The 72089-nt window shown below is 46.6% G+C and overlaps 1 long non-coding RNA gene across 1 annotated transcript; it reads left to right on the top strand.

The window, feature by feature from the left end:
- The first annotated feature begins 34301 nt into the window (after positions 1-34301).
- Positions 34302-53033, top strand: LOC115506649. Its single transcript, XR_003966474.1, has 3 exons — positions 34302-34444; positions 36243-36461; positions 51328-53033. It is a non-coding gene; the product is annotated as an uncharacterized LOC115506649 (long non-coding RNA).
- Positions 53034-72089: the final 19056 nt, after the last annotated feature.

The following is a 72089-nucleotide window of genomic DNA, read 5'->3' as shown; positions in this document are numbered from 1 at the left end:
AAATGTATGCGTGCAGGTGCGCACTTCATGTATGGTTTTATGTTCACGTGTGTGTGTGAATGGTGCACCCAGGTGTGCGTGGGTATGGGGAACAGAGAGTTGCAGGGAATCACAGGGAGCCCCTGTGAAGGCACATTTGCACAGCACGTAGACATCCAGAAAGGACCCTCTTTCCAGCTTTCTAAAATACAGCCCGTCCGTCAGCCCGGAAATGAAGAGGCCCCAGGTTCATTCCAGCTGGGTGGTGATGAACCAAGACTGCTGTCAGGGCTGAGTGTCCTCGTTGACATTTCTCTGTTTGGCTCTTGCATCCGTCCGCTGCGTTGGCTCCAGCCCTGCTCTGACAGCGAGAGCTCCAACATGTGGGATAAAACACACGTGCCTGTTTCCCATAGGGTTAGGGGTAGGGCTAGGGGTTAGGGCTACAGTTAGGGGTTAGGGTTAGGGTTAGGGTTAGGTGATGGCACCAGGTTCCGAGCCCCAGTATAATCACTTTCCCACCATTCGATGACTTCCATCGCGAGTCAGCGCTGAGCATATAATGAAGTTCAAGTTTTAACCAGTTTTTCCCCAAAACAACCACAAAAAAATATGCCTGACTGTTTTGGATGCCTTCGTTCATCTTTTAAAATGTTTCTTTTATCTTGTTTAACCTTTGAAAACCCCACAGAGCATGGATGAGGTATTATGAACCTATCGGTTTGCATTTACGTTAAACATAACTTTGGAAGGATTTTATTATTTTATTTCACTCTATTTTTATTTTTGTTATGTTTTTCGTGTTTATTCATTTTTGAGAGAGGGTGGGGGAGAGAGTGTGAATGGCAGAGCGAGAGAGGCAGACACAGAATCTGAAGCAGGCTGCAAGCTCTGAGCTGTCCGCACAGAGCCCGAGGAGGCGCTCGAACTCGTGAATCGTGCAATTATGACCTGAGCCCAAGTTGCATGCTTAACCGATTGAGCCACCGAGGCGGCACTATTTTCTTTTTTATTTTATTTTTTTTTATTTTATTTTATTTTATTTTATTATTATTATTATTTTTTTTTTTTTTTTTTTGATACTCAAGTTCACAGGCTGGTTAGCTCTCTGTGTAAAGGACCAGAGAGTAGCTATTTTAGATTTTTGGTGCAACTCACGTAGGCTGCTTTTTCAGAGAAGTTAGTCCCGGACCACGTGTAAAGGCGTGCACCTGACTCTGTGCCAATAAAACTTTCTTGGCAAAAGCCCCAGCGCCATCGTTTGGTGGGTGTGGCTTTGCATCCCGTGGTTCCCACCCACTTCCTGTAGGGCAGAAATGCTTATCCTGCAACCCGCTAGGATCGCTGAGCTTTGCAGACTCAGAGCTGAACGTTCCCTGGGCGTAAGGGACCTGCCTCCAGCGAGCTGCCACCCACTCGCGTATGGTGGGGGCATCCAGCGTCCCCTAGCTGGCGCCACCCCCGGCTCCCTGTTCTCCGCTCAGCAGCCCTGCCGCCGCGCCTCCTACCACCAGGATGCACAGACCTTCCAGTCTCCATGTGGACAGAAGTCCCATCACACACAAAAATGCATTTGCCTTTGGATGTTACTGACTTACTTTTTTTTTTTTTTTTTTTTTTTTTTTGCTCATTCCAGACCTCAAGATGGGGACTTGGTAGTTTTTATTTTTCCGTTTATTAGCGGGGTTGAAGTTACAAAGCGATAATGCATTTTCCCTGGAAGCTTGGAGGCCCATGAGAGGCTGGCAGTGATCAGTGTGGGGGCAACGGGCCAGGCCAGTGCTGCTCCCCAGGGCCCTGAGCTCATTTGGGGTCGGTGACGATGGATTCCGCTCCAGCAGCTCCGGTCCCAGGGCACATCCAGCCGCTGGTGGTGACCTCCTCATACTAATCTATTAGCTGAGCCCCTGCTCCCAGGTCTGCTTCCCAGTAGAGCTCACCGCCTGCTGCCCCTTACCCACTCTGCCCCCCAACCCCAAGCAGGGGAGGGAAGAAAGGCTCTGCCACTGACCCAGCAGGTGGACGGGAGGAGGTTGCCCTGCTGCAAAGCGGAAAACACCTGTGCCTCAGGGTCCCGACAGGGTTGAAGGACGCAATAATTCACTTGGTGGACCACACTGGGTTCGACGTAGACAGGGGGTCAGACTGGATACTGGACCAGGAAATTGAAATCATCCTGCAGACAATGGAGCGGAACCGATGTGGGCTTCTTCTTCTATTTTATTATTTTTATGTATTTATTTTACTGAAGGATGATGAACCAACCTGTTTTCAAATAAGGGAATAACGGGATGAGATCGGTGTTTCCAAAAACTGACCTTGCTTTTTCCTCCTGGTCCCCCATTTCGTTGCGTCTGAGAGTGAAGGAAAGGTCCTCGATGTCAACAGGGGAAGGTCACCGGTCTTCTAACTGGGCACATTCCCTTTGGCATACACTCATCAATTCCAATATTTTCAGGTGTGGGGGCTCAAAAATGTTATGTCCACGGAGCTACTGACGAATGACCCAAGCTACCCTGTTCAGTAAAATGTCTAACGTGGCGATCTCTCTATTCACTTGGGAGGAATTTTCACACACTTGCGAAACGGTATACGTGTGCTTGATGATTTCACACATTTCAGACGAGAACTCTGTGCCTCCGGCCACAGGCTGGGACCATTCGGTTAACCTTTATTTGTGCTTCGTATCCATTGCTCTCTGAGATTGCACTTGACCGCAACATAGAGCAACGTCCTGTTAATAAGCCTTTCCTGCTTTCCGCTCCCAGGACTGAACGATGTTCTCCAGCCAGACACCAGACGTATCTAATATCCCTGGGGACTTGGGTTTCGCGTGACTGGGTATTTTGTTTGCTTTTACAAAAACAACTCTGTCTTCTCACTGTTGTGATCACAAGGAGAATTTCTGAAGCAATTCTCGTCTCCACATCAAGGCGGGCTTACCGCTCGTTCCCCAGGAGTTTCGTTGTTACCCAATATTACGGATTTTCAAGAAAATCGTGTGACGTTCTGTCTCAAGAAGGGCAGCGTCTGATTTCGCCAGGAGGCTTTTAGAAACTTCTGGAAATGCATCGAACAAAACCGCTTCTGGGGAAAACAGCAGAGATGCTTTATACGTCCTGACAGCTCCAGGCACCTCTGGGGAGTTTTCTGCCCGTCTGACTGTTTCCAAGGAGAGGGTTTCATTTCTGTGATGAAACCAAATAACGAGATCCCTCCAAACAGAAATATAGCCTCCTTTTCTCTCTTCACGGAGGCCTAAAATCCACCGAAATTGTTTATCACCCCCCCGCCTTCGGTTTCCTTAGATAAATAAATTTCTTATTCTTGTGGGGAGATGGTAATTTTATTTGAAACACCATAAATAATGGCTCATACGTTTACATTTCACAAACGAAAGGAACAGCATCTTAGATGTTTGCCCACTTACTTAGTTCAGTGTCCTTTAACCCTGTGTCCGGGCTTCAGAGGGGAAATTTGTTCATAGGGCGGAACACTTTCTGAGAATGCTGTTTGGTCCAAACCCTGAACCTTCATGGCGGCACATTATGGAGACTGAAAAAGCATACAGGGCAGAGCTAATTTAGAACCGAGTCCATTTGAGCTAGAATACGGTGGAAGAAATTTACTATAGGACATATATTTTTATTGTGATTATCCATTAGCATGTGAATTAGCATAATATTTTTCAATTAGTATAATGTCCAATTAGCATAATTTTTAAGCTGTGATTTTTAAGCAATGTCTACACCCAACTTGGGTCTCAAACTCCCAACTCCAAGATGAACACTCATGTGCCCTACCGACGGGGCTGACCAGGGGCCCCACCAATTAGCACGGCACTTTTTTTTTAGTTTTTTTTAATGCTTATTTTTGAGAGAGAGAGAGAGACAGAGCATGAGCAGACAAGGGAGAGAGAGAGAGGGAGACACAGAGTCCGAAGCAGGCTCCAGACTCTGAGCTGTCAGCACAGAGCCCGAACTCACAGACCGCGAGATCATGACGTGAGCTGAAGTTGGACGTTCAACCGACTGAGCCCCCCAGGCGCCCCAGCGTGGCACTTTTAAAATTCACCCACATGATAGCACATATCTGTGTTCTGTTCCCTTCTTATGGCTGAATAATATCCCGTTGTGTGAGTATAGCATATTTGTTTATCTGTCCATCCATTGATGGACATTTGGGTCTTGTCTACTTTTTGGTTAGTGTGAGTAATCCTGCCGTAAATATGTGTGTACAGGTGTTTTTTGCAATATCGCTCAGCAGTGGAATTGCTAAGTCATATGATAATAATGCGTTCAACTTTTTAAGAAACGAGTACACTTTTTTTCCTAATGTGGCGGTATTTTACCTATTCCAGCAAAATATGAAGATTCTTGTTCTTGTACGTCCTCACCAACACATGTGGTTATATGTCTTTTTATTTTTATTTATTTATTTTTTTATTTTATTTTTAATATGAAATTTATTGTCAAATTGGTTTCCATACAACACCCAGTGCTCATCCCAACGGGTGCCCTCCTCAATACCCATCCCCCACCCTCCCCTCCCTCCCACCCCCCATCAACCCTCAGTTTGTTCTCAGTTTTTTTTTTCAATATATGAAGTTTATTGTCAAATTGGTGTCCATACAACACCCAGTGCTCATCCCAAAAGGTGCCCTCCTCAATACCCATCCCCCACCCTCCCCTCCCTCCCACCCCCCATCAACCCTCAGTTTGTTCTCAGTTTTTTTTTCAATATATGAAGTTTATTGTCAAATTGGTTTCCATACAACACCCAGTGCTCATCCCAAAAGGTGCCCTCCTCAATACCCATCCCCCACCCTCTGCTCCCTCCCACCCCCCATCAACCCTCAGTCTGTTCCCAGTTTTTAAGAGTCTCTTATGCTTTGGCTCTCTCCCACTCTCTTTTTTTTTAAATCATAACCATGCTGCTGTGTGTGTGTGAAGCAGTGTCTCATTGTGGGTTTTATTTACGTTTTCCTGATGAGTGGAGATACTGACATCTTTTCAAATGCTTATTGGCTTTTTTCTTGGCCTGGAAAATGGAACACCTCCATGGTTGTGGTAGAGACATGGTTTCCACTGTGTCCAAATCTCGTGGAACCACATCTGATTAGCTGCCCTAAGGCACCATTGAAATTCACTCCTGTTTCAAGAGTCTAGGGAATGCTGGGGCACCTGGGTGGCTACATGGGTTAAGCATCTGACTTCAGCTCAGGTCATGATCTCACGGTTCGTGGGTTTGAGCCCCGCGTCGGGCTCTGTGCTGACAGCTCAGAGCCTGGAACCTGCTTTGAATTCTGTGTCTCCCCCCCTCTCTCTTTCTCTGCCCCTCCCCCCACTCACAGTCTGTGTCTATCTTAAAAATTAATAAACATTAAAAAAAATCTTTAAAAAGTCTAGAGAATGCCGTGTAGTGGTGGGGCTTCTGGTATGTAGGTAACTCTAAAATCTGTGTGGAAAGTGCATTAATCCCCAAACCGTAATAACCACTGATTTCTTAGAGAAATTTCTTTCTTCAGAGAAAGATGTGGTCAAGAGCTCACAGATAATGGAGGGCTTGGGTTCCACGTCTTACATTCTCTTTCACTATTGCCACTTCTTTATTGTTTTATTTGCTTCTCTGTTCAGTGGGAGCTGTAACATTACCACCTTATGGGAGTTTGCTGAGCACCTATTATGTGCTACTTGGGAATAAAACAACCAAAGGGCCTCACTCTCATTCTGCTTATATCCCTGCTTGGGATAGTGACCAACGAGCATAATGATGACATATTATTATGTGGTAATAATCCGTAAAGAAAGTGGTAAGATTCTAGGGAAAAAAGCAAATAGATCAGAGGTGAAGGATCATGCGTGCTACAAGTCAGGTGCTATTTGCAGAATTAAATAGATGGTCAGGTTCGATCTTATTGAGAAGATGAACTTCCATGAAATAAAGGATGCAGAACTTTGCTCTGTGAGAACCAGACATGGAGTAACGGATCCAAATTTGTTGGTAGCCATCACCCTCACCATCACCATCATCATCATCACCATCATCATCACCATAGTCAACAGCTTCATCAAGATCACCACCACCACCACCACCGTCTACACCATCACAATCTCCACCATGCGAGCCAGCAGATGGAGAGTCTTAAGTTACCCATGACCAGCTCAGATATGCAGCATCATGGAGGATAAACCCAAGAAAAAATCCTGGTAGAAACAGCTACCATACCTCATGAGCTGGAAAGCATCAGGTAAAACTATTTTATCCTGTTCTATATTCAAAAATCATGTGGCTGGCAGTGCTGCCTTTAATCTGAAGCAGCAGCCAAAGACACAGAATGTGTCCAGAAATTCTGTGCACACAGCAGCACATTAGGGGTATGGCGGCTTGATCCGCTGCCTGGGGCTTGTGCTGTCTGAGCTCTAACACCTGCATTCATTAAGAATGGATCGGGACAGCAAGGCAGACTGTGCCCAAAGGGACCCTGACCTCCCACAGCTCCCTCTGTCCTTAACAAGTGCATCAAACGCTCATTTCCTAAAGCCACCAAGCAGCCCTCAGGTGACAGACACTTTGAGGAAAGCAGCAGAGGCCATGTACCCTTCATTCATTGTTTAGACTCAAAGTCCAATTTAATTCGACCTGTAGCCCAGCCACAGAGCTCTGCTGAGCAATTGAACAACATTCCTGAGTTTGAATAAGAGGTCAGCCACATGTAAAATGCAGGTGATAATGCCTACTTCATCCTGCCACAGTGAAGGTCCAAGAGAAAAAGGCACGCCACACTCAGCAAAACATTTATACGCAAGGGATTCTTTGGAAAACACCATTTATTTTTGTAAAGTGAAGGCAACCTTCAACACATTCCATATGCATGAGCTCTGCCTTACCACCCAGAAAACACAAGCTGGACGAGTTATTTTCTCAGTACTCTAACAGCTTCATCATTTGCTGGGTGTGATACCTCCCTGGAAGGTCACACTGCAATATGGCGCCCAATGGAAACCAAGTATTGTAAGTTTGCATAGCATAGACCTTTGCTCGACACGGGATTATATATGCATCAATGGTTTGTCTTAGCTTTGTGACGTCTGGGCACATACTCAGTGGATTCAAGAAACAATACCAGCTCTGAGGGGAAAGCAGGTATTTCTGTAGACAGCCTTGGAGACACCTTCAATGCCTTTCTGTGGCCATTGTGATTTGGAACCTTTCGATGACTTTTTTTTAATGTTTATTCATTTTTGAGAGAGAGAGAGAGAGAGGCAGAGTGCAAGCAGGGGAGGGGCAGAGAGACAGGGAGACACAGAATCCAAAGTGCTCCAGGCTCCGAGCCATCAGCACAGAGCCCGGTGCAGGGCTCAAACCCATGATCATGACCTGAGCCGAAGTCGGAAGCTGAACCGACTGAGCCACCCAGGTGCCCCGGATGACTTTTTTCAAATGGTTCTTTTTATTGTTTTTGTAAATTGTTGCAAAATAACATAACACAAAATTTTCCACCCTAACCAGTTTTAAGTGTACATTTCTGTGGCATTAAGTACGTTCACAGATCCCTGCCGTCTGTCTCCAAAACTCTTTTCATCTTGCAAAACTGGAACTCAGGACCCATTACACGGCCACTCCCCATTGCCCCATGTCCCCAGCCTGCCAGTGGTTTTTGCCTTTTATGTTTGAGTGATCTGTGGGAGCCTGGCCTGGAGCCAAAGGGAGGCCCCCTTCTGTTGCCACTTTCCTCTGAGCGGGAGACCCACCCGGGTCCATCTGCTTTCCCAACCCAGGCTGGAGCCCAGAGGTCTCTCCCAGGGTTACGGCCACCTGGAGGCCAAACAAACAACAGGAAAAAGGAGAAGAGAACGGGCCCATCGTGGTGCCACGCAGGCAATGAACGTAGAGTTCTTCATCTTTCCCATTACAACCAACTGTGGGCTCCTTTGCAGGATGGGTCTGTAGAGCCCACAAAGGAACAAATAAGGAAGGGAGGGCTTAAGGTTTGCACACTATGGAGATTTCTAATCATGATGCAAATGACATTTCCTCTGCCCGGACACCCATCTGGCACCCTCCCCCTCCTCCGCTTGCCTTCTGAATTAGTCTGCTCGAGCTGCCACGACAAATTACCGCAGATGGGCAGCTTAAACAGGAGACGTTTATTTCTCACGGTCCTAGAGCCTGGGAGTCTGAGATCCAGGCGGGGCCGAGGCTGGGTTTTCGTGAGGCCTCTCTGCTTGGTATGTAGATCCTGTCTTCTGCCTGTGTCCTCACGTGGTCGTCCCTGCATGTGTGTCTGTGTCCTGATCTGCTCTTCTTATAGGGACAGTTCTACTGGGTTCGGGCCCACCCATATGACCTCATGTTACATTAATCCCCTCTTTCTTTTAAGTTTATTTATTTATCTTGAAAGAAACAGAGACAACATGAGTGGGGGAGGGGCAGAGAAAGAGGGAGAGAGAGAGGATCCCAAGCAGGCTCCATGATGTCAGCACAGAGCCCAATGTGGGGCTCGAACCCATGAAACCACGAGATCATGACTCGAGCTGAAACCAAGAGTCAAAGGCTCAACTGACTGAGCCACCTGGGAGCCCCTATCCTGATCGCCTCTTTAAAGACCCCACCTCTTGGGGCACCTGGGTGGCTCAGTCGGTTAAGCGTCCAACTTCAACTCAGGTCACGATCTCACGGTCCGTGAGTTCGATCCCCGCGACGGGCTCTGGGCTGATGGCTCAGAGCCTGGAGCCTGCTTCCAATTCTGTGTCTCCCTCTCTCTCTGCCCCTCCCCCGTTCATGCTCTGTCTCTCTCTGTCCCAAAAATAAATACATGTTAAAAAAATTTAAAAAAAAAAAGCTGTAATAAATAAATAAATAAATAAATAAATAAATAAATAAAGACTCCACCTCTAAATACAAAGAGATAGCCGATTACTGACATTCTGAACCACTGGGGATTAGGGCTTCAACATAGGAATTTTAGGAGACGTAATTCAGCCCATAATACTTGGTGAGTCTCTCCAAGGAAACCAGGTTCCTCAAGGCATGTCATATTTCTTTCACTTTCCCCTCGGCCTCCTGCATTTAATCAGCCTCTCCTAATTGTACTCAGTGAGGCATTTCAACACCTGCCTAAGAATTATAGCTGTTGAGGTATTTCACCACCCTCCTGAGTACAAGGCATGAGGGAGGGACCACAGCCCCAAACCAACGCCTTGGCCAGGTGGTAATTACCAGTACGGGAAGGTACTCATTCACTCTTTGGCTGGATGGTCGCCTGCAATCACATACGGCAAATTTCCAGACCAGCCCTCCATGGAAAGGTTTCCTGTATATTCCAGTCCCAACCCTCAGCGTGGAGGCCGTCAGATTTTTTAAAACCTGTGTGTGGTGTAGCAAGTAACATTCCTAGCATAGGTTAAGGAGGTGGTGGTGACGGGACAATATGCAGAGGCAAGGTCTTCAGTGGGAGAGGTAAGGTCTACGGTGGGGAGAAGTGAACAGGGTAGAGGCGAATGAATCACTACAAGAGACTGTAGCACCATAAGCTGCCCGTAAACGGAAAACACTTATCAATAGTATGTGCCAACTATAAACGCATCATCAATATTTTCCAGATAAAAACACAAATACATCGCAAATGACAACAAAATGGAAAGTAGCTTTTTGGGCACGTGGTACATCCTCATTGTAAGAAGGCCGTGGTATATTGCAACCACGCGGGGATATGTGAACTTTCTGATGAAAGCCCAAAAGAGTTCTGTGGCTCCATGTGGTTGACAAGGAGTGACATCTGCCGCTGCTTGGAGCACATGGGCCCCCGAGATGACTCTTGACGGCAGATGACAGGAGAACAACGTCTACTTCAGCCACAACCTCACAACGCTTTGGGCAGAAATTTCAGGGCAGGGAACCATTTTGAAACACGGGCTTTCCTATCGTTCAGGTGTAGGACCGCCACCAGATCTGAAAGGGCCACGGAGAAGGTAGTTGGTGGGTGGCATTTACAGCAAAGTGACTGTATTAACAATACTGTATTGTATGGTTGAACTTCCCCGTGATGCCAGATATCCACAAACAAACATGGAAATCTGTGTACCTCTGCGGGATGACGGATATATGTTCACCAGCTTGCGTGTGGCCATTTCACAATGGGTACGTCTATCAAAACACCAAGCCATACACCTTAAATATGTACAAGTTTTATTCGTCGATTGTATCTCAATAAAGATGGGGGAAAGAGACAGCTGGTTACTCACAGTTCCCAAGGAACTGGTCAGCTCTTGGAGGGGCCGTCCCTCTAAGGTCAGCTAGGCACCAGGAAGTCAAAGCATCAGAAATACAGAAGCCAGGAAATAGGTTATTATGGGAACCTTGCCATGTTAAAGAACACTTACACAATCCCTAAATTCTTTCAAGGAGATGTTAGGGGGGAGGGGGAGGGGCTCTACAAATACCATGGTGTGGAACATGCTGTCTTCCATGGACTTCATGGACTTGAGCTTTGAAAAAGAAGCTCTATGGGCACCTGGGTGGCTCAGTCGGTTGAGCATCTGACTTCAGCTCAGGTCATGATCTCGCTGTCCATGAGTTTGAGCCCCACGTTGGGCTCTGTGCTGCCAGCTCGGAGCCTGGAGCCTGTTTCAGATTCTGTGTCTCCTTCTCTCCCTCCCCTACTACCACTCATGCGCTCGCTCTCTCTCTCTCTCTCTCTCTCTCTCTCTCTCAAAAATAAATAAACATTAAAAAAAATTTTTTTAAAGAAAGAGAAGCTCTATTCCCTCACCGATCCTTTTGGGAAACAGCCCAGCACACACATATGGCTTTACTCGTGCACAAGAAGCACCTGTTTCTAATTACTGGAAAGCACAAAATGGCATGTGTTGACAGTTGCCTGCGTCACTCACGGATTGCGACCAGATACATTTCCATTCTTCCTGACCCTTTTGACAATACTTCCAAAATCCCAAATTACACCATCAGGTTCATTACCAAGTCCTTGCTGCTCTCTGTGGGGGAAGAAAGGGCATCTTTCCTAATTTGGTTCTCACCTTTTAAATTAGTCTTTTCCCTTCTGTAAATCTTGGCATGAACTACAACCCTGCGTGCCTTGCTTTCCGGCTATCTGGAAAGACGACTAGAACCACAAAATGGGCAAAGCCATGGAAATTCCCCTTCTGCTGGTTTTACGCCCAGAAATGCCTGTTTTCCACTGAGAAGTCTTAAGGGAACAGAGCTCCAGTGAGCCTTTCCTGGTTGTTAAGGATATGAGGCGCTTTATCTAGCATGTGAGTCTGTGCAACAGCGGAAACAGAGCTCAGATTCCTGAGCCGGCCCAGTGGTGCCCGGCAGGAATGAGTGGCCCAGCCCCAAGGAGACCTTCTCTACCAGGTGTGGTGGGCTGAATATCAGTCCCCCAACATATCAGGTCCAAACCCTTAAAACATGTGAATAAGTGACCCTAGATGAGAACAAGGACTTTCCAGATGGAATTAAGTGAAGGAGCTGAGATGGGCTCATCCTGGGTCAGGGTGGCCCTGAATCCAATGACAGGTGTCCTTATAAGGGACAGAAGAGGAGACAGACACAGAGGAGAAGCCACATAAAGACAGAGGCAGAGACGGGAAGGACGTGGCCATGAGCCCAGGGATGCCTGGAGCCCCGGAAGCTGGGAGAGGCAGGGAGGTCCCTCCCCTGGAGCCTCTACAGGCAATGCAGCCCCACTGTTTAGAAATTACCTCTGAACTATAATTAAATAAATAAAAAAAATTATATGTGTCCAGCTATCAGGTGAGCTATCAACTCTTTGTCAGCAACATGGCTCGGGTACTGTTTATTCTCAGTTGATGACCTCAGAAAGGCTCTTACCCTACTCATGAGGCATCTTGCCTAATGATGCACCAGCCACCTCAATGGGCAGGGTTTGGGGGTTTCGTGGTGATGTCACACCCACCCAGCGGTTTCGTGGCCATAACCGTGGTTGACTTGCACCAGGACATAAAGTTAAGAGCCAGTCCAATAACTAAGGGAACAGGATGGACTTCATGCTCTAGGTGCTGGTTGAACACATAGGAAGGTGATATCATCAGTTTAACTGTAGGAACCCAATATAGGGACCAAGATGTGTCTGGGTCTTGTGTCTGCTGTCTTGTGCACCATCCTGTAGACGCACCAGGACGAGGGAGTGAAGCCAACAGGCAAACTGAGACAGAAATATCCACAACTCACAGAGAAAGAGATAGGCGCAACAGCATCCTGCATTGCTATGTGCTTCCCCGCCCAGCACAGCTCATTCTTGGGGACAAAGCCAACGGAGAGAGTAGGATTGCGTAATGTGGGGTATTTGGATTTGGGGAGTCAGAAATTCCACCGGGTGATGGAAGCAATTCATCACCTCCAAGCTTGGCATCTCTGAGCTCCCACTTCTCCGCACCCAGGGTGGCTGCCAAGTCCTGTTCAAGGACACCTCTGTCATATTCCCCCGCCCGGAACTCTTCAACAGAAGTTTCGTTGTGCAGATGAGCATCATTTCCTAAAAGTCGAGCTAGCTTCGTGACAGGAATCTACGTGTGCAGCGAATGGGGGTCCACTCCATCACGGTTAGATTCCTGTCTGGGCATGGGATGAATGCTTTCACCTCTACCTATTCAGAGCTGAGAAGAAAAAAAGAATCCGTGTCAGGCCACTTTGTCAGACACTCAAGAAGCTCTGAACCAGGGTGGAAAAGGTGGATTTAGCATCCTTGAGCTCTTACTGAGGCTGTTGTTAGGACTGATTTAAAATGAGGAGAAAAAAGTAGAAGAAGAGAATGGGAAGGACCCATTCGATAAGGAGAGAAGTAAATGAGACACACACACACACACACACACACACACACACACACAAAACACCGTCAAGAGTCCAAAAACATGTCAACTCTTCGCTGAACCTCTTAGTTGGACCTCCCAGTGATCTGTCCTGAGCATTTCCCAGGTAGCCTATTCTCCCATAGTTCAAAAAAAGAGTCACATTCTTGAAGTTGCTAATGAATCATTGCACATGGGGATACTATCAACACTAATTGGTCCAGGTTTTCAAAGTTTGGTCCTACTCCAATGATGAACATACTCAAAAGTCTTGGACATACTTCAAGTCATAAGAGTCTATGACTTGTTGACATAGACAAGAGCTTCTGCATAGCTCATGGATGCCCGGGATGCCATGGGGCACTCCTTCATGGGGAGATGAGAAGGTTCATGAGTTTACGGATCTCCATGCTGTTTTCTCTTTCTCCTGTATCACTACACTGCTCAAGGTCTGTAGTGGGCTCAGTTGCCATCCCCCCAAAGATGTGTCCTATATCCTAACCCCTGGTACCTGAGGATTGTGACCTTAATTCACAAAAGGGTCTTTGCAGCAGATGCTATTAAGGTAAGAATCCCAAGACATAGGGTAGACTCAAAGCCAATGACTCATGTCCTTATGGCAGATGGGAGAGAAATGTAGACAACAAGACCAGCTGAAGACAGAGGCGGGAGTTGGAATAATGCATCTACAAGCCCAGAAATGCCAAGGATGGCTGCCACCAAAGCTGGGAGAGATTTTCCCTCACAACCCTCAGAAGGAACCAATGCAGCCGACATCTTGATTTTGGACTTCTGTCCTCCACACAGAATACATTTTTGTTGTGTACCCAGTTTGCGGAAATTTGTGCTACCAGCTGCAGGAAGCTTAAACAAACTTGAACACGATTGTTTCCCCCATTTAAGGGCTCTCCTGAGCACTACTCCCCAAGAACCACCCCGCCATTTGAAACGCCAACCCCCCCCCATACTTCTGTGGTAGACATCATACACATGTTCTGTTTCCACAGATACTTTATTATTCATTCACACATGTGGATGCCTTGGGAAGGAGGGTGAGGTCTTAAGACTTCTCACATCACCTTCCTCGCACGTTGAAAGTGATAAATAAACCCACGTGCACGGAGGGAATGAATTCATTTCACAGAGCATGATGTGTCCTCCCTGATAATGATCTTCTGCTCGTGGTGGCAGTGTAGCAGTCAGAAGCAATGAATTCTTTCTGTGCATGGTCCAACGTTAATTTTCAACCTCCTCCGTGGCCTCCTGGCAGATTGGATACGTCTGCCTCCTTCACCTCCCACCCTAGTTCCTTGATAGGACTTGGCTGTGTGAAGCCTGGCATCCTTAGTCCCTTCAACCACAGCCAGCAGCTGAACTCTGGCTGATGGCTATTGATAACCTTTTCATGGGGTTATCAGATGATGCTGAGTGAGTCTGATGTTTTCTGGTTGCCGTGGGAAGGCTTCATTTCATCCAGCTACGAAGGCTTTCCTCTGCCACCCAGTGATGGGGAGAGGAGAGACACCTAAACACACAAATAAAAAAGAATTTGAGAAATGAGTCACCAAACTTTCCCATTTATATTTAGATGGAAACTTATAGGACTCTCTCAGATGGCTCAGGTTGGGATGCCCATTTAGAACATTGTAGAACATTCTAAACTCTCTGTTTCTTGAGAAATACCTTGGGTGTTGGAAAAGAGGAGGCAACCATATGTCCACAGAAATGTTCTGTAGTTTTCCTGTTTTCAGGATGCTGGAAAATAGACTATGAAATATCCTCACGCAGAGATACTTACTTGTTTTGCTGGACTTTGAATGAGTCATCAAAATCCGTCTATCATAATCAATGGAGAGACTGCCCAGGCTGGCTTTGGGAGATTAGTGGCTTACACCAGGAGATTAGTCTGTCTCCAAGTGACTAGTGACCCCAGCAGGTGTATCATCATCTAATTCTGTCATGACAAAAATGGGTCAAGATGGACTGATATACACCTGTAGTATTGTGCCCATGAGATTCAGAGTTTAGAAGTGGAAAGGGGGAGGATAGACATTTTCCCGGGGGCTGCAAGACTTGGGGAAAATGGCTAGAATGTGCTCAGGAAAAGAAATGTCTATATAACAGGGCACCCTGAGAGGGTAGACTGCTGTGTGATTCTATGGGATGAGGAAGAAAAAAAATTGTCATAGAACTGTGTCTCCATAAGTCTTATGGGCCATGTATCAGTTTCAGAAATAGACGATAGAGTTTCAGGTGTTTTTCCAAAATGATTAAAAGAGTATCACTGAAGGCATGGCTGGCATAAAATATGCATTTCTAGCTGGGACATGAGCTCATGAAACGTCTACCTCCAAGGTTGTCATTTGAGTGTTTGCATCTAGATCTTGAAAAAAAAAATCTCAAACCAGGACCAAAACCGGAAAGGTTCAGTGCTTATACACGTTCACCTCACCAATTCCATTTCGTGCTGGATGGCTCCACAATGCTGAGAAATAAACTACAAGAGAAAAAAGAACCAATGTCTCACATCCGATCGCATACAACCGTCCGTTGCTGGAATCGGGCAAGTCCATGGGTATATAGTGTTGGTGCAACACAATTCCTAATGCTCAAGGAGGACCCTCCAATTCTGCGCATGACACAGTTTACAAACCTGATTCGTTTTGCAGTTTCTAAGACCAAGAGTGTGTTGCATGTTCTTCATTGTGAAGGGTCCCGGTAGCTTAGCTCCTTATTTTGTAAAGTAATTTAGAAGGCGTACTAAACCAGCCTCATTCCCCTGCACAGACTTCCATTGAACGATGTGGCTCTATTTCTCCTACAGCAGCCCACTGCAGGCGTTTATTTTGGGATAAGTAGATTTTCCCAAAAGCTAAAATAAGCCTTTGCAAAGCACCAAGAAACCCATGACAAGTAATTGACAGTGGGCTGTTTGTTAGATTTTTGGCAGCTCACAGTTATTCCACCTGCCACTCATTTTTTTCTTTCTTTTTTTTTTTTTTTTTTTTTTGGCAAGAAGCTCGTGTGCGTGGGCTCTTGTGGCAAAGTCCGTGGCTCCGTCATAGGATTGAACTCAAGATACAGCTGGAAGAAAGGGTCTAACTCTTTCAAAACAACACAACACCCAGAAAATTAAGACGTCCCTTGGAAATTCATGCCATGACCTCGTCATTCTAATGAGACAATTTCTTCTTAATCTCTAAACCAAAACCACAGGTCCAGTTGCGAGACGCGGTCCACTGAAAATGGTACCCTTTTCTTTGGCAGTCCCATGGCTGCCACCCCAACCTCAACTCAGTTTCTTGCAACTTGCCCTGGATGGCTTCTACTCACAAGCTTGCAAGTGCAAATGCTCATATGATGTGCTTCCTGCTGGTATCGGCTACATCTCTCTTGCACATGGTGTCCATTCGCTTCCCTGTCCTCTGTCAGCTCCCAGTCTGGGCAGCCATGACCGGTTCAACATCGGGACCACCTTCCTCTCTGCTTCATGTTCTCTTGGTATCTCCCTCCTGTTCTTTCTCTTGTCTTTCCCCAAGGGCCAGGATTCCTCCAGACTCGAGTTCCTCCCCTTCTTCTCAGCCATGTGAATAGTGTGGACTATGCACTTGATACCCTTGTGTTCATATCCTGGGATTGTTGGGATTTGTGTTCAGATCTCCCCAGACCGTCTTTGTGACCTTGGGCATGTTTTTATACCCTTGGCTTCATGTATATATCTATAGATTGGGGTCCTCACAGCACCCAACTCATAGGATTTTTGTGAAGACTAAGTGAATGAACACATGTGACTCATGGCCAAGTCGGACCCTTGCTAAGGTCGCAGGAGTTATCAACTCCAACATGATGGAAATTTCCGTCTCACAGAATGGATTTGGTTACAGAGTCTTTATTCTCTAATTCCACCATGCACATGACTCAAAGTTGTACCTCTAGCCTGAGACTCTTCTTAAGACCTTCCTATATACATTTTTTTATAAATTCCAACTTGGTTTGAAATTGTCACCTCAAAGTCAATATGAAGTAGTATGTGCTCATTTATCAGCATCACCACCACTACCATCATCACCATCATCACCATCACCATCATCACCACCTCAGCCCAAGGAGCAATCCAATATCATGACATCTGTGGTGTTTCCCAGCCAAGAAACCCACATAAGGTGGCATTTACCTGAGTGAACTCATCAGAAACCAGCATCTGGCCCTCAGTTTTGTGAGGCTCAGGCTGGGGTTGGTAGGACTACTCTGGGACTCAGCTCATGGCATCTCAGCGTACGATGGATCACCTCCTAAACCATGTGTTACTCTTCAATTTGGTGTAAAAGATATGCTTCTGATCAGGCTAGGGTGGCATCCCTCTGTGCAGATAGTGGGATCTGCATGGGGAGCTAAGGTAGGACCAGAAGAGAAGTTGGTGTCTATAGAAGCTGAGTGGACCGAGTATCATAACTAACACAGAGTCAGAAAGTTCTATTCCTGCTATGGGGTCATACTTACCACCAAGCAAGGATAGATACTTGGACTTGTTAGTGATAAATATGGCTGTGAATGTAGAAAACCCACAATAATGGTGGCTTTCACAAGATAATAGTTTTCTTCCCTTTCCCGAAATTCAGGGCCAGTGTGTTACTTCTTCAGTCAGGGTCCCGAGCCCCTTTTTGTTATTCTACTTGTGATATGTGGCTTCCAATCAAGGCTTACCTCATGGGTCAAGATGGCTGCTCTGAGCTCTTATTGTCCTGTTTCTGTTCCATCCAATAGGATTGTATGAACAGGAGGAAGAACAAGGCAAACACCATTATGTGGGCTGGACCCATGTCCTGGCCACACACATTTCAAGAGGGAGCAAACAGTGAGTGAGCCAAGTTGTAGGTAACCAGGGGATGCCTTCACCTCCCATCCCCATGGGGGGAACAGAAAGGGGACTTGGCTGGGTAACAGGACAGGCTCTGCCACAACATTGGGCATCTTTTGGCCCACGTGTGTACCCTACAGTCAGGGACATATGGGCGCGGCCAAGGGACAGTCACCTTTCTGTGTTCTATGCCAGATTGTCCCAAACTACATCCCACAGAACACTGAATCAGAAAGGTGGCCGGCAGATATCAGAAGACTCCATGTACAAATAGCAAAGAGACATTTCTTGTTGGACCTCCTTTCCTTAGAAGCTCACGGTGGGCATTAGTCTTTTAGAGCTATGAGATGCTACTCAGTATAGACACTTGTTGACCGTTTGACCCCACATGTTAATACGCTCAGCCTACTCAGCTCTAGAAATACATCCTACGGCACACATACAGATATATACGACACACGGATATATTTATCTACATGATTCATACACTAGTATGTTTTCTTATAATAATGCATTTTATACTATATACATAAAAACTTGAAACTGTGAGGCTATGCAGTTATATATACAGCTTATTAACATCCATCATGTGAAGATTTCATTGTTCCACTGAACATTCTGGGCAATCGTGATGGAGTCTGATTGTTTCTCTTCTAATTAACACAGCCATTCTGTATACCCAGAATAGCGTCATTAACTGGATTCCCATGTATTACATCCCAGCCACATTTCTGCCTGCCTCTGGGAGATCAGAGCCAGGTCGTCTTAATTGGAATGTTGGGTGTCCCCCAAGTCTTCAATTAAACAGTTATAGACAGGCTCTCAGATGGCATTCAACAGATGGTTGGTCGCATCCATTTGGTGAGATGTGAGTGTGGATTCTTGCTGTCGTATTTTTTTTCAAGTTTATTTATTTTGACAGAGTGTGCAGGAGAGGGGCAGAGAGAGAGGGAGAGAGAATCGCAAGCAGGCTCTGTGCTGTCAGCATAGAATCTGCTGTGGGGCTTGAATTCACATGAGATCATGACCTGAGCTGAAACCAAGAGTGGGACCCTTAATTGAGTCAGCCACCCAGGCGCCCCTCTCAGTTTTAAATCCCAGGCAGACTTATTTCTTGGACTATCAAGTTCTTGGTGGGAGGATGCCACGTGGATGCCCCCATCTGAAACACTATCCTGAACAGACTGAAGGAGCTGTTTCTCTCTTTTTCTCAGCCTATGCAGACTGTTGAAGTCTATAGAAACCTACTCACCTTTCTCATTCTTTTCCACATAACCACGTATGGGCAAAGAAAGCCCAGGTGCCCTGAGTCAGCTTTCTGAGTCTAACGGTACCTATGTTTCTGCTGAAGTCCCTGGCTTCCTCTGCTGGTTTGGGTCTGCCTCATGCTTTTGGACATTGTATTAGAGAGATACTTTTTATTTATTATTTATTGATCATTTATTTTCTTTTATTTTTGAGACAGAGACAGAGAGAGAGAGAGCATGAGCAGGGGATGGGCAGAGAGAGAGGGAGACACAGAAGCCAAAGCAGGCTCTGAGCTGTCAGCACAGAGCCCAACGCGGGGCTTAAACCCATGAACCGTGAGATCATGACCTGAGCCAAAGTCGGACACTGAACCAAGTGAGCCACCCAGGCGCCCCAAGAGAAACTTTAAAAAAAATTATTTTTTCTTTTTAACTAAATTAAAACTAAGCTGGTCAAAAATAGTTGACTGCTTTCTGCAGCCCAACCACAAGGGTTTTATCAGTCTGTGAAGCTGAATTGTGAAGGGGTCACTTTCCTTTAAAAGTCTGAATTTCCCGCAAACATATCTTCACAGATGCCTCATTTTGTCAGTAAAACTTCCCTCTCTTGTTCACACAACACTTTTAATTATACCATTGACACGCCCCCCCCGTTGCCCACATCTTCTATCAGTTCATTCTATTTCGCATCCTTGCACCTACCTCACTTTTCAAAATCTCTCTTGCACCTTTCTTTCTCTGTCGTCATCCTCCTACTGTGAGCAGTTCTTTCCAAATCTCAATTACAATGGTGCCCTAACTGGTTCCCCAGCTTCTGTGCTCTTCTCCGCTGGAATCCCAGTGATGCAGAAGAGTGACCTTCTACTTCCCATGCTTGCACCGCTGTCTTAGTGCCAACAATACAAAGTCCAAGGTCACCTGTCCACCTCCTCCTATATTCAAGTTGCCCCAGACCATCTATCCTCCATGACCGCCATGTTTCTTGCAGCTGCCCTAGATTCTATGTTGTCCTGCAAACAAAACCCTCATGAATAACTGTTGCCCCATGTTTATGGAATTTCCCCCACCTTGAATATTCTTTTGTGCCCTTCACCAGTGAAAATTCTGCCTCTGTTCCGGCCTCCACTCCAGATTCTTCTCCCCTCTGCACCTTCTCTTTAGCTTCTGCTCATGGATTTTATTTTCCTCATTCCTGCCCTTGGCTCCATCCAGAGAGTCCTTCACTCGCCTCTTCCAGCATCTCCACTAAGAGGCTTATTTCCATATCAGTTGCTAGATCAATCTGGACTTGAGCAAAGGAGCTTTAAACCTGACCACGGAGAAACCCCTTCTGGTAGCAGCAACTTTGTGGACAGAGTAGAATTATGTTCCTTCTGTCACTAGGCTACCCGATTAGGGAGCACCTTGGTGCTGATTACTGGATGTTGACATGGGCCCTACATCATAATCCACGGTGCCCTTTGTGGTCAATTATTCTTGTAAAGTAAGGGATTGCTGCATCTGAATTACTGAGCCCAAGATTCTCTCCCTTCCCATTGTGTCCAAGTTCTTTCTTCCTGGAGCCCTAATCATGATTGTGAGCCCAGAGTTCTGTTAACTGGACCATGTCTTTATGCCTTGTGTCCTCAAGGCTGAGAATTTCTTCACATATCATGCGTGCATGTTAAACAGATGGATGAAAGGATGCATGCCATGCAAGCATGAGGGAATGGATGATGGATGATGGATGGATGAATGGGTAGATGGATGGATGGATGGATAGATGATTGGATGCTAGCTGGCTAGATGAATGGGAGGATGTATAAATGGCTTGATAGTTGGATAGGTGGATGGTTGGATAGATATTTGGATGGATGACTGAGTAGGTGGATGGATGAGTGGATGGATGGATGGATGGATGGATGGATGGATGGATGGAAGCAGAGATGATTGAATGGATGGATGGATGGATGGTTGGATGCTAGATGGCTAGATGAATGGGAGGATGTATAAATGGGTTGATAGTTGGATAGGTGGATGGTTGGATAGATAGGTGGATGGATGACTGAGTAGGTGGATGGATGAGTGGGTGGATGGAAGCAGAGATGGCTGGATGGCTGGATGGATGGATGGATGGATGGATGGATGGCTTATCCAATAACAAAGTCTCCCTACCTCAATTTCCAAGGTTTCCCTGCATGGCTTTCCCTCACCAGACTCCATCCACCTGGACACTTTGCCACTTCATCTTGGAAGCCTGATGACATTGACCTCCTTGAACATTATTTGAACCTGTGGGGTCATAGGCAGGCCTGGTTGAGTCACAGCAGTTAGGTAGGCTGTCCTCCCAGATTCACTAAGGTTTGGATCTCAAGCTCTAACTTTTGCTGAGAACACACAACCAGGTCTCACGAAATGGGGCCAAAATGCAACCATCAGCCACAAACGGTCAGAAGTAAATGTCTAATTTGGCACCCTTGATTTTCTGTGGTTCCCCCGTGGGACTCAGGTGTGGCATAAGCTGTGCCATAAGACTTGTGCCTTCAGTCCAGTCGGATACAACCGTGTCTGATCTAAGTAAATAGCATTGTTTTTCATTTTATCCTCCAACTCTTCCCCAGTGTATTTTCCAAGCATAGGTTTTTTGGATCCCTTCTTGATTTATATCTAAGTTCACTCTCACAGATGCACGCCACGCATCTAAAGCCACTGTTTCAAAATTAGTTGATGGAGCCAAGCGAGTATTTTAGTATCCAGATGGTCATAACCAGAGATGGCTCATCCTCACTCCTGCTAGTTCTCCCCGAAGGGCGAGGTAGCAAAGTGAAGATTTTTGTGCCTACACTTGTTCAGGACACTAAGTTCCCGCAGAGAAAAACCAATACTTGTTGAAGGGAAGTTAAAGGAGAGAAAAAAGACAACATTCAGTTCAGTTTTCATTAATTTATTCCCAAGGAACTGAAACTGCACTGAAAATCAGTTAGGATGCTCAGACCAGACCAATTTGTCAACAGGCCACTTAGACGCTGTCTCACAAGGAGGTTCTATCATCGCTTTTTGTTGTTGCCAGGCCACCGAGGATGCTCCAAAGCCCAAAGGGGAACATTGGTCAGACCACTGTCTTCCTGGGATAAAGTAGAGAGGGAGAAGTTCTTTGGGGGCCGAAATGTGCCGAATAAACACAGTTTAAGGCAGATATCAGAATGCTTCTCCCAGAGCCTCTGCTCTGGATTTTGTAACGAGTGGAATTGTGATTCAACTGCTAACTTTTTTTGAGCACCACTGGGCATCCACTAAGGACCACAGGCCAATGGCAGGAGGTGAGAGAGAAAGATATTACCTGTCTTTCTGGTCTTCTTGGCTGACATGGTGTCAGTATCCAGTAAATATTGGTTGAATATACAAAGTAGTGGTGACTTAACTATTATTGTCCAAAGAAATGAAAGCAAATCAAATTCAGGAGTCCTCCTGTCTTATGTATGATTCCATCAGTTCATATTCTTCCCCAATGATTTAACCAGAAAGCTATTCATTTCCATGAAACAGGACGATGTGAATTGATGTGAAAATCACCATGGGAAAGATACTATTTCTCAGATACTGCTGAGAAATGCTTTGTTCAACAGAAGTTCTCAATTGTCCTTTAAAATTAAATTTCCAAAGAAGGAAGTTGAACATTTCTTATCTTTTCAGAGACGATTATCCTGGGTGATTGAAAGTGATTCAAGGAATGTGCATAATTGCTCCCATAAGGTTCCCCTTGTTAAATGCTGAGACTCAAGACTTGAACTTGGTTCCGCGTGTCTGAGCACCTCCTATTGTGACATGAGGGTTCTTGTGTTCCCTGCTCAGATGGCCATGTGAGTTGCATACAGTTGGTGTTATGAAGTGAGGTTGGACAGATATTCAGACTGTATCTCCCAAGTTAAAAAAAAAAACATAATGTAGATTTTTTTTAAAAGTAATTGAGTTATAAGCATGTCATATATAAGGGTGGATCTGTTATATTGTTCTCTCATTGCTATTAATTCTTTTAATAAACTAACTAGTGAGTGAGCCAACAGAGGGAGGACTCAGATTAGAACATTTCATCCCAAGAAGGACTTAAGGAAAGAAGCTGCCATGTAGAATTGTCTGATGTGACAGGTAGGATCCTATCATTCATTTCCAAAGTCCCATTCTTTGCAACCAAAATGTCCCCTTTATCATATACAGTGACGTGTCCATCTGGTGACTTTCGGCATTGATTGGTAACCTGCTGTCAATCTGAAAGCAAATAAAATATGCTGGGTTTAACAAGTCAATGTCTAGGTCAACAAAAAGTTGACTCTGCCTGAGTCTCTGTCTCTGTCTCTGTCTCGTCTGTGTGTGTGTGTGTGTGTGTGTGTGTGTGTGTGTGCATGCCAGGTACAGCAGAATGACTGGTGACCAGGGTGTCCTGACCATTCAAGGTTCTATTTCAGTGTAGATGATATCCATTAAATAGACGCCTTCCACATTTCAATCCACAAGTATCCCAGCAGAGTCTGCATCAAGTTGGGGCTATGCAGGCATAAAAGATCACATTTTATGTGACCCCTCAGGTAGGATATATCAATTTTATCAACACTTAACACATGAGATAATATGAAGCATGACATCCCTTGTATAAAGTTTGCACACTCCAAAAATTACTTTCAATCTTTTTCCGTAGAAAGCTTTCTTTGGTTAGCGCTAATTTCAGACCATTTTATCACCCAATGTTCCGCCCCCACAAGACATGAGTACTACTGTGTTATGCATTCACTGTTTATATAGGTTTGCTTACATGTTTGCCATTTTCTGATTTCCTCACTTCTTATATTTCTGCAGCTTCCAACTCGGGTTAATTATGGTTTTCTTAATGCACATTCTTTATGTTTTCTTTCTGTGATGGTCCACCCATGAAAACATTCTTAGGGATGATGAGCCACTCATGCAAATGTTCATAGGGATGATGGTCTGCTCATGAAAATGTTCTTAGGGATAATGGTCTGCTCCTGAAAATGTTCTTAGGGATGATGGTCTACTCATGCAAAAGTTCTTAGGGATGATGGTCTGCTCATGAAAATGTTCTTAGGGTATTGTTTTTGCAACTGTATTGATTTCCACCTCCACGTTGGGAATCTATTTTCTCTGAGGTCTGTTTCCTTTCATTATATCAATTCTTTTATTTTCATTTTTATATTTCTGGCTTCCACTGCTTAATAAATGTCTGTTGTAAGCCTTAACCATCAAGTCTTTGAAAGTAAATTTCTTTTATTCTCTGGCTGCTTTTAAGATAGATTTTTTTTTTTTGGTCTTTGTTGTCCTAAAATTTCATATGACGTGTGTGTGTGTGTGTGTGTGTGTGTGTGTGTGTGTATTTATTTGTGTTCTTCTTGGGACTGATGTTATTTCCTGTACATATGGGTTGCTGCCCTTGGGATTCTGGTTTCTGGATGGTTGATTCTCAGCCATCAACTCTTCAAGTCTCTTGATGTCTCCTCTCTCCTGTCTTTCCAACATTTCTCAGCTCTTTTTGTACCTTCCACACTTCTTCATATCTCTTTCCCCTGTTTCATTTCTACATCCCTCCTTGCTGGCTTCTGGATAGTGGAGCCCTCCAATTCAATAATTCTCTCTTCAGTTATGTCTTATCCACTTTTAACCCCACCCACTGAGGTTCAAATATCACTGTTTGTATTTTTTCACTTCTAGGAGCTCGATTTGGTCTTTTTCCAATCAAGCTTGCTTTTCTTTCTTTGGGTTGGTGACACTGCCATCTGTATCTGGTCATTCAGACCCCTGAGGTCTTTGTTCCTGTGTTTGTTCTATGTCCCAGTGACATAAGTGCTTATGGATTTAGTCATCTTTACATTTGAACCACTCACGCTCCTTGTGCCTAGGAAGAAAGAATATTCCTCCAGAGAAGATATTTTATTTGCTTCAACCCCATAGAGATTGAAGCTCAGGCTGAATGTATGATATAATGATGTCATTCATTCTCAATGATTAGGGCCATTTCCTATGGAAGTCATTGTGTATTTGATATTTCAAATTTCGTCACTGTGCCTAAGGACACTATCAATTCAGGAACATTTTAAACTAAATCCAGAGCATGGGATTTGGGGAGAGGAGTACTGGGTAGGTAGTGTGAATTTCTGCCACTAATCTGCAAGAGGGCAGATGGACAGTTAGAAATTCTCAGGAACCTCCCTTTGCCTCACTAGCTTAGTGTCATGTCTTCTCTTCCACAGACTCCTAGATGTGGAGTTCATGTTTGTCTCTTGTCCACCCTATTTAAAAAAAATTTTTTAATGTTTATTTACTTTTGACACAGAGACAGAACACGAGTGGGGGAGGGGGAGAGAGGGGGAGACACAGAATCCCAAGCAGGCTCCAGGCTTGAGCTGTCAGCACAGAGCCCGACTCAGGGCTCGAACTCACAAACCAAGAGATCATGACCTGAGCCGAAGTCGGACGCCCAACCGACTGAGCCACCCAGGCACCCCATCAATGTTTATTCATTTTTGAGAGAGAGAGAGAGAGAGAGAGAGAGAGAGAGAGAGAGAGCATGAGTGGGGGAGGGACAGAGAGAGAGGGAGTCACAGAATCTGAAGCAAGCTCCAGGCTCCGAGCTACCAGCACAGAGCCCAACTTGGGCTTGAACCCACGAACTGTGAGATCATGACCTGAGCTGAAGTCGGACGCTTAACTGACTGAGCCACCCAGGTGCCCCTGATAATTGCTTTAAAACATGTCAGTCAATAGATATGTAACAATCTTCTCACCTTTTTAAAAAAGATTTTATTTTAAAGTAATCTCCACATCCAACATGGGGCTCAAGCTTACGATCCCAATCTCAAGAGTCGCGTGCTCTCCTGACTGAGCCAGCCAGGAGTACCCCAATCTTCTCAGTTTTATTCTCACTATGATTAGTATTAATCACATAGACAAAATTCGGGTTCCCTCAATCATTACTTAGTATGTAAAGGGGTCCTAACACTAAGGGGTTGGAAGAGACACTGACCAAGAGGTTGGGGCACCTGGGTGGCTCAGTAGGTTGAGCATCCGACTTCGGCTCAGGTCATGATCTCGCAGTCTGTGAGTTTGAGCCCCGCATCGGACTCTGTGCTGACAGCTCAGAGCCTGGAGCCTGCTTCGCATTCTGGGTCTCCCTCTCTGTCTGCCCCTCCCCCACTCACGCGCGCGCGCGCGCGCGCGCGCGCGCGCTCTCTCTCTCTCTCTCTCTCTCTCTCTGTCAAAGATAAATCAACATTAAAAAAATTTTTTTAAATAGCTGCTCATTTAAAAATAAAGAAATAAATAAACATTTAAATTCTTTTTTAAAAAGCAATGATCATAAAGCAGTTACATGTTAACACAAATAATGTGTTCTTACTATATGATGACTCTCTTATATTCTTAGTGTATTAAGAATATTTTAGTCTTATACGATGAATATATTCTATTTGTACATAATATGACATAAATGATTTAAGTATTCCAGTCTCACTCATGTGATACTATTAGTGACAAAGATAGCATTCTTTTACATTTTGGCAAATGTCTTTAATGCCCAGTAGAATATAGCTGCTTTCAATCTGCTGTGCTACCCCCACTATGCTTCTCCAATAACAAAAGTCTGCTTTACGCTCGTAAGAGAGCAAAAAGATAAATCACATCTCGATATTATTATGAAAATACTTTTGACTCGAGGACCCCCCCCCCTCCAAGTTTCTCTTTGAAAACTGATATACACCTTCAGAGTTGCATCTATGTGTGGGAAAGATGTCCTAGGAGTTTCCCTGCCTAGACAAGGACATAAAAACCTTTGTCCTCTTGCCCAGGAAATGTGAGAGGACATTTCAAGAGTAGCATTCATTTTGAATTTTGACCAGTTCAGGCTCTGTGCTGACAGCTTAGAGCCTGGAGCTCGCTTCAGATTCTGTGTCTCCAGCTCTCTCTGCCCTCCCCCCCCCCAACCTCTCTTTGAAAAATAAATAAACATTAAAAATTTTAAAAGCATCACAACACTGATGGGATAGCAAGGAAGCACACGGGGCTCGAACTGACAAACCACAAATTCGTGACCTGAGCCGAAGTTGGACGCTTAACTGACTGAGCCACCCAGGCGCCCCTGTGGTGCTTTCAATAAAACGTTTTACGGACAGACTCATCTAGCACCTTCAATTTGTTTCAGCCGGCGTGTTGGGTTGAATCACCTAATCTTCCCTGTGGCCAGAAATAGAACCCACATTAAGACACTTACCCATGACAGATTTAAGAAGACAAGGAGAGAATAAGGATATTACGGGTATAAATTATATAGTAGAAGGAAAATCTAATGGCTGCATAATCAAACCCACATCCGTAAAATACACATTAAGGTTTTTTAAGCCCTATGTTAGCTCAAAAGGAAAACAGCATTAACCCAAACAGTGTTTCAGCCATAATGTCATGAAGCTAGAATTTGAACACAGATATTAACAAACAAAACTACCAAGGGACTGGAATTTTAAAACTCTCTTTTAAGTGGGTTTGGGGAAGGACGCCTGGGTGGCTCAGCCAGTTCAGTGTCTGACTCTTGCTTTTGGCTCAGGTCACGATGTCACAGCTCATGAGTTCGAGCCCCGCATTGCACTCTGCATTGACAGTGTGGGCCCTTCTTGGGATCCTCTCTCTCTCCTTCTCTCTGTGCCCCTGCCCTACTCACTCTCTCTGTGTCTCTGTCAGAATAAATAAGTAAACTTAAAAAAATAATAATAATAAAATGAAATAAATGGCTTTGGGTAATGGAAAAAAAGGAAATCAACACAAGACAATAAGTCAATCACCATTTCAAAACTTTGGGGATATGACAAAAGTTACTCTCATTGGAAGCAGAGGGGGACTGACCTTTTTGGAATGAATTTAGTTTTTATATAATGAATGAAGCACTAGACTGAGAAATTTATAAAGAGAAACGTAAATCTCAGGAAGCAAGAAAATGTTCCCAGCATTTATATTGTCCTGTGCATTTCAGACACATGGACCCCCTTGCTGTTCAGGGATTGCAATCTCCCTCAGGGCCTTTGCACTGACTGTTCCCTCTGCTGGAACTTATAATGCCCACAAATAAGCTTCACTGACTACTTCTGCTCTCCCTAGTCTATGTTCACATGTCGCCTTGTCCTGGGCTCTTTATCAATTTTAATTCTTCATCCTGTTTGACTTTCATCGCACATGCAGTGACACGTGTATTTCGTACACACGCGCGTGTATGTACTTTCCGTGTCTGCCCACCAATACGCCCCACCAGCTGAAAGATCTCACTATGGCGTCCATTGTTTCTGAGTGCACCTGTTAGAACGCTGTGTGTGCCACAAGAGGTTCTCAATAAATATTTTTCAGGAGTGTGTGCCACGTAGCAGAGACTTCGTTTTCTGGGGGGAATATTTTGTTTCACATAAACCACTGGAAAAGACAAGAGAAAGAAAGATAAATGTGCACGTACCCAAAAGTGACTTTAAAATGGTTCACTACTGATGAAAACCAGTGGGATTTGCAGTGGTCTAAGCAAATACATCTCAAATGCAGAACGAAAGGGACAATTCCAGGGGGAAAAAAACAAAACAAAGCTCGCACTACCAAAATTTAGAAAAACAGCGCAAATGTCAGGACATCAGTTTCCGTGACGAAATTTGAAATGACCCGCCTCTGCATAAAAAATGCTCGAGCACAGAGAATTAATTCTCAAGTAGGTTCTCTGAAGCCTTCTAGGGTCCCTTGAGCTATTGATATGATTCAGAGCTTGGGGCAGGGAGAAATCCATCCACAGAATTCGTGAGCGCCTCAGAAGAATCATTAAAAATTCTATTTAGAAACCGCAGCAAAAGACTTTCAATTTGCAGGAACATTCCAATAGCGTCGGTCACTACATCACAAAAATAATGCACGTGACGACGTGAGGTTCATTTTAGGAATTTCAGCACGCTGTGGCTCACACCTGCTGTTTCGGTTCCGGGGTGTTTTTGTTTTTGTTTTTGTTTCGTTTTTTGTTTGTTGGTGTTGTTTTTTATCTATTTATTTCTTGGTAGGTTTGGTTGTCATTATGACTGACAGAAGAGGAATTCAAATGCGATGTATTTTCTGTGCGCGATCAAGAGAAAATTGGATATTCTGTGACTCATGCTACCAACCCCATACTTTTCACAGCGAACGTGCCTAATTATGGGTTGCGATATCTCTTCGGGTTAATTTATGCACGCCTATTTCTTGTTTCCAAGAAGCAAAAAATAAGGCAAGACACCGGGGCTGCGGAAAACCGGTAATTGTAGCTGTCAGTGTTGCTGGTGCCATATCCGCGTTCACACAAATTTAGAGACTGAAGACAAGGTATTTGGGTCCGACCTCTTTTCTGCACCCCAGTGACAGACACGTGCAAGGGGTGGGTGGTCCAGAACAGAGTGCCCCCCCCTGGATGTGCAGTTTCAAAGCTGCTATAAAAGTCACATCTCCCGGAAAACCTAACCCTTTCCCCTTATCTTTGTTTGTCACTTAGAACGTCGTTTACTGAGTTCGTGTTGTAAAGTCCATGCTTTGCTTCATTTTGTAATTTTTTTAACATTTATTTATTTTTGAGAGAGAGACAGAGCGTGAGCTGGGGAGGAGGAGAGAGAGAGGAAGACACAGAATTGGAAGCAGGCTCCAGGGTCTGAGCCATCAGCACAGAGCCCGATGCAGGGCTCAAACTCATGAACTGTGAGGTCATGACCTGAGCTGAAGTCAGATGGTTAACCAGCTGAGCCCCCCAGGCACCCCATCCTTTACTTTACTTTAGTGGCTGTTGCCTACGTGGTGGTTTTTCCCAAGAAGGATTGAAGGATTGAATTTGCTCAGAGGGGATGTCTCAGGTCTCAGCAAACGTCCACTTCCTCTGTCTCCCACGGTCAGATCTGAAGTCAAGAGCTCGCTCTCCCAGGACAGAATGATTCATCCTTTCCTTTCTTCCCCACATCCTTGCGTCAAGCTGGAAATGTCAGCCTCGGGTCGTGACACGTCTCCGGTGAAGGCAACGGAAGGGAAGGCATTTTCCACTTGGCTTGTTTCTGATGGAAATGAACCAACCGTGAAGATAGGGGGTGGGGAGAGCAGGGAGAAGTCCCCGGGGGGATGCCTGGTAAACCTTTCGCTTCCGAATTCCCTTTGGGAGGAACAGACATCCACGGTGATGATTCAGGATCAAATAAATGTTCTCCCCAACAGAGACAAACACACAACCTCAGTTTTGAGCTCATGCTATTCTGTCTTCCAGCACAAGCATATTCTTGGGGTACCTGGGGGGCTCAGTCGGTTAAGCATCTGACTTGGGCTCAGGTCATGATCTCACAGTTCATGACCCAACCCCTGCATCAGGCTCTGCATTGACAGCTCGCAGCCTGGAGCCCGCTTCAGATTCCGTGTCTCCCTCTCTCTCTGCCCCTCCCCTACTCGTGCTCTGTCTCTCTCAAAAATTAATAAACATTAAAAAAAAGTTTTTCAAAGTACAAGTGTATTCTCAGTCCTCTGAGTCTTGGGTGGAAAATATCCGTAACTGCTATGTGATTCATCTCGACATAGGATTTTGCTCGTGATACTACGTTATGCCTTAGGATATGTCCCAAATCACTATACACGCAATGGCCAGGAGAAAGTCACTGATGTCAGTCTCCATTTCTAATTATTTTTGGGCTCCACTGTCAAAAAAAAAAAAGTCAAATCACAGGCATGCCTGAGTGACTCAGTCAGTTTAAACATCTGACTCTTGGTTTCGGCTCAGGTCACGATCTCATGATTTCGTGAGTTCGAACCCTGCATTGGGCTCTGTGCTGACACAATAGAGCCTGCTTGGGATCCTCTCTCTCCCTCTCTCTCTGCCTGTCTCCCTTGCTCTCTCCCTGTCTCTCAAAATAAATAAATCAATTTTTAAAAAAGGTAAGCATTGTTTTGAAAAACTCAAATCCTATAAAGCTATTTCTTTCGTACTTGTCTAGTGCAGGGAAATGAGACCACTGTGAATTCACAAGCTGATGAAAACCTTGGAATACGAACACCCAATGTGAACGAAACATCCAAAATGATTTCGATCCCATTGACTGGAAAGTGACAAACGAACTGCATGACCCCCCCCCCCCCGGCTGTGAGCTTCTTTAACCAGGCATAGACTTTCTATCTTGTCCATCTCTCCTACTATTTGTCACGTGCCAGGGGATGAACACACATTTGGTCAACAACTGACCGAGGGGAGGGTCTTACGAGTCCCACAGAGCAGGTAGGAAATTGAGGCAGGGTTCTGGAGTCAGGCAGCAAAGACCAGCACAGCTGAGCAGAGACCACGGATGAGGACAGGACACATGAAGTGGATGAAAACATGAAGACAGGAACACCAGAAGCGTCTCTTGGAAGCATTTTGCAGGACACCACATCTTTCCTCTTCGTTCAAATAAGGAGCGCATCCTGGACAGGTGGAGACAGTCGCCTGCCCAAGCCCACTCCCACCATGGACCCCTCCTAGACCCGGCAATATGGCCGGAGCCTGTTGTGAGTGCCCAGTGCCCATGTCAAAGAAGTGGCAACACATATTTAGCGTTGTGGTGGGTCAAATGGCGGCCCCAAAACACACAGCTCCAGATCCTGGCCCTTAGGAACCTGGGAATGGGTCTCACTGGGGAATATGGCATTTGGAGATGTGAGTGAGTGAAGGATCTGAAATGAGCTCATCTGGATGAGGGGGACCCTGAATCCAGTGACAGGTGTCCTTGTAAGAGACACAAGAGGAGACACAGACACAGCAGAGAAGCCACGTGAAGGTGGAGTCACAGATGGGAGGGATGCGACCAAAAGTTCAGAGATGCCTGGAGCCCGAGAAGCTGGAAGAGGCAGGAAAGACCCTCCCCCGGAGGCTCTGGAGGGACCACAGCCCTGCCTGGATCTTATTGACCCTGCCTGGATCTCAGCGGCCCTGCCCTGCCTGGATCTCAGCAGCCCTGCCTGGAACTTAGTGGTCCTGCCCCTCCCGGATCTCAGCAATCCTGCCCTGCCTGGATCTCAGTAGTCTTGCCCTGCCTGGGTCTCAGCAACCTTGCCGTGCCTGGATCTCAGCAGCCCTGTCGCCCCTAGATCTCAGCAGCCCTGCCCCTCCTGGGTCTCAGTGGCCCTGCCCCTCCTGGATCTCAGTGGTCCTGCCCCTCCTAGATCTCAGCAGCCCTGCCCCTCCTGGGTCTCGGTGGCCCTACCCCTCCTGTATCTCAGGGGTCCTGCCCTGCCTGGATCTCAGTAGTCCTGCCCCTCCTGGATCTGAGGGGCCCTGCCCTGCCTGGATCTCAGTGGCCCTGCCCTGCCCTGCCTGGATCTGTGTTCGTACCCCACCTGGATATCAGGGGTCCTGCCCCTCCTGGATCCCAGTGGCCCTGCCCCTCTTGGATCTCAGGGGTCCTGCCCTTCCTGGATCTCACTGGCCCTGCCCTGCCTGAAAGTGCAGCACATGTAATTAGGGAGCACCCATTAGATCCTGTGGAAGGAAGCTGATGCTTTGGGGGAGGAAGGACTTTTTGGAGGGGAAAAGAGAAAGCACATATATGAACCCCCCCACCCTGCACTCCTTTGAAATAGCAGCAAACACACTCATTCTAAACCTAAAGGCAAAGAAGAACTAGACGTAATAGCAAAACATTTATGGATAATAGGGAAATAAGCTTAAATTCTCCTGAGAGGGAGCAAATCCTGTCCGCATATCCCCCTCTGGTGGCCAGGAGGACTCACTGCGGGCTTTGGGCTGTGGCGCCAAAGCTGGAAAATGTGGAAAATTCATAAACAGGACACCTGCCATTGGATTTAGGGGCATCCAGGATGAGCTCATCTCAGATCCTTTACTTATTCCCATCTGCAAAGGCCATGTTCCCAAGTAAGACCCCATTCCCAGGTTCCACAGGGTCAGAATGTGGATGTGTGTTTTTTTGGGGGGCCACCATTCGACCTGACCCGTGAGAGTGGGGGAGGCTCCGGAGACCATTTGTAGACCCTCTGACTTCCGATCAGGAATGAGACGCTCCGGTCGTGAATGCCTGGCCCTTGACTACTGTACGAATCCCAGGAAGCTATGTCCCTGCACAGCCACCCCTTCTCTGCACGGTCCCCACACTGACCCGCACCCTTTGTGTCTGTCCGCTCTCCCAGGTACAACACACAGTGAGTGACGACCCACATCCGTGAAATGCGTTGTCCCTCCCTTTCATAAAAAGCAGACTTTTATTTTTTAAAAAGAGTTCTACTCAATCCTAAACCCGTCAGTTCCCGTAATCTGCATACGTGGTAAACCCCAATCTGAGAGTGATGGGTCCTGGCTCGTTAAAAAGGTCAGTTACAACGTGACGCGCTCATAGGTAAACGTGCTGGTGGATAAGGGTCTCCCGAGGCCACTGTTTCCATGCACAATAATGGAAATTCAGCCATCAGGTGAAAGTCGGGACTTGACTTCTGGTCTACCTGGGACACTCAGATAACATTTTTCATTCTTATTTTTTTTAAGTTCTTAATTAAATTTCAGTTAGTTAGCATATACTGTAACATCAGTTTCAGGTGTACAATGTAGTGATTCAACACTCACCAACCCACCCTGCGCTGATCACAAGTGCCCTCCTTAATCCCCATCACCTATTTTAGCCCTCCCCCCATCCACCTCCCTCTGGTAACCATCAGTTTGTTCTCTGTAGTTAAGAGTCTGTTTCTTGATTTCCTCTGTCTCTTTTTTTTCTGCTATGTTCATCTGTTTCATTTCTTAAATTCCATATATGACTCACTGATCTATTTCTCTTAGCATAATACCCTCCAGTTCCATCCACGTAGTTGCAAATGGCAAGATTTCCTCCTTTTTCATGGCCGACTAATACTCCATTGTATATATATACCACATCATCTTTATCCATTCATCCATCGATGGACATTTGGGCTCTTTCCATACTTTGGCTATTGTCGATAGTGCTGCTATAAACATGGGGGTGCATGTGTCCCTTCGAAACAGCACACCTGCATCCCTTGGGTAAATGCCTAGTAGTGCAATTGCTGGGTCGTAGGGTAGTTCTATTTTTAGTTTTCTGTGGAATCTCCAGACTGTTTTCCAGAGTGGCTGCACCAGCTTGCATTGCAACCAACAATGCAAAAGAGATCCTCTCTCTCCGCATCCTCGCCAACATCTGTTGTTGCCTGAGTTGTTAACGTGAGCCATTCTGACAGGTGTGAGGTGGTATCTCATTGTTTGATTTGTATTTCCCTGATGATCAGTATTTTTTTCCCTTTAACTCAGCTGATATGTCAGTAGTTATTCTGAAAGGTCTTGGAGATGTGTTTGTTCATGTGTTGTGTTTTATTACCAGCATTCTTGATGCCTGGGCTTAACCTTCATTGTTGGGAAACTTCCATGATAATAGTTAATATTCCTCAGCTACTGAGGACCTGACATGCTGGGGACCAGGAAGCAGAAAGAGGAAAAAGGTCCAGATTGTCACCCGGGAAGGTCTGGAAACACGAAGGTGAGCTTTGCTTAGATTTTCTTTTCTCAAGTGCAGGGTATTCCATTTAGGGGCCCCGAACCTGTAAACAATGTGGAGCTGGCAAGACCACACCACGGTTAATAGTCCTGCCGGTTTGAATAACGACTCCAGACTTGCGTTGTGATTCCTAGCAGATGTTCAGAGGCCATTAAGCGAGCTGGCTGAAAACCACAATAAATCCTTGTGAGCCACAGGGCAGAGAGACACCGGGTGTTTCCATGACAGGAGGGACTCTTTATGCACCAGAAAACAAGAAGCCAGATGGGGTTGGCCTGTCACGGGCCCTATGTTGTCCATCCGGCATGAGCTTCCTCTGGCCTTCGTTGCCTCAAACATCCGATGCGGATCTGTACCTCCTCCCGTGGACTGACTTCGTCCACGCCTTTCCTCCACTCGCCACCTGTCCACATTCTTCACATGCGTCCTGCCCTGCCCTGGGGTGTCTCTCTTTCCAAAACGATGTTGAAGGCTTAACCCCTAGGTCCTGTGAATGGGGCCCTATTTAGACATAGGGTGTTTGCCTACAATGGCATCAAGATGAGATCACTGGGGAGGGCCCAAGTCCAATGTGACTGGTGTCCTTACAAGAAGAGAAGAGACAGAGTTAAAGACCCACAGAGAGGAGACATCCGTGCAAACACATGGACGTGCTGTGGACGTGCAAACACAGTTAAGGTGTTGTGTCCCCAACCGAGGGCCACCAACAATGGCTGCCCAACACACGCGTGTAGCACGCTCCCTCCGAGCCTCCAAGGGGAATCATGTTGTCATCTGTGCTCCCACGACATTCAGACCCTATTTCTCTGGAGCTAAATCACTTGTAGGACCAAGGAAGCCAAACCTCACGGTGGTGGTGCTCACTCCTCAACCCCAGAGAAGCATTAGCTCTCCGTCACTGGGGCGGATGGCTGCGTCACCCAAATGCACTCTTCCTTAGTGATACACGTGGTCAGGTTCCATCGTTTCTAGAATCATGTCGCCATCACGGAAACAGAAAGAACGCATCATCTTTTTCACCCCCTGGGGGTGTGGGTGATCCTCCCTTTAAAGCACGGTCTGTGCCTTCCACGGTTACCAATTCTTGTCTACCCCCTTGGGCAATTCCTACTTCTTTCTTTCTACCTAGGTGTGAAATTTGCATCAGGTGCAAAAATTGAAGCCCGTATCTATCACGCATCCCTCCGCAACCCTCCCCCTCCTCCCCTTGGAGATCAGTACTGCCTTGTCCTCTGTGTGCACTTACTTATTCTAGGTATTGTGTAGACATAGGACCATACCATGCATGGTCTTCTGTGTGTCCTGTCTTTCACTTAATGCCACGTTGAAATGCTTCCAAGGTCTGCCATGTTGTAGCCTGTGCCACAGTGGCATTCCTTTTCCTGCGTGAGTAACATTCCACTGTAGGGATGGACCACGTTTTGCTTCTGTGCTCATCCATCCGAGAACATTTGGGTTGATTCTGCCTTTTGGCTACTATGAATCATCTGGCTGCGACCAGGGGTGTGCTGCTTTTATTTCAATACCTGTTTCTCATTTGGGGTGGGGGATGGGGCATATCCTTAGCAGTGGAAAGGCTGAGTCATAGGGGGACCCTACGTTGTGAACATTTTAGGCACTGGCACGCTCTTTCTTGATCACCGCCTGACATTCTGGACCCCAGCTCCTGGGTCCGATCCTATTGCCATCACCTCCCAAGCCTTATGTGCCCATGTTAAGCTCGCAACCCGCTGCGTATGAAACCAACTGACCCTTTTGTGTCTTCCCCTGGCCACGGCAGACACATCTCAGGCTCCCATTTCCACAGTTCACCTTGAGATGATCATCTCCTCCAAATCTACATCATTCTCCAAATGTACATTCTGTGCTGTGTTCCTGATCTTGGCCGACGGACCTTCCATCCCCCTGACTGCCTCCAAGTAGAGACCTGCATATCTCCCTCGTGTGCATCACTAATTTCTTCTCATGAATGACAGACTCCGCACCCAGGTCAACACAGGTGAGGCTACCACCACCTCACTCACTACCTCTGTCATCTCTGCCACCAACACCTTGGATCATTCCAGTACTGCCCAAAGTGGTTCCTGTGTCCTCTGTCCTCCATGCCTGCAGAAGAGAAGCCATTCACGGGCATTTTTCTGAAAACACGTTCAAGATGCGTGTTTCCATGTTGGCCTCCCCAACGAGGTGGCTGATATGATCATCTTTTTTTTAATGTTTATTTATTTTTGAGATGGGGGAAGGCAGAGACAGAGGGAGACACAGTATCCGAAGCAGCTCCAGGCTCTGAGCTCATGACCCCAGCCGAAGTCAGCTGCTTAACCGACTGAGCCACCCAGGTGTCCCTATTTAATTTTAATTTAATTTAATTTAACTTCATTTAATTTTATTTTACTTCATTTTGTTATTTTTTATTTTATTTATTTTGTTCCACAGTCTTTTTAAAAAAAATTTTTTTTACATTTATTTATTTTTGAGACAGAGAGAGAGAGACAGAGTGTGAGCAGGAGAGGGGCAGAGAGAGAGGGAGACACAGAATCTGAAGCAGGCTCCAGGCTCTGAGCTGTCAGCACAGAGCCCAATGCGGGGCTTGAACTCATGAACCACGAGATCATGACTTGAGCTGAAGTCGGGTGCCCAACCGACTGAGCCCCCCAGGCGTCCCTGATATGGTCATCTTTATTCATGCACCTGCCTCTGGACCCTATAACAACATGTAGTATAGGATGGGCCTTCAATACATATTTATGAGCAGGTGCAGGTATGTATATACGTCAAAGGCAAAGCAGCACACAGCATTCTGGGTAGATGCATTCTTCCTGCTTTGGGTGAGTTCACACACACCAACACATAATTCCATTTTATACCAGCTCCCCACCCAGTCAGCTCCTGATTTCCTCCTGGCTTCCACATGAACGTTCAAACTGCTGTCTACACGTTTTCTCTTTTCTCTAGTTAGGACGCAGATTTCCGGTCCATATTTCCATCCTGACTTTTTTTTTTTTTTTTTTTGACCCTGGTGCTGTGTTATTCCGCGTTGGTGACTGAAAATTTTGAGGCTCATTTTCCTCCCGGAATTTGGAAAAACACTTTTATTTAAACTCTTGTTCCATCTGTCCAGATTCATTCATTCATTCATTCATTCATTCATTCAGCAAAGTCAACTTTTACATAGGGATCTTGGATAAGGATAGAACTGCTTTCTTTGTGAAATGTAGCTCTTTTTGCTGTGAAATCTTGCTTTGTCTCATTTGTACGAAGATATATTCCTGTTATTTTCGTCCTTTCTGTTCCCCCAAAGCCCTCCATTGTTTGATGGGAGACAGGGCAGATTATTTGCCCCCAAACACCCACGCGGTGCTTAGGACCTAATGGAGATGATTGAGGTCAGAAAACATGACAGCCGAATGCAGGAAGAGGGCAGAGCTGACACAGCTAGGCTGTAATTGTCATGCCACAGGCTTTTGTCATGGTCCCTGCCATCCTGGTTGTACCCCCGGCCCTCCCCACTCCCACCGCGGTCCTCACCTCCCCCCGTGATAATGACCCACTTGCATTAGACTCCCACCGTCCTCCCTGGCACATACACACCCTTATCGGAAGCCACCCCCTACCCCTCCTGTCTCAGCAAGACACTGTTTGTCATTTGCCAGGAGACGAGATGTGGCACCATATCAGATTCTGAATTCTGATTTGGGTCCTGGGATTGTCGCTGAGGCCGCTGTGCGTGTGCTGGGGACCAGCTGCGTGGCTTTGTGTGTGGTTCGCGTCACGGCTGTGTTCTCTCCACCAGGAGGCCAGCAGACATGGTGGCTGTGTCCACGCTTTCTACCTGCTTCTCCAGAAACTCGCGTCCTGACTATAAATCCGTGCATTTTCATATCTTTGTTCACTGTGTCGTTTGCATTTTGCAGGGGAAGCAACAGGCAGTGGGGCCAGAGAGTTGAAAGATAATACAGGATGAGACAGGCTTCCAGAAAGATTTGCTGGAGATCGGCACTTGTGCTCGATTATAGCTCAGACCTCAGTCCAGTGGGATCTCAAGGGCTTCTAAGCTCTGGAACGTCCACCGAAACCCCCAATCTATACATACACACAACGGAACGTTACTCAGTCCTGAAAATGAAGGAAACCCATTTTCATCAACAGGGAAGGACCTGGAGGGCCATATGCTAATGAGCTAGGTCAGCCAGATCATGACCTGAGCTGAGGTTGGATGCTTAACCGACTGAGCCACCCAGGCGCCCCGCATGTGGAATCTTAAGTCACAGGTTCCACTGTGGACATACATTTTTAGCTCATTTGGGTCAGTACCAAGGAATGGGATCCCTCCACCTTGTTGTAAAGGTGTGAGCTTTCACAGACTAAGTCCATTGCCTCACACGGATGCAGAATCATTCAAGGCTGGCTGGTGGCATATTCATCAGTAATGGCGGTCATTGGCTGGGTCTTGATAGGTAAAAACATCCCCCCTAAAGAACAGAGGCAGATGGGTGGCTCAGTCAGTTGTGCTTCTGACTCTTGATTTCAGCTCAGGTCATGATCCCAGGGTCATGAGATCGAGCCCCCATCGAGTTCCATCTTGAGCTGGGATCCTGGTTAAGATTCTCTCTCTGTCTCCCTCTACTGCTCACGCTCTCTCTATAAAATAAAAAAATAATAATAATAATAAAATGCTCAAAGTTAAAAAAAAAAAGTTATCCCCTTAAAGCACTGAGCTGGCTGGAAACCAAGGAATAATCTGAAGGTGAAACCAAGAATGGTTATAACAGACCAGTCTCTGGACGTTTCCCTGAGGGTGTTGGAGAACCAGCAAATGTGAGCGTCCGTTTTCCTTAATCTCGGTGCAAATGTGAGCAGCTCATAGGAAACCCTCCCCAAAATACGCCTGGGACCCCCAAGGGCCAAACCCTCACTTTAAATTTTTTAAATGTTTATTTATATTTGAGAAAGAGAGAGACAGAGACAGAGGCGATAGAGCATGAGCAGGGGAGGGGCAGAGAGAGGGAGACACAGAATCCTAAGCGGGCTCCAGGCTCCGAGCTGTCAGCACAGAGCCCGACGCGAGGCTCGAACTCACGAAATGGGAGATCGTGACCTGAGCTGAAGGAGTCTTAAGCAACTGGGCCACCCAGGTGCCCCCAAACCCTCACTTTAAAAGGGAACAAGAAACATCACTTCTGTCTACACCACACTGGCTTTGTCCCAGCATGAAGGATTCCCACAGCCACACCAAGAAGGAAGTCAACCAGCTCGTCTGAAAAAGAAACAAGTACACAGAAAACCAGTCACTGCAGAAGAAGCAGATACCACACTCAACTAAGAAAAAAGCAAAGCAAAACAAAACAAAACCCAGGCAACAAAAAAAAAAAAAAAAAAAAAAAAACCTGCAGTCATTCAGATAAGGCCGTTCTGGACCCAGACTTCAAAACCATAAAGTCTTAGTGTTTCAATCACTTAATTAATTAAATTCAAGCTTACTGTAAAATGCTGGGGATGAGAAAGTACAGAGGACAAGCAGGCAGTAGGACCAAAAAAGAAAAAAGAAAAAAGAAAAAAAAGTGAAAAAAAAGTGTGTTATTTTTACATAACCTTAATCGTTAGAGAAACTGGCTGAGAGGGTCCATGGGACTTCTCAGTTTGATCTTTCCAACTTCCTGAGAATTTGAAATTACTTCAAAATTACAAATTAAAAAAAGGGGGGGCAGAAATAAGAAATTCAATAATTAACTTTAAGATTTTTTTAAGTAGGGTCCACGCCCAGCACAGAGCCCAACACGGGGCTCAAACTCACAACTGTGAGTTCAACACCTGAGCTGAGCTGAAGAGTTGGAGTCTCAACCAACTGAGCCACCCAGGAACCCTAAGATTACACATTTTTAAAGACCTTTAAAAACAACACACCTCCTCCAATAAAAGGGGCCAGGGTTTCTTGGAGACCAGGCTGATGGTCGAGGACCAGAGCAGGAAACCCACAAATCTATAGCAACGTGAACCACACAATAAATCACAGCAGACTGCATAGTAACCCAAAGAACTAGGTAAATATCCACAAAGCCATACAGACATAATTACATGATTAAATAGACACATGGTGGAGAAGACACACATCTTTTTTTTTAACAACTTCAATTAATATATGTAAAAGGAATGTGCACAATAGAAAAACAACACAGTGAAAAAAAAAATAGTGCAGCCAAGACCCACAAATGAATGCCAAAATCAGACAGTGGAAGGTTTTTTTAATGTTTATTTATTTATTTTTGAGAAAGAGAGACACAGAGCGTGAGCAGGGGAGGGGAAGAGAGAGAGGGAGACACAGAAACCTGAAGCAGGCTCCACGCTCCGAGCTGTCAGCACAGAGCCTGACATGGGGCTTGAACTCACAAACTGAGAGATCATGACCTGGGCTGAAGTCAGACGCTTAACCGACTGAGCCATCCAGGCGACCCAACGTTTGTTTATTTATTGAAGTCGGACGTTTAACTGACTGAGCCATCCAGGTGACCCAACGTTTGTTTGTTTATTGAAGTCGGATGCTTAACCGACTGAGCCATCCAGGCGAACCAACGTTTGTTTATTTATTGAAGTCAGACGCTTAACCGACATAGCCATTTAGGCGACCCAACGTTTGTTTGTTTATTGAAGTCGGACGCTTAACCGACTGAGCCATCCAGGCGACCCAACGTTTGTTTGTTTATTGAAGTCAGACGCTTAACCGAATGAGCCATTCAGGCGAACCAACGTTTGTTTATTGAAGTCGGACACTTAACCGACTGAGCCATCCAGGCGAACCAACGTTTGTTTATTTATTGAAGTCGGACGCTTAACCGACTGAGCCATCCAGGCGACCCAACGTTTGTTTGTTTATTGAAGTCGGACACTTAACCGACTGAGCCATCCAGGCGAACCAACGTTTGTTTATTTATTGAAGTCAGACGCTTAACCGACTGAGCCATCCAGGTGACCCAACGTTTGTTTGTTTATTGAAGTCGGACGCTTAACCACCTGAGCCATCCAGGCGACCCAATGTTTATTTATTTATATTTTAAAGAGAGACAGAGACAGAGACAGAGAGTGAGCAGAGGAGGGGCAGAGAGAGAGAGGGAGACCCAGAATCCGAAGCAGGTCCCAGGCTCTGAGCTGTCAGCACAGAGCCCCCCTCTGTGTCTGTACTCAACATCCACATCTCCTTTAGGAACATTTTCCTCTTGGGGATGGGGCGTGGCTGTGTCTCCACCCGGGAGCCTCCCTGGGTGTCATTCATCCGGCCACAGGGCTGTTGTTTCCTAGCTGTGAAATTCTGCAGGGACCAAGGCGTGCCACTCACATGATCTGCGGCCTGCGGCTTGGTGTGCGAGGTCGCAGTGTGGAGCGGGCCCAGGGGCCCCAGGGAGTGGCTTCGGAGGGGAAGCTGAGTCACCACGGGGGCCGCCTTGGGGCTTCTCATGTGCAGTGCCTCCCGTCTAGGCTGGGTGCTGCCTCAGAATGGTTCTGCACACAGCCCTGCGGGCCCCCGGCAGACAGGCTGTGTCAGACACAGCCCGCTTTCCACCTCCCATCCATCTGCACAGGTGAGGGGCGGGGGGTCTGGGCGGTGATGAAGGAGTTCAAACGTGCACCTGTGCCTTCCAGGGCCTGGCTCCAGGACACCCTTGCACCCTTGTCTCTGCAGTCCAACCTGCTTTCCAGGGAGACCCCCCCTGCCCCCACCCCACACAGACCTGAGCTCTCAGGACTTACTCCTTGGTGCTCAGCCACCCTCCCCGCCCCCCACCTCCAGCCTTGGTCACACCTGTTTCCTCTTCAGACCTCAGGTCCCTCCGCCCATGAGTCCAGCCCAGGGCAGCTCCCCATTCGTACCCTTGGTGGCACTCACAGAATTCAGGAATTACTCTTCTGGGTAGCGAACACAGGTTTTTCTGGTAGACTTTCAGACTTAACAGAGAACCTGAGCAGACAGTAGAGATAGTTTCCAAATACTCTGCCAACAGTGTCCTCCATGGGGACAAGCAGGTGCACTGGGTGACCTGGGCACAAAGGTGACCCAGGGATGGGCAGGTGTGCTGGCTGACATCACAGATACACCAGGATCCTCGCTCCAGACCTCTCTCCTTCCACAGCCAAGCAGATTGTGGAGAGGGGAGACCTAGGAACTTAGAAAATCATTTGGTGCCCTTGTCACAAGTGATAAGCCAATATTGATACATTACGAGGTGCCTGGGGGGTCACTCGGGTAAGCATCCGACTTCGGCTCAGGTCATGATCTCACAGTTTGTGGGTTTGAGCCCCGTGTTAGGCTCTGTGCTGACAGCTCGGAACCTGGAGCCTGCTTCGGATTCTGTGTCTCCCTCTCTCTCTGACCCTCCTCCCCACACCTCAAGAATAACTAAACATTTAAAAAGTTTAAATAAAAGTAAGAAAATAAAATCAAGTATTCATTTACAACCCCGCTGGGCTGTACCTGTCCCTCCCCCCAGCTCCCCTGCCCTCAACCCCGGGCAACCTTGGGCGCCTGTCCAAGTGTTTGTTGTTTTTGTTTTTTTTTTTTTTTCAAGTGTTTGTAACTGTGCATGTTTGATTGATTTGTCTGCCATTAGCAGGGACGCACGAGGGCTCACGGTTTACACGTCTGCATCCGGCCTCCTGACATGGGGATCCCACCCCTCTCGTCTCTACTTGTCACGCCCGAAGTACCACTTAAACGCTGACTCTTTAGCAATCCACACGGGAGGGATGAAGGAAATTATCTGGGCAAACAGTTTTAGAAGCTGAATTAATGAGAGAGAAGTGGTTGTCTTTCAAGATTTTTTTTTTAAATGTCTATTTATTTTTGAGAAACAGAAAGCCTGAGCAGGGGAGGGGCAGAGACAAAGGGAGACACAGAATCCGAAGCAGGTTCCAGGCTCTGAGCCGTCAACACAGAGCCCGATGCAGGGTTCGAACTCAAGAACTATGAGATCATGACCTGAGCCAAAGTCGGACGCTCAGCTCATGATCTCATGGTCCTGGTTTCGAGCCCCATGTCTGGCTCTGTGCAGATGTTCTGAGCCTGCCTGGGATTCTGCCTCCCTCTCTTTCGGCCCATCTGTCTCTCTCGAAAAGAAATAATAAAGATTTTTAAATGTTACATCGAACTAAAAACGTTGCACAGCCAAGGGAATGATCACCGCAGGAAAGACAGGGAACAGAAGGAAATATTTCAGAAGCCCCTTTCTGATCCTACAGGGCACGTACTCGGGGCCTGCTGACTACGTTAAAGAAAAATACAGGCACTGCCCAAAATCGATTGACTATTTGCTTTAGGATAAAGGTTCTTCATTCTGGTTTATGGGTAAAAGTCAAGCAGTTTGTCTTAAGGATGCAAACACATTCCCTCCGCGTTGACCGTGATTGTATGAGTGTGTGGTTTCTGGCTCCCCAAGAGAACGAAAGGGACTCTCGGGTTGCTCGATCGGTGGGGTCTCGTGGGTTTTCTGCAGGAACCTTCACATCCCTGCTCCCGATGGCTGAGCCCCACTCTCCTTGTCGGCTACATAATGCTCAGCCCTCTTGAGGCAAACCTAGCCTCTCTGAGAGGCTCCCCGAGCCTCGAGCATGAGATTCTCTGTTTCCAAAGTTTGTGGGCTCTCTGTGCTTGTGTTGCCTTTCGTCACATGGCCTTGGAAAGTCTGTGAACACGTGGGTCTAACAGCAGCGACTGGGCATTGTGTCCGGGTGATTAAATCCACGCACAAAACTCCCGGGTATGACAGAGGCTCCGTTCGGTTTCCCAACATTAACCAACGAGATCGGCTTTGCCTGCCAATGTTGAGAATGTGCAATGGATGCGATATTGTTTGGGAAACAGGAAGCCATTCTTCCAAAAAACTGAGCTCAAAGATGCGCGATTGTGCATTTGAGGCCAGCCTCAAGATAGGACCAATGATAAGGAGGGAAGAGTATATAAAAAAATAAGTCACTTGATACATTTTCTTATTTTTTAAATTTTTTTAATGTTTATTTTTGAGAGAGCGAGAGCACGAGTGGGGAAGGGGAGAGAGAGAGGGAGACAGAATCGGAAGCAGGCTCCAGGCTCCGAGCCGTCATCACAGAGCCCGACGCGGGGCCCGAACCCACAAACCGTGAGATCGTGACCTGAGCCAAAGTTGGATGTTCAACCGACTGAGCCACCCAGGCGCCCCTCAATTTATATACTTTAAAGATACAGGCAAAGGTGGATGAAAGAATCAGTTTGCCACCATTCAAGCTGGCACATTTTATGAAAGATTTGATTTTGACATAACCAGAATTAATTTTGTGAGATGATTCGCAGTTCCTTCCCCGGCATAGTTTGTAACTCAGTATAAAACCCCACAACATGCCATGCACTGTGCCCTCCTGTGATGACCCTGGGTGCGAGCCTACTGGGGACTGAGTCCATTCACTGAGTCAGATTTACTGTCCTGCCATATGGGTCACGGAAGAAGCCAGTGCAAAAATTGGGTGGTGTTCTCATTTCGGGTGATCCCATCCTGCCTCCATAACTGCTCTCCACGAACCCTACCCCAACCTAATGTTACCGCCCCTGGCTCTCAAATTCACTGTAATTTGTTCTGCTTTACAAAGAGCATGAAAATAATTAACCTCAGCAAAATCAGGTGGCAGCCAGAGAGGGCATCCAACGCTGGCCTTGTTGGATTTGGGAGAATTTCAGCGTGAACTCACCAGCATTGTTTGCCCACCGCTGGGTCTCATCAGGTGAAGACACCACTTTCGAATCCTCAAAGGGGTCCAAACGCTCGCTATTGTCCCCCTGAATGGGTCAGGGGGGCCCAGGTTGTATCGAAACCCCAGGATCTTAGTGTGGACGACATTTCCCTGCAAGGCATGCTGGGAAGTGTGGGGAGCACATGGGGCCACCAGGGGGCACTGGCCGTTGCCCCAAACCCTCAGAACTCAGGTCCCCTGGGCACAGCCAGACAACAAAACCAATGCTGATAAATCACACATCCTGTCCTTGTCCTGGGAGCCATCCGGAGGTTCTGCGTGAATTTCAGGCCGACAGGTGTACCCTCAGCAGCAGTAGATGTCAAGTGCATGTGAAGACACAGAAGAATGTGTCACTGCAGATCCTTCATCAGTGCAGATTCGAGGCAGGGGGAAAAAAAGTTTCGATGAGGAATAAAATGGGATTCGGCACACCCATCAGGGTGGCTGACATGCAAACCAACCAAGAAAAGAACGGAAAATAACAAGGGATGTAGACAGATGGGAACCTTTGTCCACCGTGGGACGCAACCCGTGTGTTCATCAACAGATGAGCGATGAGTGAATGTGGTCCAGGCACACAGCGGAATATGGCTCAGCCCTGAGAAGCATGGACGTCCTGTACCTGCGATCATGCGAATGGACCCTGGGGACATCGTGGTGAGGGACATAAACCAGACACAGAAGGACGAATCCTGTGTGATCCCATGTCTACGGCGTCCCTACAGGAGTCACATCTATAGACTTGGAACTATATGCTGCTGGGGACAGGCTTCAGTGTTTCGTGGGGACCTAGCTTCAGTTTCGGGGGATGGAAAGTTCTGGACATGATGTCTTACCTCAGTTACAAGGAATCAGGGAGGTCCTATAAAACTACAAATCCCTTAATAATGTAGCCCTTTGTCCCTGGGGGTACAATCCCAATACCTCCCTAGACAAGGCAGCCCTGAGTGGACCCCGTCTGCTGTCCCAGCCCCTTTGAGCCTGGCCACATGGCTGGAGACAAGGGCATGGGGCTATCTGATGCTCAGGCACATACAGTGTGCAAAGCTGGGGTGAGGAGATTCAGGCTTCTGATGTGTCCATCACACAAGGGGACTGATTATCACTCTTTTATCTTGGGAGAATTAAGGATAGTGGCATCATTTGGAAGAGAATGTTCTGGGCAAAGGGGCCAGACCGGGCAGGTGGTCAAGCAAGCAGAAAAATGTCTGAGACAGCCCAGACAGGGTCACAGGAGGGAATGTGCTTTCTTAAGCCCCGCACGTATTTGTGGGGTGTTTTAAAGGATATTTTAAGAACACTTCCTCCTTGAAAACAAGGCTTATATGTGCCTCTTAAAAAGCAGAGAGATCCAATTTCAGGAAAATGCAATTGGTTTGTGCAATGCTGCCTGCACCTTGAGCCCATCAACGTCCTTTACAGAGCAGGGAGGGGACCCTTCTCAGGAGATGTGGACACCCCAGGCATTTGGCGAGGCACCTGCCAGACATCAGGTGAGCTCTCTGGAAGGCACACTGCAACCTCAGAGGCACAGATGGGATGGGAAGGAGCTATGGTACACAGGATTCTGAGGTGGTCTCCAGATTTCCATTCCCTGGTGCACACACCCTGTATAATCCCCTCCCCTGGAGTATGACCTGGACCCGTGAGCATGGTGGATGTCACTCTTGGGACAATGCTACTAATCAGGTAACTTTGACTGCATCAGAGGGAGATTATCCGGGGTGTGCCTGACGTAATCAGAGGATCCCCTTAGGAGAAGGTGAATTTCACCAACAACAAGACTGAACTGGAAGAGAAATTCAATCTTCAGATGAGAACACAGCCCCGGGCGATTCTTTATTGCAGTTTGTTGAGACCCTAAGAAAAGGACCCAGCTGACTCATGCCTAGAATCCTGACCCACCGCCACTGTGAAATAATACATCTGTATTGTTCTAAGCTGCTAAGTTTGGGAGGACTTTTGTTACACAGAAATAGCTAACCAATACATCAGCTCAGGATTGGCAGAGCTGAGGTGGAGGAGGGTGACCAGACGTCCATTGCATGGGGTCTCCAGTGAAGGATGAGGCAGCTGAGCATTTTATACCTGAGCTCTGTACCCTTCTAACTGCCCATTTCCCAGGAACTGCAGGGTAGAAACTCACCAGAGCTAATCAGGGTAGAACTTTCCAAGTCAGTGGCCCAGCCGGGAGAAAGGAAACCAGGATGTGTTATTTCTTCCTGACGCCCACACTACAAGTCTGTTTCCACTTTGGCAGGAACCAGAAAGATCCCATATGGAGAGAAAACAGGGAAAGGAGGACATGTTAGCCAAGGGCATGACACCGGGTTGTAGAGTGTCCCCTCAAAATTCACATGCACTCAGAGCCTTGAAAGAGGGTGTTATTTGGAAATAGGATCTTTGTGCACATAATTAGTCAGGTTGATATCCTACAAGGTTGGATCCAATAGGACTAGTGTCCTTATAAGAAGACCATGTGAAGACACAAGGTGGAGGTTGAAGAGATACATCCACAAGCCAAGAGTGGCCAAAGATTCCTGGGAAACCACTGAGTCCCGAAACAGATTGTTCTTCAGGGAATCCATACAGAACCCTCCCTGCTGACAGCTCGACCTCGGATTTCTAGCCTCCAGAACTGAGAGGATATGTTTCTGCTGCTCAAAGACACCCATCGGTATTTTGTCATGGCAGTTGTTGGAAACAAATCTACGTCTTAACAATGGATTTGGATATCAAATATGATTTCCTCCTCAAGGGAATTTTGACCAAATAGCCAGTGAGTGTAACACCCAACATGCAAATTGCTCTGAATCACACAGCATGGACCAGTGTAAATAGTCAAGATGGCAAGACGACAGGTTACTGCCCACAGATAATTATTTCAACCATCCCTTACCATGAATAAATCTCACAGAGCTGGAGAAAATGATTTAGGGTCCGGCCCCACTGAGATTCTCTATCTCCGTCTTGGGGCAAGAATATTTCAGAGTAGAGGGATAGTGGGAAGATTTCCCAACACCTCCCATCCACAAAGTGGTTTCCTGAGTCCTGAAACAGATTGTTCTTCAGGGAATCCATACGGAACCCTCCCTGCTGACAGCTCGACCTCGGATTTCTAGCCTCCAGAACTGAGAGAATACATTTCTCCTGCTCAAAGAGCCCCATCGGTATTTTGTCATGGCAGTTGTCGGAAACAAATCTATGTCTTAACATATGTCTCCCACGTCCCCTCCAGCTGGGGTCTGCTGGTGACGAATCATCCTCCTGTCCACTCACGTCTGTCCTAGGTCTTGTCCTCACCCGAGTCTGGTTATCACACGAGAAGCAAGGACCTTCTGGTTGCCAACACACCAATACAATTATTTTAATAGGTTTAGATGGACTTAATTGGACAAAAGGTGGCCTGAATGCTTGGGGAGCTCACTGTAAGTCCTGCATGACCAATATTATTGATGACAAAGGAAGCTTCTGCAGAAACAAAGAGGAGCTCCTTAAAAGAAAGGCAGAAGTCCATCACGTTTGGTATGTTAGCTCAGGCTGCAGTAACAGCATACCGTAGACGGGGGGTGTGGGGAGGGATGGCTTGAGCACAAATTTATTTTCTTGCTGCTCTGGAGGCTGCAAGGGTGAGACCCCGGTGTCAGCACAGTCAGATTCTGGGGAGGATTGTCTTCCTACCTTGGACATGACCACCATCTTGTGCATTGTCACATGGCAGAAGGAATGAGTTCATCTCTTCTTACAAGGACAGTAAACCCACCCTCGTCTGACCCTAATCACCTCCCAAAGACCCCACCTCTGAACCTCATCCCCCTGGGGGAGTAGGGCTTCCCCATGTGAACTCTGGGGGACACAGTTCACTCCATGTACTCGGCCTTCCCCGTTGGTATAAACAGCATAATCCAGATGCTCAAACCAGAATCCCGAGCGCATGCCTGACTCTTACACCCCCTTCTCCCCCACATTCGGAACACTTTCAGGCTTTGTCCATTCTCTCCAAGGCACGTACTTCCAGTCTGCCCCATTTTCTCCATCATGGCGGCCACCAGCCAGGACCCAAACACCACCACCATCTTGGACCATGGTCACACTTGACTACCTGCTCTCACTTGCCCTTTCCTATCATTCTCCAAGCATTGGTGCAGAGGCAGCCGCCATGACACCATCCATCCAGAGCCACTCACATCACGGGCTGTCGACGACTGCCTGGCACCCCAGCACCTCCTCCAAGACCACGGGCTCTCATGCCTCAACCTCTCCATTTCTCCCTCCCATCCCACCTGCCCTCCCCACGTCAGGCACACCAACCTTCCCCCAGGTCTCTGAACCCACTCAGTCCTTCCCGCCCTCCCATAGATGGCGCAGAAGAAATAATTATAGAAATGATAGAAGACAAACGTTGTCAGCCGAAGGAATCATGGGGGGAAAAATGGTGACGTCGGAGGTCTCACTGAAAACGTAAAACAGACCCGATCCTAGACACGGGCAGATCTGTCAAACCAGATAAAAGAAAGAAAACTCTCCAAGGGTTTACGGGGAATGAAAATAACAGAAGGGTCCAGCTGGTCTGGTCTCATTTCATCTTGGACATAAGAAATGGCAGAGTGCTATTGGATTTGCCCGGCAGTGATGGGGGGAAAATCGTTATTAAGAATTCCACAGGGGGGCCCCTGGGGGGCTCAGTCAGTTAAGCGTCCAACTTCGGCTCAGGTCATGATCTCACAGTTGGTGGGTTCGAGCCCCGCGTCGGGCTCCGTGCTGACAGCTCAGAGCCTGGAGCCTGCTTCGGATTCTGGGTCTCCCTCTCTCTCTGTTCCTCCCCCGCTCATGCTCTGTCTGTCTCTCTCCTTCAAAAGTAAATAAAAACATTAAAAAAAAAAAAAAAAAAGAATTCCACAGGTTGGGGCACCGACCGGCTCAGTGGTTAAACATCCGACTTCGGCTCAAGTCACGATCTCACGGTTCATGGGTCCCAACCCCGCGTCGGGCTCTGTGCTGACAGCTCGGAGCCTGGAGCCCGCTTCGGATTCTGTGTCCCCCTCTCTCTCTGCCTCTCCCCTGCTCACACTCTGTCCCTGTCCCTGTCAAAAATAAATAAACAGGGGCGCCTGGGTGGCGCAGTCGGTTAAGCGTCCGACTTCAGCCAGGTCACGATCTCGCGGTCCGTGAGTTCGAGCCCCGCGTCGGGCTCTGTGCTGACTGCTCAGAGCCTGGAGCCTGTTTCTGATTCTGTGTCTCCCTCTCTCTCTGCCCCTCCCCCGTTCATGCTCTGTCTCTCTCTGTCCCAAAAATAAATAAACGTTGAAAAAAATAAATAAATAAATAAATAAATAAACATTAAAAATAAATTAGGAAAAAGACTTCCATGGGGAAGACCATAGGGGAATGAGCTCTTTGTCCCCCAAATACCGTGGCAATAATTTCAAATACAGTCCACTCAGACCACGGCTTTTCACTCAGTAATTCTGCAGTGTTCCAGTCATGCTCTGTACAGGGAACTGCTCTAGGGAATCCTGCAGTGAAACCGTCTATCCCCTAAATCAAACAATTTTTGTCACGGTTGACTATTTGCATGAGGAGCACTCAGAACATGGAAAGAGGGTTCCATTCTTAATCCGCACTTCAAAAATAAAATAAAATAAGATAAAACCATCAAAAACCTAAGGCAAAACAGATTATGATTTGCAAATGCCTTGCTAAAATCAGGGTGCAGAGAACGTATTCATGCCCTCACATCTCTCAAGCCAAGGAACAGGAACAAAGTACCCTTAATAGGATTTTTTCGGACTATGACCACATAATTTGCATTTTCCTCTCCAAGGGACAAAACCAGAATTGGCTGATTTTCATTGGTTCAGTACTTTTCTCTGTAGATTAGTGCCCCTTAAAGAAGGGGGAACATCCTCCCACATTAATATTTAGAATTGAAAACCTTTTTAAGAATTTAAGGATTTTCTACAATCCCCTCAAATGTCATATGCTACCAAAAAAAAAAAAAAAAAAACAACCCATGTCACATTTGTTTGGGAAAGACACCCGTACCAGGCAGGGTATTTTAAGAACCTGGGCACCCATGACCGCGCTGATATGGGTCTTTTTTATGATTTCAGAAACTCAAGATGCTCCTTTCACTTGAGGGAGGATCCCGTCTAACGCCTTGGACGTGAGTTGGCGCGAACCAAACCCGCACAGAACAATCCCCGTGCCCTCTGTGCTCAAGGAGACCCGGAGAACCTGGTAAGCGTGGGCTGAGTGCAGGTGAGTGTGCCCGTGGCCTGTGTGTGCTCGCCATGCACCATCAATGAATCACAGATCAGATAAAACGTGTGCATCGACTCCCTCCGTCTCCACCAGAGCCCTGGCCAGGAAGAGGCTTTTATGGCCATTGTTTTCTTAACGACAACATCAAGGCTGATGATAAGTATATTAGCTATTATTTAGATATATTGTATATTTTCATATATTACGCATGACCTCATGTGCAAGGGCTTGGATACGCGTACAGACAGCGGCAGAGGCGGGCAGAAGACAGAACTGGTATTCACAACATGCTCGTGAGCTGTCGGAAAACCCACACGGCTCAGAATTGTGGAATCGGGAGGACCTTCCTTCCAGGCAGGAAAGTGCTTTGCCCGGAATTGTTGTCGGCTTCTCCCTGCAAGTGGCCGTGGCTCTCACAGCCCTGGTGTCTGCGTCCCAGATTTCCCCCGAGAACTCCGAGTCTAGGGCTTGGTCATTACAGCACATCACAGCAGAAGTCCCCTAGGGGTCGGCTGTGCTAACGTCACGCATTGTGTCCCCGACCAGACCCCCGCAGGGCTGCCCTCAGCCCCCTTGGACACAGCAGGTGGTCACATGGCAGGCTCCTCATTCGAATCTCCGTATCCTCTGTGCATTGACAGGCAGAGGCCATATAAAGAATAAAAAGGCACTTTCCAAAAAAAAAAAAAAAAAAAAAGCAAACTGGTGGCATTCTTGTTGTCCTCAAAGGGGTCTCCCACGTGGATGTTTGACCGTGAGGTCCGTGCGTGTCCCAGGGGACATGATACAGGAAACAAACAAAAGCACCCTCACAATTAGGGATAAGGTCTGTTTGTACGTGTGCACCTGCTGCAGGAAACTCGCCCGGAGTTTTTGTTCGCTGTGAAAGATCTTTGCACCAACGGTTGTCAGGAACCCTGGAGAACAGGAGACATGTGGCCGCCCCACGCCCTCTCCAGAGGCAAAGACAGACTCGTTCGAAAGCTCATCTGAAGCACAGTGTCGTCCAGACGGGACCTCCGTGCACCTTCGAGTTTCCCTTCTTCAAACCTGGACGGGCCTGGCGAGCGCGGGGAGGGGGCCCGGGACACGCGTGCAACCTGGGATGAGCGGTGGGGACCGGGCTGCTGCTCACGTCCGACCCCCCTTCGCAGCCGAGCAGGGACCTCTCTGCATCAGGGAGACGTGAGACGCGTGCAGGCAGCTGGTCTGACCTGGGAGGCTCTGCGGGGACCTCCGCGCTCAGGCCGAGAAACCAAAGTCTGGGCGGCGCGGTGACGTGTTTGGGGAACCGGAGCGCGTCTGAGCTCTCGCGCCTCCAGTTGTGTCTCCACGACTGCGGGCCTTGCACGCATGCACCTGCCTCAGCCCAGACACACACACACACACACACACACACACACACACACGCACACCCCTACGTACTTTACAAACTGCTAAACACACAGAACCCACCACAACGTAGTTTGGAATATCTCCCCCGGACAGGTGCCATCAGAAAGTTTGTTCTCTTTTGGTCAAACATAGCGGCAGTGAGGACTTTGTTTTCTTATTATGTCAAATGCTTTCTTATTTACTTATTATATATGTTGTTATATATATCACGATATTTATTATGTATTTACTATATATTATACATTATCGTATGTAATAAATGCATAGTAAAGTAAATATATATCACATATATAATATAGTATATAATTATATATGTACAATTATATGTAACAAATGTATTATATATAATTATATGCATGACTATGCACATAATAAACAAATCTTAAATATATATCACCTATATTAATAATACATAATACATGATAATAAATCCATTTATTTATTATATATAATTATATATAACATTATTACATTTATAATTACGTATAATAAATCTATCTATATATAGTGATATATATAATATGTATGTAATTATATATAATTCTATATGTATATATTTTTATCTGTATATAAATTATATGTATATATTATATGTATGATTATGCATCAAATAAATTATATATAATTTATTGTATATAATTATACATACATATAATTATATATATGTATTACATAGTTTATATATATATTTTATATATTTTATATATTTTATATTTTATATATATTTTATTTTATTTTATATATATAAATTTTATATTTTATATATTTTTTATATTTTTTATATTTTTTATATTTTTATATTTATATTTTATTTTCTCTTTTTTTAATTTTTTTTTTTAACGTTTATTTATTTTTGAGACAGAGAGAGACAGAGCATGAATAGGGGAGGGTCAGAGAGAGGGAGACACAGAATCCAAAACTGGCTCCAGGCTCCGAGCTGTCAGCACAGAGCCCGACACGGGGCTCGAACTCACGGACCGCAAGATCATGACCTGAGCCGAAGTCGGACGCTTAACCGACTGAGCCACCCAGGCGCCCCTATTTATATTTTATATATATAAATATCTTATATATCTTATATATAAAATATTTAATTATATATATATTTATATATATATATACATGATATAATTATATATATGATTATATATATTTATATATATAAATATAATTATGTGTATGATTATGCATATAATAAACAAATCTTAAAATAGATATCACGTATATAATATATAAGTATATAATAGATTTATTATACATAATTATTATCTATAACATGTATAACATTATAATTATATATAATAAATCTATTATATCCTTCTATAATACTTATTTAACATTATATTATAATTATATATAACAAATCTATTTATTATATACTTATATAATAATTGTATATAATAAATCCATTTATCATATGTAATTATATGTATGATTATGCATATAATAAATATATACATATATAATATATAAATCCATAATAAATACATTGTACATTATATATATATATAATAGTCACTTATGCTTGCAAATCCCCCAAAGAGGTAGATTCTTGCCTTCCGATGCATTTTGAACGTACCCCTTCTCTTCCTTTACCTCCGGCCACCCGCCCACATCCACCTGAGTTGTGAGAAACATGTTTTATTACAGTTCTATGTATTTTTTCCCTACCCGCGTGGGCTCGTGAATCGTGCCAGGATTTCTTCTGCTCTCATATGTGTGTGTCTGTGTGTGTGCTTTAATTTTGCAAAAGAGAATTCCCCACGAATGGATGCTTCAGTTTGCAATCGTAGTCAGAATTAAATCCAAGGTGTTTTGAACCCCGTCGAAGGCTCTGACTGGGATCCTGCGGCCGGGAGGTGCCTTCCTGACGGAGGCAAGATGGCCAAGCACACGGCTCAGGACGAGCAGAAAGGGTCCAGCCCCCGGGGTGGCGCAGGGAAGTGGAGGGGGCAGGGCGTCCGCCCGCAGCCCAGGTCCAGGAAGGTGCATGTGCAGCCCAGGTGACTCTCTGTAGGGACTGACAAAGGCAGAGGCGGGGGAGGGGCACAGGTGGCAGGTGGGAGGCACGGAGCGGGGATGCTGCAGGTAGCTAAGTACCCATGGCAAGCGCTGGTCGCGCAGAGTCACCGTTGTACAGTTTCTCGGAGACGCCCCGACCTCGAATACCTATCACTCTCTCGGTTGTCCTGAGCCCGACCCCAAGGAGGCTCAGCCCTTGCATTCGTCAGGGCGCTCCAGAGAAGCCGAACGGACAGGATGGGTATATGTACACAGAAATGTTCATCTCATGCAAAACCAAACAAAAACAGACAAGAACAATGAAAAAAGACAACCTTCGCAGAAACCCCGAGATCATATTTGGCCACATCCCCGGGCACCAAGTTGACACGTGAAGTGTGTCCAGAGCGGTAGCAGACTCCATAAAGTCCCAAACAGAAAATGTATGGCTGGGCTTGCACAGCAGCAGGGGCTACGCCCCATTAACCAAACATCACTCGCCAAGCAAAATATGCGAATTCACAAAACTCCCACATCTTCCTGCCTCGTGGGCCTGGCTCAGAGACACAAACTCAAAGGTACAAACTTCAAAGGTACAAACGTCACCGTTCTTTATCCCCATGTACACATCCACAGCCTTCCCCAGAGAGTCTGAAAAATACAATGATGCCTTGGTGTCTTCTGTGGCAAAGAATTTATTTCTCTTCCTCTGTGAATCGCTTTGGCAGAAACAGCAGCATCGCTCACAAGCTCCCAGGTGAGGTCAGTGCTGCAGGTGCGTGGGACACATTCGGGGCATCAGTGGGCAGACCTTCACCCTCCAAAGTCCAGGAGGACACAGAACTGGGCTTGAATACGTTTCTTGGTGCCTGGTCTCTATGGGGTCTCCTTTCCTGAGTTTCTGTGAGTCCTTCGGTATCGTCCAAGCAAGGTGTTGCCCCAAACCTGGGAGCCAGCTGTGCGGCAGGATGCGGCCACCCAGCACGTCTCCTGGGTAGTTGTGTTAACCCAGGCGGGAAGCGTGGCTCATCAACCAAACGGCCCGTGCTGTGCACGTCTGCCTTATATTTCTGCCTGTGCAGAACTATTTCAACACGTTAGTCTGGACGAGGGCGGGAAGACAGAAACTGAGAGTGTGGTTGGTTGCACGGGCCCGTGATCACATTTAAAGAAGGCCAAGTGAGAAAATCGGAATTGGGTGTCCTGTGTGGAAAGGTGCCTTGGTTCCATGGACCAGGCTATGGCCAGTCGCCCAGCTCTGAGCCCACATACCTGGTAGCAAGGACCTGAAGATCCCTAAAGTTTGTCCCAATTTCCATTTATGGAGATTGCACACAAGTATAATATCATATAATATAATAATGCACATGATAAGTATATTAGCTATTATTTAGGTATATTGTATATTTTCACATATTACGCACAATATAAGATATAGAATATGCATATTATATATAGAATATATAATGTAAACTTTATAAAGTTATATATGCGTTGTCTAACATATACATTACACCTCTATCTATAATAACATGTAGTATCATATGCACAATTATATACAAATACATGTATACAATATAGAGACATAAATATACATATATACATACATATATGTACAAAATATGAGTGAATTATAGAAATAGAGAAAAATATAGAAGATTAGAAAGAAAAGAATATAAGAGAAGAGATTAGAGGGAAGAGAAGAAGGAGAAGGAGAAACAGGCAAAGAAGAGAGAGAAGTAGAAAGAGAGAAGAGAAATAAATTATAAGAGATAAGGAGAATTATAAATTATATAGAATTTATAATTAGTATAGAATTATAAACATAATTATAAATATATAAATAATTATAAATTATAAATAAATTATAATATAATATAATTATGTAATTATATATAATTTGTACATATATTTAAATATAAATTTATATATATATATAAATATAATGATAAATATGTAAATAAATATATATAATTATATATGCTACATAATATATTTGCATATATACACATTTATATGTACATACAAATATACATAGTTACGTACATATCATAGAATATATACAGGGATAAACATACATACAAATGTATAATTAGATGTTATATAATATAAATATACATATACATATATGTACATATATACATATGTATATGTTATATACATATAAATATATATAATCATATATACATTATATATAATACATGCATTGTATACATTATACATTATATATATAATACATACATATTAATATATAATTGTATGTGCATTGTATATATCATATAGTATGTACGTTATATATTAAATATACACATATACATTATATATTATATAAATTTGTTATACATTATATAAATACAAATGTATGTGAAAGTATATATTACATTACCTAAGTATATAATCTATACCATAATGCACACATTTATACATAAGTGTATGTACATCCATCCATCCGTCTGTATACATCCTAACTGTCTTCAAAGATGGAAATATCAAGTAAAGAGTGGCATAGCTGAGGGGCGCCTGGGTGGCTCAGTCGGTTAAGCATCCGACTTCGGCTCAGGTCATGATCTCGCGGTCCGTGGGATCGAGCCCTGCATCGGGCTCTGTGCTGATGGCTCAGAGCCTGGAGCCTGCTTCCGATTCTGTGTCTCCCTCTCTCTCTGCCCCTCCCCCACATGCACTCTCTCCAAATAAATAAATAAATAGATAAATGAGCATTAAAAAAAAAATACTGGCCAGAGCATGTCTGTGTGCACTGAGGGCCGCCTCTGCGGGAGGTGCGGGAAGATGAGCCTATCAGGGCAAGGTTGCTTTGGAAGCGTTTCTGACTGGTTTGAAGCAGCTAATGGCAAGCACCCCAGGACCTCCCCACAGCAGGCGGGAGATTACACCGGGACTTTTGGGGTCTCCAGAGCCGCCTGACTTTTTAGCTGTTAACTGCGAGGAAGCTGGGGAAAGGGACAGGCTCAGGCTGGTGCCAGCCGGGCCAATACCCACACCGGCTATATACTGTTCACGCTGAAGGCAGACGGAAGGGCCCTCCTCTCCCACTTGCTGTGTGTGTCCCCTGGTTGGTGTCCACTCGGTGGTCCTTTTAAATTTTTGTAACGTTTATTTATTTTTGAGACAGAGAGAGACAGAGCATGAACGGGGGAGGGTCAGAGAAAGGGAGACACAGAATCAGAAACAGGCTCCAGGCTCTGAGCCGTCAGCCCAGAGCCCGACGCGGGGCTCGAACTCACAGACCTCGAGATCATGACCTGAGCCGAAGTCAGATGCTTAACCGACTGACCCACCCAGGCGCCCCTCGGGTGTCCTTTGAGAGAAGATGTGAGAAAACATCTCCCCGGCCCCCTCCCTGCACTACGTCACAGACAAGGTCACGGGTGAGCAGCGGAACAGGCAAGATTATAGAAACATGACGGTAAGTAGGGAATCAGGTCGAGGCCCCTGGGTGGGTTGCATTCACCTGGCGACAGGGGTCCGAGAATGAAGAGTCTGAGCCCATCTGCCTGGACATCAAAGAGGGCACACGGCAGAATGCACTCCGTGACTCCTGAGGAGCCCCATGCCTTCTCTTCTCCCCTTCCTTCGTTCCGCCTCTTTGTGAGTTAACTCAGCAAGCGTTGACCAATCCGGTGCTTTAAGGGGCCGGGCGCCATTCTGGTTCTAACCCACAAGCCAGGGGAGGTTCTGGCTCAGTGTCCAACCCAGCAGGACATGCCCATCCCAGCGTCCATCTGGACGAACAGACAAAAATGAACGAATAAAGATGCTAATAACTCAGTACAACACACTGTGTGTTTTACAACGTGGTCGTGAGGGCCTCGAGGAAGAGACCTCGCCCTGGTTCCTTAATCTGTCTGAGTTTAAGTCTCCTCAGCTGTGCAATGGGACATATACTGTCCTATCTTCCAACGTAAGCCCATCATGGCCGTCACTAATATGGCAACCATCACCATCAAGATTAGCATCATCATCATTGCTGTGTTCCAAGACAGGAAACTGAGCCTCGCGGAAGTCCGGCATCACCCAGGGTCACAGAACTAATCATTAATGCCACCATCATTCATGCCCAGTACATCCCAATACAAACCTCTTCTCCTCTTGCCCATGGTTGTACAACATGTCACAAGCCTTCCTTCAAAGACATGCACAGCTGGCTCTTTCTTCCCTGTCCTCCTTCCCTTCCTCCCATCTGCATCCTGGAATCGGGGAGCATCGTCCTGGACCATGAGGACGGGGACCATCACCAGGCGTGGGGAAGCAGGGAGATGCGAAAAGCCTAGTTTGCGAGGATCCGTCGCATAGCCAGCATACCAGCCCCGGACCATGTGCCTCGGGGTCACCTGTACTGGAGAGAGAATCAAACTTAGGTCACTGTTTTTAATATGAAATTTATGGTCAAATTGGTTTCCGTACAACAGCCAGTGCTCATCCCAACGGGTGCCCTCCTCAATGCCCATCTCCCACCCTCCCCTCCCTCCCACCCTATCAGCCCTCAGTTTGTTCTCAGTTTTTCAGAGTCTCACTTATGGTTGCCTCCCTCCCTCTCTAACCTTTTTTTTCTTCCCCTCCCCCACGGACTTCTGTTAAGTTTCTAAGGATCCACATATGAGTGAAAACATATGTATCTGTCTTTCTCTGCCTGACTTATTTCACTCAGCATCACACTCTCCATTTCCATCCATGTTGCTACAAATGGCCAGATTCCATTCTTTCTCATTGCCGAGCAGTATTCCATTGTGTATATAAACCACAATTTCTTTATCCATTCATCAGTTGATGGACATTTAGGCTCTTTCCATAATTTGGCTATTGTTGAAAGTGCTGTTATAAACATTGGGGTACAAGTGCCCCTGTGCATCAGCACTCCTGTATCCCTTGGGTAAATTCCTAGCAGTGCTATTGTTGGGTCATAGGGTAGATGTATTTTTAATTTTCCAGAGCGGCTGCACCAGTTTGCTTTCCCACCATTTTTAAGCAGTGCTGTTTTAGGGTTTCCGTGCCTGGAAAAGCTAATTCTGGTGTCGCCATTGAAGCTCTACGTTCCCTGCAGACCACCCCTCACCCCCCCATCCCTGCACACATGTTAAACCCTCCATCCAAATGACTCCGAAGGCAGCTCGGCCATTTCCATAATCTGATTTGCTTTTCCTCCACATTGGAGGGGATAAACGCAGTGACCTTCAAGGACACATCTGAATGAAGACGCTTTGGTCTGGGTCAAGCCGGCAAAGAAAAGAGATCTTTGGCTTGTGGTACCTTATCCCTCACCGTATTGCATTCGATGAGCATCGCCGCTAAAGGAGTTACAAAGGCATTCAGACCATCACCCTGCAAAGCTCTGTGGTAAAGGGATGTCAACCCACCATCCCAGCCCTCCTGGTGAAGGAGCAGTCAGCTCAGAGCCCAGAGGGACATTTTGGCTTCTCAGCCTTGCCCTGGTGCCATTGCGTGGTGATTGCACGGGGCACAGCCCATCCTAGGAAGGAGATCAATGTCTCGGGGTGTTTTTCTGACCCAACAAAGTACCAGTGGCCGCAGGCAGTGAGGTTTGGGGCTTGAGGGAGGGGATTCTTGACTGCCAGTAAGCTGTTGTGCCCACTACTGAGGGCTCAGAATAAATCCCAGGAGTTCTGGGAAAGGACGGGGCTGATCCTGGGTAACTGAGACCCTCAGCAGTACGAGGTTTCTACACAAGCCATCTGGGAAATATGCAGGGCCAGCCAATACATCTTGGACAGGACATACATCTTGGAAAAGCACTAACGCCTGGCCGTGACCTGGTTTCTAACACTGCCGTGAGCAAAACGGGCTCAGCATTCACCAAGAAACATCTGGCTTTTTCATGGCCAACATTTACATTATTCTTGCAAAGAGCAAGGATTTAATCCAGTTCAAAGAAAATGGGAACAGGGGGAAGTGTTTCATAAGAGGACACTGAAAAATTCCAGAAGGCCGGGGGCCCCCCGGGGGGCTCAGTCGGTTGAGCGTCCGACTTCGGCTCAGGTCGTGATCTCGCGGTCCGTGAGTTTGAGCCCCGCGTCGGGCTCTGTGCTGACCGCTCAGAACCTGGAGCCTGCTTCCGATTCTGTGTCTCCCTCTCTCTCTGCCCTTCCCCAGCTCATGCTCTGTCTCTCTGTCCCAATTCCAAGAAAATGTATGCAACTCATGAAATATCACCTTCAATATAATCTCACTATTTAACATCACCGCTCTATCACCAGTCAGTGGCCCTTGGTCTGTCAGCACCTCCGGGCTTGCAAAATCGCACAGAACTTAAAAGACGTGCGTTTCCATCAGCGTGGCTGCTGTAACAACATACTCCCGCTCAAACAGCAGGAATTGACTTATCGCGGTCCTGGAGCCTGAAAATCTGAAATCAAGCACTTGGCACCTTTGGTTTCCTTCCAGGCTTGCGGATGGCCGCGTCCTTGCCACGTGGTAAATTTGTGTCATTTCTGGCCACGAGGCTGGTGGTAAATTGTGAATTGAACCCATTGTGAATTTTCAACCCGTTGAAAATTCATAGAGAGCCCCAGGGTGCTGAGGAGGGGGGTTGGCTGGCACCCTAACTGAAATGACCCCTTCTGGAGATTTGATGAACGGGACAGATTAGAAGGAGAGGAAGCTTTCGGGGGAACCTATGTAGTTTTTTGATATTTTAATTTGCATGACTCCTCTGGGTGCACCTGCACAGGAGACTGTCAGCTCCCTGAAGGCAGGACTCAAGTCTATTTGTGCACCTTCTTACGTCCACCTCTTGGCCCCCCACCCCTCCCTCCGGCGTGATCAGGTGCTCTGTGAAACCCTGCTGGCGGGAGGTGGAAACGTCAGGTCAGCTGGGAATCCGTGCCTGTGTCACGTTCCCCTCCCATTGCCAGCAGCACGGCGTCCCAGGATGCACGGACCCTGATGCATGCTGGTCCCATTTCCAGGGACATGAAAAGCCGCCTACGTATCGATGATCGTCTAACACGGTTGGATCCACAGCCCCTTTGTGCCCATAAATCAGGTGCATGAGCCTAAACACTCAGAGTGTGGTTTAACTTCATTTCCGCGGGTGATACACCAGGTACAGCTCTTTCATCCTGAGTACAGCAGCTTCCCGAACTGCCTCTTCTGGTCACCTTTGGCTCTCCTTCATCTACCCAGCCAAGCACTCGATAAATAATTGCTGGATAGATAAGGCAATGCATGCCAAAGTAGTGCTGTGTGAATTCCAAGGCAGCCAAGACTGCATTCATGATGAGCCCAGGCAATGCTTTAAAAAAAAAAAAAAAATCCCAGCTGAACATCTATATCCTTGCAGAGTTTCTAGAATATGAATGCAATTTCCACATCTGACATTCAAGTCTCTGCGGTCACGGGAGAAGTAGCTCAGCCGGGAGCCTGGCCAGCCCAAGAGAAACACCACTGACCTTGGAGCTGGTCAGTGCTGCTTCGGGGCACCACTGTGTGCCCATGTGCAAGTGATGCGTCTCCTACGAAACTTTAATGTTCCTTTTTTTCTCTTGAAGATGTGCCAGGAGCTGAATTGTGTACTCCCCAAAATTCATGTGTTGAAATCCTTTCTCCCAGGACCTCAGAAGGGGACTGTATTTGGACGTGGGGTCTTCAAAGAAGGGATTAAGATACGATGAGGTCAGTAGGGTGGGCCCTGATCGCATAGGACTGGGGTCCTTATAAGAACAGGATATCAGGACACAGACACACACAGAGGGACGGCCAGGTGAGGACACAGGGAGAGCACGGCCTCTACATGCCAAGGAGAGAGGCAGCGGGAGGAATGAGCCTTGGCCACATGTGGATCTCAGACTCCCAGACTCCAGGACCAGGAGACAATAAATGTCTGTTGTTTGAGCCAACCCATATGTGGTGTTTTCTGACTATAGTAGGTTATAGCTATCCTATGTATGTATGTATATCCTATATACATACCCAAATATACATGTGTGTGTATAGATATATAGATAGATAGATACAAAATGTATACCCAATTTTATTTATTTATTTATTTATTTATTTATTTGGGATAGTTGTGTATATACACACACACACAACTATCCCAACTATATTTATATAAAATATATACTCAAGTATGGGTATGTATAGATACATAGATAAATACAACATAATAGATAGATAGATAGATAAGAAGAATACATAGATACAAAAATAGGGTAGGTAGATAGATGAATAGGTAGATAGATAGATAGATATAGAGATGGATAGATAGATAGATATGATGGATAGATACATAGATACATAGATAGATATGATGGATGGATGGAAGGATGGATGGATAGATACATACATACATACATATAATGTATGGACAGATAGATAGATAGATAGGATGGATAGATAGATGATAGATAGATAGATATAGATACATACATACATATGATAGATGGATGGATAGATAGATAGATAGAGATAGATACATACATACATACATAGCTGATGGATAGACAGCTGATGGATAAATGGATGGATGGATGGACAGATAGATACATGGATATAAATGGTAGATATAGATGATACATACATACATACATAGCTGATGGATAGAGAGATAGCTGATGGATAGATGGATGGATGGATGGATGGATAGATCAATGATACATACATACATACATACATACATATGGATGGATGGATGGATATGTGGATAGATGGATGGATGGATGGATGGATGGATACATACACACATAGATACATTAGATAGATGGATACATGACTATACTATGTGTATGAAGTGGCCAAGTGTGGAGGAATAAAATCAGCAACAAAGGGACACAAGGGATGGAAATGTAACTCAGCCATGGTGCTGGTCATCCATGTGTCCACATTTGTCAACTCTCGCCCACCTGTAGCCCTGATCGTGTGGCTTCCTTGCACCTGAGACTCACCACGGTGGCCTGGATGGTGTCCCCTGGTGCCCCGGAAATAGGGCTCCTCGTCGAGATTGCTTCGAAGGCACCTGCAGGGGGGGCTGGGGAAGCACACTGAAGAGTGCGGTCACGTTACATCAGCTTTAAACGCAGCACAGGCCGACGCGGGGAAGCATAACGCCCTCCAGAGTCACGTACATCTCTCCGGTTCCCGGTTCACAGTCCAGCCCCAGCAACACACAGCTGGTTGTCGAGAACTGCCGTGAACTCTCTTGCCTGATGGTACTTACACAAGGTTCACGGCTGCCTCTGGAAGGGTCACAGATACCCCGTGGGACATTCACACAGAGGAAAACAGCCCCAGGGGGAAGATGCTGACAGGCGGTCCCACTTTGCCCGGGCGAACGTCCCGTCGGGGTCCAGTCTCTGTCCCGAATGCCCAGGCCCCATAGACACACTCCACTCCTGCCCATTTCCCTGGGTTACCTGCCTTCCAAACGTGGTTGGGGGTCCACAGGACTTGAGAGGCCACCGAGAAGCTCACACATCTGTATTTCTTTCCCTGATGCAAAAAAAAAAAAAAAAAAAAGTTCCTTAAGAACAACAAAAAAATAATCTAACATTTTTTCAACTTTATTTATTTTGACAGAGAAAGAGGGAGGCAGAGAATCTGAGCTGTCAGCACAGAGCCCGACACGGGGCTCGAACTCACGAACCCTGAGATCATGACCCAAGTCCGAATCAAGACTCAGATGCCGAACCTAACTTTTTTAAGTTTTTAATTCAGGCGTCCCTAATCTACCTTTTTAATTTTTTTCCTACGTTTTATTTTTTTCTAATGTTTATTTATTTGAGAGAGAGAGAGAGAGAGAGAGCAGGGGAAGGGCAGAGGGAGGGAGACACAGAATCCGAAGCAGGCTCCAGGCTGCGAGCTGTCGGCACAGAGCCCCACGCGGGGCTTGAACCCACGAACCGCGAGATCATGACCTGAGCTGAAACCAAGAGTCAGATGTTTAACCAGCTGAGTCACCCAGTGTCCCTAATCTAATGTTTTAAAGGGAGCAAAGCACATGAATAGGTATTTTTGCAAAGAATTAAAAAAAAAAAATGGAGATGTACAGATTCCAAACCAGAATGGCAGAAAACCAGAATAAAGACGTCAATTAGTCGGACATGAATTAAGAGAAGAAATTATAACAAAGACTGAAACCTATAGAAAAAAAAAAAGACAAGTACCAGTGTATCAGACCTGATAGAAATTCAGTTAAACCACTTAATTAAGGGAAAAACCTCAAATTAAATATGATTGTGACTATATACATATTTTTTTTCTTACTCTGACTATATTCTATTTACGTAATAAACCGAATTACACAAAGTGATTAAAAACAAAAGGCTAGACATATACAAACATCAGGCCAGGGTGAATCCCGCTGGGGAGGCACCATTAATTTACGGCACAGTTGATCCGGAAAGCAAGTTTAAATTGAGAAAAGTAAACCTCAGAAGGGAGAGATAAGACATTCACGCATGGATGGAACAGCTGCACGAAACCGAAACGTGAGAAAGAACAACAGAAGAGGAAAACGCAACAGGGCGACATTTATCCACACGCTTCAATGACGAGTGTTTTGTGGAGTGAAAACGTCGGGATGTGGGCACGTCATTCCGTACGAACTTGATGTACGAAATCCACAAAAGCACGTAGTCATGAGTAGTCATGAAATACTTTATTTTTATTGTTTTAATGTTTATTTATTCTTGAGACAAAGACAGAGAGGGAGAAGGGGAGGGACAGAGAAAGGGAGACACAGAATCTGAAGCAGGACCCAGGCTCAGAGCTGTCAGCACAGCCTCAGCCCTGCCTGGGTCTCAGACTCTCAGCCTCAGACTTCGAGCCTCAGCCCTGCCTGGATCTCAGACCCCCAGCCTCAGCTCTGCCTGGATCTCAGACCCCCAGCCTCAGCCCTGCCTGGATCTCAGACCCCCAGCCTCAGCCCTGCCTGGATCTCAGACCCCCAGCCTCAGCTCTGCCTGGATCTCAGACCCCCAGCCTCAGCCCTGCCTGGATCTCAGACCCCCAACCTCAGCCCTGCCTGGATCTCAGAACCCCAGCCTCAGCCCTGCCTGGATCTCAGACCCCCAGCCTCAGCCCTGCCTGGATCTCAGACCCCCAGCCTCCACCCTGCCTGGACCTCAGCCACCAGCTTCAGCCCTGCTTGGACCTCAGACCCCCAGCCTCCACCCCTCCTGGATCTCAGCCTCCCAGTTTAGGCCCTGCCTGGACCTCAGGTTCCCGGCCACAACCCTGCCTGGAAGTCAGACCCCAGCCTCACCCCTGCCTGGACCTCAGACCCCCAGCCTCAGCCCTGCCTGGATCTCAGACTCCTAGCCTCACCCCTGCATGGATCTCAGACCCCCAGCCTCAGCCCTGCCTGGATCTCAGACTCCTAACCTCACCCCTGCATGGATCTCAGACCCCCACCTCGGCCCTGCCTGGATCTCAGACCGCAGCCTTCAGAGCCACAAGACCATAAGTATCTGTTGTTTCGTCCACCTAGTCTTGGTGCTGTATCATGGCTGCCCAAGCCAACTAATCCATTACAGTGTTACAAGGAAACAGGTTCACAAATTATAACAATCGCTAAGCCAGCAGGGCCCGAATAGCCATGTGTGTAACTTACCAGTAAATCTCAGTGTATGGCCAATAGACATCAAAACGATATTTAAGTTTTGAAAAATTGAATTTGTGTGATGAAAAGTTGAATGCAGCATAGCATCAGATACACCGTAATGCGTTTGGACAAGTATACCCCCTGCAAGGAAATCCTACGGGAAGGTCACGTTTGTGAGATGTATTCGAGTTGAAAAGCATTTATGTCCTTTGACCCAAAAATGCCAATACCAATATGCACAAGTTTGAACACGGCTGACCAGATACCACGTAGCAAAGTAAATGCCTAATGGCGCAGTGAAGCTAGCTGCTGGTCTACAGCCAAAAGGTGAGATTAACCACAGCAGCATCGGTAACCGACTGGACACAGGACCCAAGGGCCTTGGTGACAAAGCCACCTTCCCCAATTGTGCAAATTCCAGTCACCCGCTTGTCTGTACGTGTGGCCAGAGGTCAGGAGTATCGCCAGCTCCCGCTTTGCTGCCCAAGTTGTAAGAAAAAGGTTGAATCCGAATCTTTAGTAAAAGTCGGGGCGCCTGGGTGGTTCCATTGGTAAAGCATCCAAGTGCATCTCAGCCCAAGTCTTGATCTCACTGTTGTGAGTTCAAGCCTCATGTTGGGTTCCATCCTTGACATGAAGCCTGCTTAAAAAAAAAAAAAAAAAAAAGAGGGGTGCCTGGGTGGTTCAGTTGGTTAAGCATCCAACTTTTCATCTCCGCCCAAGTCTTGACGTCATGAGTTCAAGTCCCATGTTGGGCTCCGTCCTGGCCGTGAAGCCTATTTAAAAAAAAAAAAAAAAAGAATCTTTAGAAAAACTGTAGGAATATGTTCATTTAGGTTTTGTGTGCCCTATTTTCATTGCAGATTAGTGGTAAACAGCCCAGACGTCCATCAGTATCATGATGACGAGTGTTTTCTTCCCCTTTCCTTCTCACCAGTTACATTGGTTATGAAACGAGATGTAAAAGGCGGTCAAGCCTCACGAAGCCCTGTGTGCCACGGTTTAGCTCCCTTACCCCGTACCACACGCTTCCTTCTCTGCAAGGCCATCCTGCCGAGGAAAAGGATATCGAGGACCGAAGAGACCTAAACACAGAGGAGGGGACAGCTAATCCAGACCTTGAGACTCGCACCCAACACAACACAAATGCAAATAGGAACCAGGGAAATCCGAGATCCTGCCAGCAGGGAAGAATGTCACTGAGCTAAGGAGCCAAGGGCGGATCCAGGGGCTAAAGTGGCAAGAGGCAAAATGAGGAATGGAATGGAGACTCCAGGTTAGTATTGGTGAAAGAGGAAAAACAAGTTGGCGGGCGGGCTTGGGGAGCTCAGCAGCAGGAAACCATCTCTCCAGAGACGCCTCTGGAGTATGAGGACATTCTCTCTCTCTCTGCCCCCTGCCCCCCACTTGTGCTCTCTCTCTCTCTCTCCAAATAAATAAGTAAACTTAAGAAATAATAAAATAACATGAAGTAAACTAAACTAAACTAAAATGAAATAAAATAAAAAGATTTTAAGTCACAGAGGAGAAAGGGAGTCTGTGCCTTCCACCCTCGTTACCTGGGCAATCAACCAGAATGTTTTTCCAAGGGGGAAGCCAGGAAGGGCGGCGGGGGGGGGGGGGGGGGCCCATTGGTCTAAAAATGTGTAACACACAGAGATTATGTACACACAGAGAACTATGAATTGCAACTACTCTGTTGGGAATATACACTCCTTTTTTTAAGATAATTTATTCCCTGGGTACGTGGGTGGCTCATCTCAGTCCATTTGTCGGTTTTGGCTTGGGTCATGATCCCAGGGTCGTGGGATTGAGCCCCACATGGGCCTCTGTGTTGGGTGTGGGGCCTGTTTAATTCTCTCTCTTGTCTCTCCCTCTGGCCCTCTACCCTGCTGTCTCTGTCTCCCTAAAAATAAAAATAATAATAATAAAATGAATTCCAAAACAAGAGAATTGGGCCAGTGACTGAGCTAAAAAGTCATGGATTGCCCTGTCATCTAGAGGTTGGAAGACATATGATTCCAGTAATGAGACCCTCTGCCTTAATCTCTAGACAATACATGGCACGAATTCGCCACATTGGTTGGATGATTACTGTGCAATCGATTCGGAATCCAGCCTATTTCCTCCTTGTAACCAAGTCCGTGAGTGACAGCAGCCTGGAGGTGGATAAAAGGACGGGGCAGGGTGGGTCCAGGAGTGCCTGATTTCCACATTCTGTCTAGCTGGGCGCCATATGCAATTTAGGCAAGAATCAAGCATGACTATGAGTGTGGTACTCACTGCGGTCTCTTTTTCCCCAGGTGACCCTATTTGAACTGCACAACATGAATGCATCCTTTTCCTTCAAGAGGCTGAGAGGCGTGGAATGTGGGCGTGGAAGACCTCGACGGAAAATCCCGGCTGAGCATCCAAATCCCAACACATGCTTTGCATAGCGTCCCATTGATGACCCACGAGCTCGCACAACGGCGTGATGAAAACTCGTCATCCTGCGGTCTGTCGTCCAGCCAGGTGGGCTCACGGTGTGCGAACCGATGTGCGTGCATCATCGTGGGGGGACTCAGCCCGTGCGGGCAGCCCCAAGATGGACTCTGGGCCTCACGGCTCATGCAACTAGTCTGTGTGCAGCGACGTCTCGACAGGGGCCATCACATATCACACGCCCGTGTCTGGGAGACCCTGGCAGTGACTCCCTTGCAGAGAACACAGGCACCCCGATTCCTCTGGCTGCCCTCCGGCTGGACATGGCCCCACAGTGCTGGCAAGGCGTCCGCGAGGCCATAAAGTCATGGAGCTCAGTGTCTGGAGGGATCCGAGGCCATTCCATGGCACCTCTCTTTGGATATTGCTTCGTCGATTGGGCTTCTGTGATCACAGACGAGGCCAGGCTGTGCTGGGTGATGGTGACACCTCAGTGCATTGCACCTGTTCGGGTGCCTGGGGCGGCCACAGCAAATGACGACAAGCTGGGGGGCTCAGGATGACAGATGTGTGTTCTCTCCCACCTCCAGAGGCTTCCGGACACCCTTGGTGCCCCCTGGCTTCTAGACACAGTGCCCATGTCTGCCTCCAACCCCCCCCCCAAGCTTCTCCCCTCTGTCATTACGCTTGGAACCCAGAGACCTCAAAACCACATCCTGCTTTGCAGCAAAACCCCTGGGCTCTGGCTTCTGGGTTACTTCACAGACCCTACTTTGTTCGGAAAAGCCTTCCTGCGGTTCCGAATTCAGGTTCCGAGGCCCCGCGCCTGCCCCGAACATCCCCATCGGTCAGCCCGTCACAACCAGGATCGCTTTGCAGGGGTGTGGCCGCCCCTCCAGCCCCAACAGGTGTGTGCACAGGGGAGTCTGCCCATCGGGGAAGAAATAGGGCCTCGCAGCGTGCGCGTCAAAGAGGGAGCCCAGAGCACCGCGTCAGGGGCAGGTGAGTCCTGTGCTCAAGGCTCAGCTCAGCGCTAAGGTACTTTAATGGTTTCTGGGGCCATGCGTTGATGGCGGCCGGTTCCGATTTCCTCTCTTTCCCATGCACCATGTGATCTGATTCTCAGTGCTGGACACAGAAAGTGATGTCTGTTGCAACGCTGACCACCCCCAGGAAGATACTACGGGTGTGGATAAAAAAAGGAAAACGAATTACTCTTTCTTTTTTATTGCCTCTGGAGTCATCCAGTCTGCTTTTCCCAAACCCCGTGAAGGTCGTAATGAATCGGCCAAATGCACTGATCGCTTTATGCCCCGTTCGTAAAATCTCCTAATTGCATTCCTGGGCTCGTCGTAAAGGAGAGGGCTCATGCCCCCGATCGATAATTTTCTATTAGAATACAGGCGGGTGGGAGATGCTGTGGGGTGAGCACGACTCTGTATTTGATGGAAAACATTCGGAACAAACTGAATGCACTCGCAGCACAAGCAGTAGTCACCGGGCAGGGACTCTGCCTGACAAGCCGATCACCCTCCAGACAAACTGAAGGCCACGCGTTTTCCTGTTGGTTTATGTGTTCTAACAACACGATGAATTTTCAAGGACTCTTGGATAATACAGTTCAAATGTGGGGGGCGGGGAGCCACTGTTCTGTGCACATGCTCTGTTGGACATTTCTGAGGCCGGCATTACTCATGGGCAAAACCCATCAGGCAGCCGACATTGGCTGTTGACAGAGTTGTGCACTGCTGAACAGGGTATTGACTGACCTTGTGACCGACTGAAACCGGTCAAGACGTGTAGGGATGGGGCGCGGCAGGAGCTAGAAGACAGTGGATTGTATTTTTTAAATCCCTGGGACTTTTTAAATCCCTGGTATCATCCTTGCAGATTTTTTCTCCATGGCAACTACCAATGACAGCTCCTGTGTTTCCAGAATCTGCCCACCGTGACGACATTGTGAAGGTTTGGTTTGCTTTGGGCAGAAAAGCTGTGTTGGTCTGTGTGTCTTAAATGTCAGTTATTGGAAGGAAGGAAAGAGGGAGGAAGGAAGGAAAGAAGAAAGGAAGGATGGAAGGAAGGTAGGAGAAGAGAAGGAATGAAGGAAGAGAGGGAAGGAGGGAGGGAGAGAGGGAGGGAGGGAGGGAGGGAGGAAGGAGAAGAGAAGGAAGGAAGGAAGAGAGGGAGGGAGGGAGAGAAGGAGGGAAGGAAGGAAGGAAGGAAGGAATAAGGGAAAGATGGAAAGGAAGAGAAGGAAGGAAGGGAGGAAGGAAGGAAGGAAGGAAGGAAGGAAGGAAGGAAGGAAGGGGGAAGGGAAAGGGAGGGGGGAGGGAAGGAAGGGAGGGAGGGAGGGAGGGAGGGAGGGAGGGCCCCTCCTTTTTCTGATTACTTAAGGTAGAATCTTGAAACCTTTGTTTTTCTTCTAATAGAAGCATTTAGTCCTGACCATTTCTCTCAAAGTTCTGCTCTAGCCTCTCCAGAACCCCCCCCCCAAAAAAATGTTTATTCTTTTTCCTAGTGAGTTGAAAATATTTTCTAATTTCCTTTGAGAATGTATTTCTGGCCCATCGTTATTTAGAAGTATGCCACTGTAGGGGCGCCTGGGTGGCTCAGGCGGTTAAGCATCCGACTTCTGCTCAGGTCATGATCTCGTGGTCTGTGAGTTTGAGTCCCGCCTCGGGCTCTGTGCCGACAACTCAGAGCCTGCTTGGGATTCTCTCTCTCCCTCTCTCTTTGCCCCTTCCCTACTCATCCATGAACTTTCTCTCTCTCTCTCTCTCAAAATAACTAAATAAGCCTTAAAAAAAATTTTAAAAAAAGAAAGCTTTCTGCTTACAAAGGGTGGGAGAGGAAGTCAAACCTTAAGTATGACCTGTGGACACTGCGGTAGCTTTAAAACACAACCATCAATGCCCCCTCTTTGGAGAAAGTACTTATTCATGCATAAAGCAAATAGTGACACTGTAATAATGCCCCATGGGGAAGCTGTTTTCCCCTTACCCATCCACCGCAAAACACAGACGTCTGGATATACTAAACTGTTTCCAAATGCCCATCTAATTGGATCCTTTCGAGGCATTTAGGTATGAATCCGATTTACAAAAGCATTTCTTCAGAGCCTAATTACGACAGGATTTACACTTGAAGCGCCTCATTTTTCTCCCCCCCCCCCCCAGCCCGTCCAGATATCCAGCCAGTGGTATCAACACAGCGTCT

Source organism: Lynx canadensis, chromosome X, assembly GCF_007474595.2.
Source record: "Lynx canadensis isolate LIC74 chromosome X, mLynCan4.pri.v2, whole genome shotgun sequence".
NCBI classification, from domain to species: Eukaryota; Metazoa; Chordata; class Mammalia; order Carnivora; family Felidae; genus Lynx; species Lynx canadensis.
The sequence above is the reverse complement of the archived record's forward strand: the minus strand, read 5'-3'. Positions and strand labels throughout refer to the sequence as shown.